General features: G+C 35.1%; 2 protein-coding genes across 4 annotated transcripts; both read left to right on the top strand.

Annotated features, from left to right (window-relative positions):
- Positions 1-20,956: 20,956 nt before the first annotated feature.
- Positions 20,957-33,468, top strand: LOC141713096 (protein LEO1 homolog). Of its 2 annotated transcripts, none has more exons than XM_074516338.1 (12): positions 20,957-21,225; positions 22,608-22,954; positions 23,876-24,005; positions 24,123-24,308; positions 24,722-24,898; positions 25,135-25,266; positions 26,244-26,423; positions 26,503-26,634; positions 27,110-27,220; positions 27,305-27,535; positions 30,480-30,626; positions 33,100-33,468. In XM_074516338.1, exons 1-11 carry the CDS (start codon positions 21,088-21,090, stop codon positions 30,612-30,614), a joined length of 1,899 nt encoding a protein of 632 aa, XP_074372439.1. In that variant the 5' UTR covers positions 20,957-21,087; the 3' UTR covers positions 30,615-30,626; positions 33,100-33,468. The 2 variants fall into 2 exon arrangements, with proteins under 2 accessions (XP_074372439.1, XP_074372438.1); XM_074516337.1 differs by having other exon boundaries at positions 30,480-30,635.
- Positions 33,469-36,591: 3,123 nt separating this feature from the next.
- LOC141713095 (histidine kinase 1-like) lies at positions 36,592-42,844 on the top strand. 2 transcript variants are annotated; one of them, XM_074516335.1, is made up of 14 exons: positions 36,592-36,710; positions 36,811-37,077; positions 37,315-37,557; positions 37,652-38,458; positions 38,770-39,017; positions 39,325-39,484; positions 39,801-39,927; positions 40,028-40,117; positions 40,446-40,640; positions 40,724-40,793; positions 40,897-40,939; positions 41,046-41,186; positions 41,265-42,314; positions 42,428-42,844. In XM_074516335.1, exons 2-14 carry the CDS (start codon positions 36,817-36,819, stop codon positions 42,641-42,643), a joined length of 3,651 nt encoding a protein of 1,216 aa, XP_074372436.1. In that variant the 5' UTR covers positions 36,592-36,710; positions 36,811-36,816; the 3' UTR covers positions 42,644-42,844. The 2 variants fall into 2 exon arrangements, with proteins under 2 accessions (XP_074372436.1, XP_074372437.1); XM_074516336.1 differs by having other exon boundaries at positions 36,592-37,077; positions 37,667-38,458.
- Positions 42,845-72,089: the final 29,245 nt, after the last annotated feature.

Here is a 72,089-nt window from a genome sequence, read left to right as displayed (position 1 = left end):
AAGATTATTTTTAATGCACATTTTTTACAGGTAATAAAAACCAACATGGAAGCAATATACAAGCTAAAAAGGTTAAAGAAATCTTAACAGTACATACCTTTTCTCTAGTAGCATAAATATACCCTTCCAAGTTATTTTTCAACTCTTCAGCTCGTCTCCTTTCTGCATCCTTCCTAGCTAGTGCAGAAATCTACAAGGAGGGAGAAAAATAAGATGAGTATGACTCCTAGTTTTTATATTTACTCAATCAAGTCTGTGAAGGGAAGAAATTAAGATAATTCTGACCTTGAGGGAAATTCTAAAGGTATGCTTCTTCAAATTCTTTTATGTGCCAAGATCTGTGTTATTCTGACACTTGAGTCTGTGATGTTCAACCCACCTTAATTGTTCAAGTTCTAAGTGGTTTCTTCGGAGACATTCTGAGGACTACCTTCAACCGTTATGTTAGGTAATGCAGAATTTGAGTTCTCCACGGTCAGCTTCTTTTTGGGAACTTCTACCCATTCAGATACACCATGATTTCCACTTTAGTTGAACATATCAGAATAAAAAGGTTCGAGCAACAAACCTGCGAGTCATGAGCATCTGTTGTGGCAACAAAGTCCCTAATTTGCACGTAATTATTTTTATTTTTTAGGGGCTTATGGGTGCAATTCTAAATTTTAAGGTCCAAAAGATACGTTTTAAACTTATATGAATATCGGCTGGTTAATTACTGAATTAGTCTCGCCGTTACATAACGTTTTTTGACTCGTCTCGACCCAAGGGTAAAAAAACACATTTTGGATATCCTATAGCTGAAAAGGCACGCTTTCAAACTTGAGAGCTTTATGGGTACACTGGTTCAAATATTGAGGCTGAAAAGGTCATTAAGCCTTTGAATTAATGAAGTCAAATTTATCAAAAAAAATTGTTGTGATTGCAAGTAGATTACAAAATTTTACACTCACGGGTATATGGAAGGATTTTTTTTGGGTGTGCTCAACTAAATTTTTTTAAAAACTCCATTAAAATTTGGCTTGATTTGGTTTGTATTAAAAAAATTATTGAAACCGTAAAAAAAATCATTAAAATGTCGTGATATTGAAAAGTTCTTAATTTTTTTATTTAATAAATTGGTATTTTTAAGAATTTACTAATATATTTTTAATCTTTTAAGATTGATCTAAAATTCCAAATTGAAATAAACTAGACGAGACTTTAAAGAATTTCTCAAATTTTATTAAATTATTATTGTTGTGCAAGACATGCGTGTACAATAACAATAACGAGACTAAATCAAATTCAAAACCCTAACTAAGTTGTATTGTAATCTATGTTTTGCATTTTGTATTGTAATATTTAAGTTTGTAAAAATGTACAAGAGTAGACTGGAGTCTTTTTTTGTAACAGTATCAAGCCTAAGAATTCTATCTGGAAAAAGATCAACAAGATCATGCCTCAGGAGAATTATGAAGAAGCTTGGAGTTGAATAAATCTGTTTTGAGAAAAATATTCCAAGTCAAGATCTCTACAAGTCACAGATTAAGTGTTATAGAGAAGTTATTCGAGAACTCCAGAATGATTTATCGACAAGTCAGGAAAAGCTACTAGAGAACTCAGAGATATCGACAAGCTAATTTGAAGACATGAAGAATGAAGATATCGACAAGTCATTTTTCACTAGAGAACTCTGAGTTATCGATAAGCAAATTAGTCACTAGAGAACTCAGAGTTATCGAGAAGCTAATTTGTCACTAGAAAACTCAGAGTTATCGATAAGCAAAAGTGAAGACATGAAGATGAGAGATCTCGACAAGCCAAATTCTTTTATAGAGAACTCAGAGACTTCGATAAGTCAAAACAACTTTAGAGTGATTAGAGATCTCGATAAGCCAATATACTTATCGAGATGTCAAGTTCTCTATATACCAAAATGGAGATCTCGAGGTAAAACTCAAAGTACAAAGTGCAGACCAGTTCAATATTTAAGATTATCAATCAACAAACGATCTAATTAGTTTGATTGACAAGTCTATAAAAGCAGTTTGAAGAGTACAAGATCAAAGTCCAAGATGAACTGGCAAAGTAAAGTCACAGGCGTGCAAGATTAGCAAAAATACACTAAGCCAGAAATAAAAAGATTTAATTATCCAAAAATAGGGTTTAGTACATACTAATGCATGATGTGTAATAACCAGTGTTTATTGTTCTATAAAGTAAACACTTGATGCTTTGTTAGCTGTAACAATTTAGATCAGAAAAATCTTGTATTCTCTCAAGGAAGAAGTTAAGCTCTTTATCAACAAAGAGCCTAGAAATTTTGTAGCAAATTTTTTTTAATTTTAATATAAAATTAAGAGAGTTTTAAAAGATTTGTGTTCATTGTTTTATCTGTCTAAATTCAGCACTAACACATTTAACTACAAGATTTTAATTTACTTTGTTCATCACCATAAATACTTCAAGAAAAGCAGAAAAATACAAAAACACATTCACCCCCCTGTGTGTGATTCATTATCTAACAAGTGGTATCAGAGCAAAATCTGAAAGTAAATGGATTCAAGATCTTGAAAGAATGAATACACAGAAAATCAGTAGCATCAAAATCCCTACTTTTGATAAAACTAACTACACTTTGGAAGAAGAAAATGTTGTTGTTTATCAGGATGGTCAATCCACTATATATTCAGATTCCCAAGAATGGGCATTTCACTCCTATGGTAAGAGTTGAGGAATCTACAGATGGAGACATGGTCATTCCAGCTCATTATGCTCCTAAAGACCCTTCAGAGTACACTGAGCCTGAGAAAGAAAAAGTCTATCTAGATAGTGGCTTGCAGTTGATCTTGATAGAGTCACTTGACAATGTAATGTGCAATAACAATAACATTGTCAACTGTGACACTGCTAAGCAAATATGGGAGAAGATTAAAATATTTTGTGAAGGAACAGAGGGAGTTAGGTCAAATCAAAGAAAAATATTGATTTCACAGTATGAGGGTTTTATGGCTAAGCCAAAGGAGAGTATTATTGATGTGTTTGAAAGGTTTAACAAGCTGATTAATGACTTGCAGCTGCATAATAAGTATTATGAAGCTGAAGAAGTGAACTTGAAGTTTTTGCACACACTCCCTGATCATTTGGAACAGAAAATTTCAGCAATCAGAGAAGGGAGAGACTTGAGCAGAATAACTCTGGAAGTTCTATATGGAATCTTAAAAATATATGAATTATAAATGATTCAAAGGAAATCATTAAGAGCTGGTCAAGGGCATGTTGTAGATGGTTCAAGTGCTCTAATTGTCAATGAAAGCCAGACCTCTTATAATGAGCCAAGATCCCAGACTCCAGTTGGCTCAACAAGTGAGCAAAGAAACAATGATTCACAGGAACAAGTCATACTGGAATTGGAAGAAGATGAGTTCTACACCCTGGATGAACTTGATGAGCTAGATCAGTCAATGGCCTATCTGGAAAGAAAGTTCTCTAACATTAGAGTAAAGATGCCAAGATTCTTCAAGGGTAAAGGACAATCATTTAACAAAGACAACAGCTGGAAAGGAAAAGGGAAGTACACATCTGATATCAAAAATGGTTACAAAACTGGATCTGTTGATATATCAAAGATAAGGTGTTATAACTGTAATGAGCTAGGCCATTTTGCTAGAGAATGAAGGAAATCCAAGAAAGCAAAGAAAGACAAAGCTTATCTTGAACTGGAAGCAAAGTATGAATCTCTTCTGAAGAAACAGCAAAGCAAAGCTTATATTGCAGAGGGAATGAGTTGGGATGATTCTGATAATGATGAAGATGAGGAAGTTGGAAATTATGCATTTATGGTATTTGTTGTGCAAGACAAGCATGTACAATAACAAGATTAAGTCAAATTGACAACCCCAAGTAAGTTGTATTGTAATCTTAGTTTGCATTTTGTATTGTAACATTTAAAGTCTGTAAAAATATCAAAAAACAGACTGGAGTCTTTTTCTTTAAACAGTATCAAACCCAAGAATTCTATCTAAAAGAAGATCAAGAAGATCATGCCTCAGAAGAATTATGAAGAAGCTTGGAGTTGAATAAATCTGTTTTGATAAAAATGTTCTAAGTCAAGATCTCTACAAGTCGCATATTTAGTGTTATAGAGAAGTCATTCGAGAACTCCAGAATGACTTATAGAGAACTCAGGAAAGCTACTAGAGAACTAAGAGATATCGACAAGCCAAATTAAAGACATAAAGATCGGAGATATCGACAAGTCATTTCTTCACTAGAGAACTCAGAGTTATCGACAAGTCAAATATCATTAGAGAACTCTGAGATATCGATAAGTCAATTATCACTAGAGAACTATGAGATATCGACAAGTCAAATATTACTAGAGAACTCTAAGTTATCGACAAGTCAATTAGTCACTAGAGAACACAGAGATGTCTATAAGCCAAAGTGAAGACATGATGTGGAGAGATCTCGACAAGCTAAATTCTCTTATAGAGAACTCAGAGACCTCTACAAGTCAAATCAACTATAGAGTAATGAGAGATCTCGATAAGCCAATACACTTATCGAGATGTCAAGTTCTCTATATACCAAACTGGAGATCTCGAGGTAAAACTCAAAGTACAAAGTGCATACCAGTTCAATATCCAAGATTAACAATCAACAAACAATCCAACCAGTTGGATTGACAAGTCTATAAAAAGCAGCATGAAGAGTGTGCAAGATCAAGAGTGAAGATTAACTGACAAAGGAAGATCAAAGTTAACACAGTATGCAAAGATATGTTAAGCCAGAAATGGAAGATATACTTTTCCTAAAATGGAATGATTAGTGACAGCTTACAAAAGTGAATAACATCTCTTATTACAAACTGTGCAAACCAATAGTTAACTATCATACAAAGTTAACAATGGTCCTCTGTTAGAAGTAACAATTAGATCAGAAAATTCTTGTATTCTCTCAAAAAAGAAGCTAAGCACTTTATCAACAAAGAGCCTATAAATTTTGTAGTAAAATATTCTTAATTTTAATATAAAATTAAGTGAATTTTGAAAGATCTGTGTTATTCATTGTTGCATGTTTAGTTTCAGTCTTAACACATTTTACTACAAGATTTGATTTACTTTGTTCACAACCATAAATATTGTAAGGAAAGCAGAAAAGCGTAAAACACATTCACTGCCCCCCCTCTGTGTGTAATTCATTACCTAACAACCTTGGAGTAAGGAGAGTCATCCTCATCAAAAACACAGGTACCCACTCTTACCACCATTGATTTAAATGTGAGTCAATATAAGGAAACTGTAGAAAAGATGAGCACAGAAATGTTTCACATGCATACAAGTATGGTTGCTGCTACTGAAGAGGTTAGCAGACTGACAAAGATAAATGAGAAGCTTGAAAATGAGAAACAAGAAACTGAGTTGTTGCCGGTAGAGCTTGAAGCTGTGAAACAAGAAAATGCATATCTGAAAAACAAGCTCAAATGTGCAAGTGAGATTGAAGTTGTGTTAAGGGAAAAGTTAGAAAAGAATGAAGTCAAGTTGAAATCCTTCAGGAATGCATCTGAGTTGGTTGGACAATACCATGAGAAGAACGAGCCATGTGCAAATATTGCTCTTGGTCTTTATTATGATGCTTTGAACAACAAGAAGAAAGTTGTAAGTGAAAAATGGAAAGCAAATGAAACTAAAGATATTTCGGCTATGCTGAAAAAGGTTGGCTAGCCTATGTTCAAAGCATGTGAAGTAGATTTCAATGAAGAGGAGTTGATCATAAAGTAAGAAATTGCTGATGAAGACAATGAGAAGAAAAATGCAGAAACAGCTCAAACTTCAAAAGCTGAAAAGAAGCTCATGGATAACCAAGATTCCAAGACACCTGTCAAGGAAACAAAAACTGAAGATGCAAGAAAGAAGAAGAAGAATAAAAATGGGAAGATTGGGATAAACAAAAGCAACAATTTTGCTTATGTTGCAGATGCTCCAAGGAAGAAATATGAAAAGTGTGGCTCTGTGAATCACCTAACTCACCTTTGTAAAAAGGTAGTTAGCAAGCCAGCTGAAGGAGCCTGCAAGTATAATGAAGCCAAAGAAAATGATCCATATTATATTTTGTGATAAGTTTGACTGCATTCCCTGTAACTTAAAAGTAATGAAAAGTTGCCACAAGCTGAGAGTAGATCTCAAAGAAGTCAGTATTGGATCTACAGCTTCAAGGGAAAATGCACAAATATCTATGAATGATATTCTTTGTGAGACTTCTAACTCTACTTCTGCTAAATCAGTTAACAAGAAGAAAGTACCCAACACTGCTTGGGTTGCTAAACATACTTAAAACTTATTGTGTGCAGGGCAAAATGAAGAAGGTCATTTGGATCATAGACAGTGGATGCTCCAGGCATATGACAGGTGATAAGGCCTTGCTATCACAATTTGAGGAGAAAGTTGGCCCTTTGGTGACCTTTGGAGACAACAACAAAGGATTCACAATAGGATATGGCAAGATTGTTTCTGGAAATATTGTCATTGATGATGTGGCAGCTGGTCTTGAAGTAAATCTTCTCAGTGTCATCCAGTTTGCAGATAATGGTTTTAAAGTTCTATTTGACAAAGAAGAATATATTTTCATCAGTAAGAATACCAATGAAGTTGCTCTAAAAGGAGCAAGTAAAGGAAGCTTGTTTGTTGCATACTTGAACTCAACAAATGAGGATGGAATTTGTTGCTTCTACACCAAGGCATCCATAGAGCAAAACAAGTTATGGCATAAGAAACTCTCACATCTAAACTACAAGGCAATCAATACTCTGGTCAAGAAAGAATTGGTAAGAGACATGCCAAAATTAGAGTTTCAAATTAAACATGTTAGAAAGGTAAAATGAAAAGATCAAGTCACAAGTCAAAAACTGTGAATTTCATAAGTGCACCATTGTAACTTATTCACATGGACTTGTTTGGGCCAGTAAATGTCTTATCAATTTCAAGGAACAAATATGCACTTATGATGGTGGATGAATACTCAAGATACACATGGGTAGAATTTATGCATTCTATAGATGAGACTCAACACATCATAATTGAGCACATAAAGAAGATAGAGAAATAGGCTGAAGATCAAAACTGTGTGAAGAGATTGAGAAGTGATAATGGAACAGAATTCAGAAATGCAACATTAAGTGAATTCTGCAAAAATAAAGGCATTGTTCAAGAGTTTTCCGCTGCTAGAACACCTCAACAAAATGGGATAGTTGAGAGAAAGAACAGAACATTAGTAGAAGCTGCAAGGACAATGCTGCAAGATACCAATCTGCCAACTAGTTTTTGGGAAGAAGCTGTAAATACTGCATGCTATACTCAAAACATATATCTCATTAACAAGAATCATGGCAAATCACCTTACTCAATCATGTCTAAGAAGAAGCCTAATGTAAAGCATCTTCATGTGTTTGGAAGCAAGTGTTACATCTTAAAAGATAACTCTGAATATGTGGAAAAATTTGACTCAAAGGTTTTTGAAGTAATTTTTTTGGGATATTCATTGGAGAGAACTGCCTACAAGGTCTATGTATTTGATTAAAAGAAAATCATGGAGAGCACAGATGTGACTTTTGATGATGACAAGTGTCCAAGCTTGGAATTCCTTGATGACAATGAAGCTGAAGCCCTTGCATTTGAAAATATCAACATTAACAGTGATTCTGATGAGGAGGATGAAGGCAATGCACAACAGATGATGAATGAAGAGACTACTGAACAGGAAAATCATGAAAATAGAAGCTCGTCTCATACACCCGAATTTGATAGCACAAACTCAGGGGGAGAAAAAGAAGAAGAATCTACCAGTCATACAAATAATGAAGAAAATGATGAAGGCACCAGTCAACAAACTCACACCAGAAAATGGGATATGGGTCACAATAAAAATGCAATAATTGGTGATCTCAATGCTGGTGTTAGAACTAGAAGTGCAACTGCTAATGAGTACCTACATGCATGCTTTATGTCTCAAGTAGAGCCTAAAAAAACTGAAGAAACTCTTATGGATCCTGATTGGATATCTACCATGCAAGAAGAGCTTAATCAGTTTGAAAGAAACAAAGTTTGGGAGTTAGTTCATGCACCTAAGAACAGAAGTGTAATTGGAACAAAATGGGTGTTCAGGAACAAGATGGATGAAAATGGTATAGTTACCAGAAACAAGGCAAGGTTGGTTGCAAAAGGCTACTGACAGGAAGAAGAAATTGATTATGATGAAACTTTTGCTCCAGTTGCAAGACTTGAAACAACAAGGATCTTTCTAGCATTTGCTACATATTCAAACTTCAAAGTGTATCAAATGGATGTCAAGAGTGCCTTCTTAAATGTTGATTTGGAAGAAGAAGTTTATGTGCAACAACCTTCTGGCTTTGAAGATCCAGAATTTCCAGATTTTGTGTACAAGCTACTCAAGGCTCTATATGGACTAAAGCAGGCACCTAGAGCTTGGTATGACACACTGACAGATTTTCTACTTAAACATGGTTTCACTAGAGGAACAATAGACAAGATACTCTTCTACAAGTTACATGGTGGTGATATGATCCTAGTTCAGATTTATGTGGATGATATCATCTTTGGTTCTACTAATAAGGAGCTCTGTCAAAGATTCTCTAAGCTTATGCAAAGTGAATATGAAATGAGTATGATGGGGAATTAAGTTACTTTCTTAGACTATAAGTCAGTCAAAAAAGTGATGGAATCTTCATCAGCCAAACTAAGTATGTTAAAGATTTATTGAAAAAGTTTGGCATGGTTAATTGTTCACCTGCATCTACACATATGTCTACAACAACAAAGTTGGATGAAGATAAAAAGGGAAAGAGTATAGATATTTCAAGTTATAGAGGAATGATTGGATCATTGCTTTACTTAACTGCAAGTAGACCAGACATCATGTTTGCAACATGTCTATGTGCAAGATTTCAAGGCAATCCAAAAGAATCACATTTGATGGTTGTGAAGAGGATTTTCAGATACTTGAAGGGGACTCCAAACTTGGGATTGTGATATCCTAAGGGAACTGGTTTTGAAGCTGTGGGATACATATATGCATATTTTGCTGGATGCAGGGTTGACAGAAAGAGTACTAGTGGAAGCTGTCAGTTTCTTGGACAAAGACTTGTATCCTGGTATAGCAAGAAACAACAATATGTGTCAACTTCCACAGCTGAAGCTGAATACATAGCTGCTGAAAGTTGTTGTGCTCAAGTGCTTTGGATTAGAAATTAGCTAATAGATTCTGGCCTAGTGTTACACAAAATTCCAATCATGTGTGACAATACTAGTGATATATCTATTAGGGCTAATCCAGTTAAACATTCTAGGATAAAGCACATTGATGTAAGGTAATATTTTATTAGAGAACATGCTGCAAATGGTACCATTGAGCTCATTTTTGTTCTAACAGAAAATAATTAGCTGACATTTTTACTAAACCTTTAGATGAAGCGACTTTCACTAGACTTGTAGGTGAAATTGGAATGCTAAATTTTTCATCCTAAGGCAAGAACTCAACTAATGTGTTGCAACAGATTAATTTATATTAAATCAAAATTAATTTGATTTAATTAGAAATTAACTGAAATATGAATTATAAATATTTCAGAAATCTCGGTATATTTATTTTTCAAAATTCAAAATTCAGCTTGGAATTTTTCAAATTCGAAGAAAACTGTCTAGTTGTTAATTAACATCTTTAATTTGTAAAATTACCACAAGACAAAATCAAAGTGATTAAAAGTATATTGAGAACTGAGTTCTCGATAAGTTTAACTGACTTATCGACAAGTCATTTTAAGACTTCTCGAGTGAGTTCTCGATAATTCAATTTCCTGACTTCTCGAGTGACTTCTCGATAAGCTTTATTATGACTTATCGATAAGTCATTGTAGATTTCTCTATAAGTGTTAACTTACAAGAGTTCTCTACAATTATAATTTTAGACTTATGAATAACTCAGAACTGAAATAATTTAATCCAATAAATTATTTTAGTAAAATGCTTTTAACAAAATTATTCTGATTTTATTTTGATTTATTCAAATAAAAATTGGAAACAATTTAGTCCATTTTTGGACAAACTGGGTATTTATTTAATATCTCGATAAGCTTATTTTTTTAGTTCTCTACAAGAATAAATAAAGTGACTTATCGATATGTTTGTCACATCTCAAAATGACTTCTCGATAGATTAATTCCAAACGTCTATTTTTGAGTTCTCGACAAGTCATCTGCTTTTACTATAAATACCCAATCATCTTGATACATATATACTTACGCCTTCGAGAACTCTAAGTGACCTAGCTTTTTCAATCCAAAACCGATTTCTCTCTCGTTTCAAGCTTTCTCTCACTAATTTTTCTTACCCACTAAACTTCATACTCTTTTTAATGGTATCAAATACTATTGTACCCTTCATTCCAAAAGAGACCAACTTTCTTGCATTTCTAGATGCAAATCAAGCTCCTGAAGCCTTCAAGAGCTTTGTGAAGTTCTTGTCTAAGACTTACTTTGTAAGGGCTCTTACTGCTAATCATGTACTTTACTTGGATGTGTTAGGGGATTTCTGGAACACAACAATAACTAGGACAATTGTGCATGAGAACCAGGCTGTATCAATTGTAATAAATTGCACAATCTAGGGGCAACAGGTGGAAATCTTTGAGAATAATATCAATATGGCACTAGGAATACCTACTGACAAGCTGGTGGAGGCTCCAACTCAGGATGAACTATATGAATTCATGGACTTTATCAACTATTCTGAGAATATCAACCTGTCAAGCATGAACAAGAAGAACCTGAAGAGAGAATGGTTCTTTGTTTTTGATTCAGTGATAAGGGCTTTCACTTGCAGAAAGTCAGCGTTTGATAAAATCTCTAGTGTTGTCTAGAAGATGGTCTACTCAATGGCTCACAACAAACAGATCAATGTAGGACATTACATACTGGAGGAGTTTAGCAATAGGCTAACAATGTCATTGGAGTCAAGAGGTAAGGAGATTTTTCTTCCTAGATTCATTATGTCTACTTTGAACTATAAAGTAAATGACATATATTTGATAGATGGTGTAGATAGATCACTAATAGGCAATTGTAAGCAAGTATCCAAAATTCTATTTGGATCACTTGTTACAAAGAACAAGGTAACTATAAGTCTTAAAATCACTTCATTCATGATGGAGAGGTTTAGGACTTACCCTTACCTCGTGCCTGACATAAGGAATAATGCTCAATCTAGTACAATAATGGTCCCTGAACCTGTGGAAGTACAAACACAGGAACACCAACATGGACCTTCCAATGCTAAGACCCTTTCTTCTATACCAATAGCAGCTAGGAAACCAACCACTTCATCCTCCCAAACGAGTGAAGTGAGTAAAAAGAAGATAAAGGAGATAATGTAGGATTTTATACATCACGGAAGCATGGTAAAATAATTTTCTTGATATAAAATCCAAATAAAGGCATACAAATCGTGATTAAATCATAAGGGATCGTTTTTAACCTTTAAAAACGATCCAAGAATGACGAGTGAAGATCCCTAGCAGCTGCTCCTCAAGTGTGAAGCACTACATCGGTATCCACAAAGAGATCAATGTGATGGAGGAGGAAGGGGTGGGAGAATTAGGGTTTTCTTAACTTTTTTAGGTTAAAGCAAAAATAGGGTTTATAATAGTATATTTATAGGCAAAATTTTCAGCTGAAAATTTTCCCATAAAATGTTATTATTATTAACCCTTTATTCTTATTAACCAATTAACTAATAATTAAAACACCTTTTAATTATTAATCCTTTTTCTAAACACTTTAGAAATAATTCTCTCACTTGATTTAATTTTCAAAAATTAAATTCTTAATTAATAATATTAAGAACTTTTTCTTAATTAATTTATAATCAATTAAATCTCATTTAATCAATTATTAAATTTGCCAATTAATTATTTATTACATAAATAAATAATCATCAGCCATTATTAATTAATTCCTCCACCATTAAATTATTCTCTTTTATGATGTGACCCTGTAGGTTCAATATTAAGCCGGTAGTAGAAATAAATAATAATAAAACTATTTTATCATTATTTATATATGAATTCTTTAATTAATTAAATATGATTAATTAATTAATCATATTTATTCTACATCGTGAGGCTCAGCATATCGCGACTATCCGGATAATACGAATTCACTGCTTAGAATACCAAGAACTCATTCAGTGAATAGTTACCGTACAATTAATTCCTTCTACCCTGCAATGTCATGATTAAATACAAGGCATGGAACTCGTGTCAAACCTATTTTATTTAATCATATGCTTTCTCATTCACTATGCTTAGTTCTAATTAATGTGAATTAGAAACTCCTTTCTAATTTCATTAACTCTGGCCAGAGATTCCTGAACTAGCATAAGTGGATCAGCATTGAACATTCTCTTCCTTTCAGTGGAAGGGGTATATCCTTTATTGATCATACACTATCTTCGTGTACAAATTCCTATACCCAGTAGAGCTCTTATCATTGTCCCCGGAGACTAAGAACTAAACCAAAGTATAGTTCAGTGTACAGAAAATGACTATGATGACCTCAAGTCTAAAGATACTTGTACAACTATCACTATGTGAACATCTGCTGACACGAGAGTGAACTCCATCAGTTGTTCAGCTGTGTGAGTCATGCTCAGTGAACTTATTCTATAATAAGCACCTACATACTAGCTATAGTGTCACCACACAAATGTCTATGAGAACAGATATCCTTCATAATGAAGCAAGCATAGTATGTACCGATCTTTGCGGATTACTAATTACCAGTTAGTAATCCTACGACCAGGAAATATTTAAGTTCAGAGTTTTCATCTTTTAGGTCTCATTATTATGATCTCATCATAATTCATGAAAAGCTTTAATCTAAACTATGGTATATCTTCTTTAAACACTTAAATAGATAAAGCCCGTAATAAAACCAAAACAAGTCTTTTATTAATATCAATGAAATCAAAACAGATTACATAAAAGTTATTCCTAAATCATCATACATGATTGGACTTAGGACACATCTCTTTCAGATAAACCTTACAGTAATGAATGAGAGTGGTGAGGAACAAACACCAACTGAGTCACCTTTGGTCAGAAAAATAAAGAAGTTTAAGAAAACTGAGTTGACCACTCAAACCACCTCTGTATCCTCCCAAAAGGATGCAGTTGTACAAATGGGGACAAAACATATTCTAGAGACATCCTCTGAACAGGGTGTTTCTATTGAAAAGAGCATTCTCCCCAATGCATCTTGTAAGGAGTCTGCACAGCCAACACTTGAACAAATCCAAATGTATGTTAGAAGAAATAAGGATGACACACACAAAGAGAGCACATCCCTTGAAGCTCCAACAAGTCCTAAATTTCAAACTCTTATATCTAACATTTCTTCTTCCCTTACTGAATCACTTGAATCAAATTCTCAAGTGTTTCCCCAATCAAGTGACTTGATTCAAGAAACCTTGCTCACCACCCAGAAACCTCATTTAGATGGTGAGAGGCTGCTAGCTGGGGTAGACCTTGATGACACCATCAAAACCATGGGGGATTCATCAGTTTTTATTGAAGACCCCATGGAGATCACAAATGCACCTTCATGTGCAAATCAGTCTTCACAGACTTTTAGGTTTGAGGGTAGTACTCTTGAGGGGGAGCTATCTAAATCCTCTCCAATTCAATTGGAGGTTCCTGTTCCAGGAACAACTCCCCTCAAAACCCTGGCTGAAATTGCTCTGACAATTAAAGCTGGGAGTACAATTGCCAATGATCCTGTCATAGAGGAGGCAAGTATATCACATTTAAGTGATAGTGTGGTGCAAGACACACAAGGGTTTGAGGTTGTTGCAAATGACAATAGCACAGTCAAATTCCCTCCAATTCAAATGGAGGTTCCCACAACTGGTGAGGAACAACACCCTGTCATAAACACAGAGAAATCTGTAAGTCAAACTGTGACTCTTGTCACAGGTGGTTCTGACCCTACACTACAACCCTCAACCTCTCAATCTCAACAACCTCACCTCATCTCCCAATGGTTGCATACAGCTGAAGCTCAACCAACAACTGTGGATGATCTTCTAGTGGATCAGTTGTCTGGACTTGCTCACATCTCTCAACAGCTGCTAACCTCAGATATGTTTAACTGGGATTACCAAGCCATCATGCTCTCATATTAAATAGATGTCCAAGAACAAAAAGATAAAATTGTTAATGAAGCTGAACATGATGGCAACTGTAATGCTTGGCTGAACAAGGACTACAGTCTAGAGATGGAGAATGTTTTGGCTAAATTCAGGGAAGATTATCTAACCACTTTAGGAAGCAATGTCAAAGCTCTAACTCCTGGTGAGGTTTATGATGCAATAAACGAAGTCTCCAAAGCTCAACTCAAAGATTTTCATCTCTTTGGAAAAGCTCTAGCAATCAAGTTGACTGGTCATGAAGATAAAATAATGGGAATGGAGAGAAGAAAGATGGATGAAATAATCCCCTCACAAGTGGAGATCAAGAATCAATTCAAAACCTTTTCAGAACAAATGTCAAGGTATGATCTAAGTGGGGTGGATAAGAGTGTCACACAGCTCAAGGAATCCTTTTTAGCCTTGCAAAAGGTAGTTCAAGATCATATAACAAATTCTAATGACACGAGATGGAAGTTGGATCAAATGCACACTGCAAGATACACTCATCCCCTTTGGTCGTTGATGAAATACAGAAGCATGTGCAAGCTTCATTTGGACCATCTACCTCAACCTCTACTTCAAGCTCCTCTACTCAAGATATTCAAGATCTCAAGGTACAAGTTGTTTCTCTAAAGACTTCAAATGCCTCCCTCAATGCTCAAGTTCAGGCTTTGACTTCTCTAGTCAAGAGTCAACAATCAGATATCAAGACCCTGTTGGACTCTCACAAACATCTCTAAATGCAGAATTATGTTGCTTTGGGAGTCATCACGAGGAAACTCAACATCCCACTGCCCTCACTACCTGAAGAAATAAGGGGGGATTGAGGCTAGGATCAACAATCCAGGGATGTTAAAACTAAGTCTAAAGAGCCTATTCAGGTTGGTCAAAGCTCTTCAAGTGCTCAAGTTGATGTTGGAAAAGAAAGACTTCTAAAGGCTGCAGAAGGACCCAATCAAGACTATAAATTCAGTGAACTTCTTGCAGTACTAAGAATATCTCTTCAAAATAATTACATGACCTACAAGAAAGCTTTGGCCAAGAACATCAACTTCATCAGGGCAGTAGTTGTAAAATTGATAATTTCCTGTAGAAAAGAATTTTTGTGAATATTAATGATGTGGTGTGGACATATGTCTTCAGGTGTCTCTTCTAAATCTTAAAACCTTAAGAGCATCTAAACTGGATGTAATGATTGACAGAGTAAATCCAGTTATTCCAGAAGACACCCAACTTCTTCATGAGCTCAAAAATTCACAGATAGCAGCTTTTCCAGAAGCTTATCTATATCCAAACAAAGGGGTAGTCTACATATGTCCAACAACCAAGAAATGCAAACATTTCCTTGTTCCTAAAAACCATATGAGATTGAACATGAGGCTGATCATGACTTTGCAGTCTGATCTAAAGTACAAAAGGAGCAAGAAGAATGAGGATGAGGAGATGATACAAATTCTAGACAGATACCTAATGAATTCTGACACCATGTTGCCAAATATTTAGTTTAATCTAAGAAATGACAAGGATGATGATGAGCAGAAGCATGATGAACAAAAACCTTCTAGCTCAAATCCAAGTCAATCATCAAGAGCAACCGGTAGCAAGGATAAGAAGCAGGATGAGAAGAAGGATGGTGACAAGAGAAGAGGAGAAGAAAGGAGAAGCAAGAAAAGACAAGATGGCTCAGAACCACAACAAACCCTAAAAATCCAAACAAATCAAGCTCAACCTTCAAAGCCAATCAACTCATACACTGAACCACCTCATACCTCAAAGCCTAAATTCCTATACAAACAAACTGCTAACACCTTTCTGAAAATACCAATCACCACAAGCCAAACATTTCTCAAGAAAATCACAAACCTACCTTCTGTCAAGCCATCACTCAAAGTTAACTACAAGTCTGTTGGGAAGAAATCTAAGAAATCTAAGCATACTGAAAAACTGCAAGTTACTGAAATAGCCATCTGGAACTGTTACAAGCAAAGTGATTTTCTACCTCTAAATTGGTGCATCTCAGATGAAGACTACTTTCAACAACTAGCTGAGGAAATAGTCAGAGTTTGGGTTGTAACATTAAGGGAAGTAAGAATCTACTATGAAGATGGGTCCTTCACATTTCTTGGCAACACCTTAATGGACAACTTTTCACCCACATAAATCAAGAGAGTGATAAGTTTACTGAAGGATAAGGATACTGCTACAAGAGCATGAAGATCTATTTTAGCTAAATGGTTGATTGTAAGGGAGGAAAGGAGAGCAAGGAATAAGGCTGAATATGAGGAGAAGATAAGGAAGTATGATGAGGATATTGAAATGTATATTAAAAGATCAGAAGAACTCAAGACAAAAGGGATGAGCAGAATTTCCAAGGATGGAAGATTTCTAAATGTTAAAGCTGGCACATTTTCAAAGTTTAGGATTGATTTGCTAGATGGTTATCCAAATCCATATAGACTTAAACTTGTGGAAGCTCTAAGAGGGACACCAATCATAGAGGAACCTGAAATTCTTGTTTACTTAAAAGACCTCATTAGAGAAGAAACAAAAGCAAAAACAGTCTTTGTCTGATGCATGCAACTATTTACACTCAAGAAATCACTTAATGTATAAATGATGTATTTGTGTCAATTTTTATGTATTAGTCTAATTTTCTAATGTAGCTTAGGGTTAGTATTGTTAACAGACATGAATTTGTGATAAGTAATCTTCTCACAAATTGTGGAAGATTGTTGTACAAGACATGCCTGTACAATAACAAGACTAAGTCAAATTGACAACCCTAAGTAAGTTGTATTGTAATCTATGTTTTGCATTTTGTATTATAACATTTAAGTCTGTAAAAATGTACAAGAGCAGACTAGAGTCTTTTTCTGTAAATAGTATCAAGCCTAAGAATTCTATCTGGAAGAAGATCAACAAGATCATGCCTTAGAAGAATTATGAAGAAGCTTGGAGTTGAATAAATCTGTTTTGAGAAAAATATTCTAAGTCAAGATCTCTAAAAGTCGTAGATTAAGTGTTAAAAAGAAGTCATTCGAGAACTCCAGAATGACTTATCGACAAGCCAGGAAAAGCTACTAGAAAACTCAGATATATCGACAAGCCAATTTGAAGATATGAAGAATGGAGATATCGACAAGTCATTTCTTCACAAGAGAACTCTGAGTTATCGATAAGTAAATTAGTCACTAGAGAACTCAGGGTTATCGATAAGCTAATTTGTCACTAGAGAACTCAGAGTTATCGATAAGCAAAAGTGAAGACATGAAGATGAGAGATCTCGACAAGCCAAATTCTTTTATAGAGAACTCAGAGACTTCGATAAGTCAAAACAACTATAGAGTGATTAGAGATCTCGATAAGCCAATATACCTATCGAGATGTCAAGTTCTCTATATACCAAACTAGATATCTCAAGGTAAAACTCAAAGTGCAGACCAGTTCAATATTCAAGATTATCAATACCGCCCGCGCTGGTATGGGGGCGGCCGAGTGGGATCATTTGGGCAGAATCCTGATTCTACTTTATTTTCGAGAGAATTAAAGCCCTCATCGTCCTGAAGCCTATATATACCCTAAATAAGACATTTTTTAATAAGAAGGGAGCAAGGGGAGAGCAATAAGAAGACCTAGAGAGCACAAGACGGCTACGTAGAAGAAGACTTTTGTTTTCTTTAGTATAGTTGATACTTGGATGCTTGTTTTCGAATTGTCTTTGAACCCTAGTACTCTTATATTATTTATTATCATGCTTTCATTGGAACCCATGGTGACAATGTGTTCGATTACGAACTAATCGTTATCGTGGGGTTCTAACAGATTTACTTATGGATTTCTATAGTTAATTTATTTCAATATCTTGGTGTGTGGTGATTGATTGATATCCTAGTATTGGTTGTGCTTATTCGTCTTATGTGCGTAGCTAACATATAAGATGGTTTGTTAATCTTTATTGAAGCGACAATGAATATAGAGATTTAGAATTTGCCATGCTAGCATAGGTTCATGTATTTATTATGCATGATTCGTAGGTAATTTTAACCATCTTACTTGACCTATGTAATCACGATAGATAACTTGTTCATTAAACCTTTATGTTATCAAATTCTGTAGACATAAAGGGTCTCAACATAATTGGTGTCTATTCAGCTTCTATCTCTTTTGTGGATGTCTGGTAGTAGTGTATTCGTACAATGAAAGTTGGCGTTTACTATTTTCGTGTTATCTGATTAGTTGTCATCACCATTACATGCCAAGGTTAAGAATAATGACTTTGAATGAAGTATTTAATGAAGTTAGAATCCTATGTTTATCTCATATAGTTAATTCAATCACTTTTATTCTTAGTTAATTGCATGTTAGTTTAATCTTAGTTATAAATATCTCAACTTGTTATTCTCTTAGTATTGAGTGATAGCCATACCATTGTTGCATATGTGCATAATCTTAAGTTAACTAAAAAGAGTCTTTGTGGGTACGAATCTGATTTATATCTTATACTACTTGTGAACGCGTATACTTGCATGTAATTTTAGCGTGTGTTTTCGCCCTAACAGATAGCTATAGCAGAATGTTATCCTTGTGTAGGGAGATACATTATTCGTAAAGTCCTCCGATTACGAATGAGTCTTGGGCCTTCGCGGTTTGGCCTCACTAGTTGGACATTTCTATAGTTAGTGGAATATGGATTCTGGAAGGAATTCTGTCGGGCCTTGGAACAAGAAATTTAAGCCGATTAGGTTTTTTATTCCCTAAGAATTATGTCAGACTTGATCCTTATATAAAGGGTACATAGGCACATTTAAAGGGGTTGGAAGTTGAGAGCTAAAAATAGCCACCACGAATCCTAATCAATCTCATCCACCAATTAACACATAAACACCACACACCGCTTGATTTTCCGACAAAAAATCACCATCATAAATCTTGTTTCCGGTGAGAAAACTTAAACATCAGATTCTTCCGTCATCAATTTTTAATAAACATGAATTATTATTAATCTTTAAATTTGAATTGAATATACTCCTTTAGAATGCAAACACAAACAAAACAAAAAACAAATCTCACTTAATTTGTTGGTTAACAATTTAGAGAGAACTCCTTTATATAGAATTCCGTGGAGAAACATTATATAAATGAGTTTGGAGTTTCTAAATTTTACAATATAAAACTTTTCTAGTAGTGGTGCCTAAAATCACGGTCTAAATTCACATTTCTCAAGCCTCTCGCTGGGCCCGCTATGTTATCGAAAGTTTTTCTACAATATAACCGTACACATGTGAAGATTAAATTAAAATATATTCATACAAATTCAAGTGGTATATTATTAATTTTATAATGATTTCTTTTTCTTATATAAAGTTAAATGTAAAAATTGAACGATTATTTTTTGTTATAAAGTGATTGATTAAATAAAAAAAATTATTTGAAAATTTAAATATTTACTTATTTTTACAAGATATTTACAACCGTACGGATGAATTTTTAATTTAATATTTAAAAATTGTGAATTTGAGGCGGACTAATATAAATTTTTTCTATTTAAACCTTTAAATTCTATTTTCCATGTATAAATATATGTAACGCACATATTTATTTCATTTTTTATCATATATAATTACAAATTTTAATTATCAAATCAAAAATGGGTGAAAAACTAAAATAACCACCATTTGGGGGCAAATGCAGTTTAAGCGGATGTTTCACCCAAAATATCCACTGAATACGCATGCATATGGGACATGCGTGTATATTTGTTTAAAATTTTGTGAAGAACAAGCATATGAGACATGTGTACGCATCTTTTTTATGATGTGTATTCTTTCAAATTCAAAAGGGAACACACCCGTGGCAGATGCGTGTTCTTTACGTAATTTTAAAAAGTTGAATACACACCTCCTAAATGCGTATTTCTTTACAAATTTTAAAAAATTGAATACGCACCTTCTAAATGCGTATTTTGTGGGTATTTTGGACGGAACGTACCGTCAATCAGCATTTTGGGCAGTTGGAGTGGGAAAATAATATATTTTAAGCATTCTTTCATCAAAAATTAAGTTTCACAATTTTCTAGTTTAAAAAATTATTGAAAAATAATGAAATAATTCAAAATATTCTATGGTGAATCACGTTATACAAAATTATTTTACGGAAAAATCAAATTTAAAATCATGTTTTTTAAAATTTCAAGTGTTGAAGTTTCTAAAATAGTTAAATATAATTATTCTTTTACATTAGTATTGGATTCTACATTTTTAAAATTAAAATTTATAGTGTGGGATCCCCTAAGCCCTAATAGAATAGAGGATTTTTTTTGTTGCTAATTAGAATAGAGGATTTTTAAGGAATCTTCGTATAACAGGGTTCTATATTTGTTTTTGTCATATTTGGTGATATTTTGAACTTCGACTTCCAGTTTTAAACGTTTTGACTTTTATTCAAAAAGGATTCTGAAAATTATCAAAGAGGGATTGATTTATTCTGTACAGCAACCAAAAATATTTTTTCCTTTCTAGCGCCTTACGAAAATTCTACATACATGTTTTTTTTAAATTTATTTAATATTGTTTTCAAAAAAAATAAAAATTATTTAATATTATTTATTGACGTTGCAAAACGTGTATTTCCCCAAACTTAAAATAAGAAAAAAGGCAAATAAAAAATAATAAAAATACGTGTTACTCGTATAAAATAAAATAAACGTACAGTGCACACATAACATACATGTCACTGTTAGCCCGAGTTGCAGGAGAGAGAGATTTGTAGCAGCAAAAACGAGAGAGAGAGAGAGAGAGAGGGAGAGATTAGTAGCAGTAAAAAACAGGGAGAGAGAGAGAGGAGAGAGAGGATGGTGGGGGAAGTAAAGAGGCATGAGATGATGCAAAATCTATTCGGTGACCAATCAGAGGAAGAAGACGAAGAAGAAGAAGAAGAAGAAATTGAATCGGAGCATGAATCTAATCGCCATCCCCCTGATTATGCTTCCGTAGCTCACTTAACCCCCCCCTTCTTTATAATTCCTATTTTGGGTTTTTTACATTATTTTTTCCTTGATTTAATCGTTGATTATTCTTAATTTGATTACTTATATATCTTGATTATGTTATTCTTTATCCCCCCATGCTTTGCTGTTAATTATATTTGTTATTAGGTGAATTTATATATGGTGTTATTGTTTTTTAGTTGTATCTCAATTGTTGTAAATTATATTGACTGTTATGTCACCCTTGTTTCTCTACTTATTATTGTTGTTTATTTATCATGTTTTACAATTTATATGTTTATAATTCGAGCTTTTATGTACTGTGTGCATTGCTCCAGGTATTTGCTCTTATGCTCTCGGGTTCCTTTATGCTTATTTCCATACAATTACTAATGTAAAATCTAAAATTTGTATGTTTTTATGCTTTATGAAGTTAATGGTAGATAGAGGTGGCCAGTAGTGCGGTCCGGGCGGTCCGGGCCAGGCTAATTACGGGTTGAACCCGCGAAAGATGAACACTGAACCGAACACACAAGTTCAACGAATCGGGCCGGGCCGGATTGAAACCGCCACACACGGACTCGTAACCGGCACTGGACTCATGAGCCGTGCTTCGCGGGTTGGAGATTGAATTAAGTGTTTGGACAGGGTTGGTCCACGTAGTATAGTATTACTCCATCCAAATCACATCTGCACTGTTTTTCATGTCTCCACTTCTCTCTCTAAACTCTCCTTTCATTCTTCCACCAGAATCTCTTCTTACTCTAAAACCCCTCTTCCCAAACACCCCCTTAACCCTAATTCTCACTTTTCTCTCCCTGAAAAAACTCACTTATATTTCTTGTTTTCTTGAAAAAACTCACTTCTATTTCTGTACCCAATTCATCTCTTGCTGCTGAGAAGCTTCTGGGCGTGCTTAATTCACCTGGGTCATCGGATAAAGATGAAGTTGGTGTTGCTAGTGATCTTCGGGTGTTTCTTAATGGTTTTAAATTGGTTGGTAAGAATGGGGTTAAGGTTAAGAATGAGGTTAAGGTTGGGCGCGTGAGGCACACCCGCGGGTTGTGCGTGCCGGGTCCGGTCCGGTCCCGGTTTTTTAAAAATGGATTCGTATTCGGCTCGTTGATTTTAGCGAATTGTGCGGGTTTGGACCGGCCCGGTTCGGGCCGAATAAATTCGGGTTTCCGTACGAGCCGGTCCCGAGCGGGCGGTTCGAACCCGCACAATTGGCCAGCTCTAATGGTAGATCATCTGCTGGTACTAGCACATTAGTTGACGGATTAATTTATATGTCTAGATTGTTCTTGATAGTGAGACACAAACACACACAAATCTTCTTATGGTGTTAATGACTTCATTCTGTCTGACTTGATGATACCTTTCAGGATGAAGGGGATGCAGGAATGGAACCTGAGGTAGAAGGCGAGGCTGAAGTACAAGGTCCGGGGGAAGTTGACGAAGAAATGGAGAGTGATGTTGACTTACATGATGCAGATCGGGTTCACAGGCAAAGCGAGGGTGAAAGGGAACAAAGTTCCCAAGAAGTGGAAGTTGGTGACCAGAGGGAAGAAAGTGAAAATAAAGAATTTGAGAGTGATGAGAAGGAAGAGTATCGCCAAAGAGTTGCAACAAGCAGGAGAAGGGATGTCGTCGAAAGTGCATCTGAAAGATCTGAGGAGAATCAGTATGCCGAAAATGAAGATGAAGAAGTTGATCAGACTAGAATTCAGAGGTATTATGCCAGCTAGGTTCAAACTCTTTTTAAATTGGTGTGAAGTATTATCCAACACCCTATTGAATTGTTTATTTGTTTTAGTTGTCATTTTATAATTTCAGTATCCTTTATTAACTTTTGTGTTGTCAAGTGTAATCCCATGGTTGATGTTTCTATACGTCATTATTATTATTAAAAGATTAAAAGTACGTTCTTTTCTTGGTTTTAAGTAAGAGAGTCGTAGGTTCTAAGCTTGGTTTGTTTATATAATGCTGCTCAATATTTCTGGCATAAAGCATTCCCAATTTCCCAAATTATTGTCCTGTATAATGCAACCACTTTGTATTTCGTGTGGGATTAATGTTGTTGGTGACATTTTGTAGTATGTAGTTAATGATATATATGCAGCACCGGACCTAATTTCATTGTCTTGAAAGGAAAGAGATGTAGACGTTCAGTATGTAAACAACTGTATAACCCACATCATTAAGCTATTTGAGAGCTTACAGATATCGTTTCCTTGAAATATATTATTGTTCTATACTCTACTAAACTAGCACATAGCGTGGTACCCTTGTAATATATTGTGTCCACAGGGTAGTTGTCACTTGTCGGGGGTGACATCCTAAAAACTTGTAAACAAATTTATGTGATTTAAAGTTTTTATAAAAGCATATAGGTCTAGTAACTTTCAATGTTATCTCTCACGGTCATCTATTTTAGTATATTGTTTTCATTATGCAATGAACTTATTTTCTTTAGTTACTTTCAAGTTTCAACAATTTGTCTAAAATATAGTCCGCTACATAGATGTTTTTTATTCGATTAGTGCTGCACTAAAATTTACGGACTACTATTTTTCTACATGTTCTTTTCACCTGCTGCACAGATTTTGATCTTTTAATATACTGACTGTAAAATTTTCCGCTTTGGGTTTAGATTACCTGTAGAAGAAGAAGATGAAGCTCACATTTCACACACAGCACCTGAGCTTCGTGATGTCTTTGGGGACTCTGATGATGAGGAACCAGAGTATGCAGTTGGAAATCAAATTGACCACGATTCTAATGTACATATGAGTTTCCATTTTTATCTTTTCATATTTGATTTATTTGTATCTTATGGTGCTATTAATGCTGTAATTATAGCAATTTAAGTACACTAAATATACTTTTGTCTACTATAGAGATCCCCTATTGATGAGGAGGGAAGCTATGAGAAAGGGCTCAGACCAGAGGATATGCTAGCTGATGAAGATGGTCACTATGAGTCTGAGGAAGAAAATGTAGTTTCTAAACACAAGGAGAGGCCAGTTGGCCCACCTCTGGAGCTAGAGATTCCACTGCGTCCTCCTCCAGCTCGTCCCGAGAAGGTTTTAATCACTGACATAGTGTCTACTTCTGCTTTGATTTCATATTTCTCCTCCCTTTTCTTTTACACAAATCTTCAGACTCCTTAGTCTGGTTACTTTAACATAGTTAACAACTTGAGACTAGCTTGTTTATTGCTATATAGTGCAATGATAAATGGATGACCGAGACATTCCATATTCACGAATGATAAATGATGCACATATTCCTCTACTCACTGTCGTTTTGCATTACTGGATTAGCACAATATCATCAGGATACATAATTAATACACTTAAATCGCGTTTCAGTAAGGAAGATTTCATCCATTTTCCCTTCATCTGCTTTTACATCTTGAGATGTGATCTCCTTCGTTAGGGCAATAAAAGTGGTGCTTGGTTATGTTAATACGGACTGCTCTCCTATATTTTTGCAGATGAATATGATTAAAGTTTCCAATATTATGGGGATTGATCCCAAACCATTTGATCCCAAGACCTATGTTGAAGAGGATGAGTTTGAGACGGATGAATCTGGATCCAAAAAACGTATTCGCTTGGAAAACAACATTGTGCGATGGAGGAATGTAAAAAACCCTGATGGCACAGTAACTGTAAGTAGCAATACATCATGCATGTTTTAAGTATTTTTCTTTGATTAATTAGTAAATTATGCGCACAACAGTATAATTTGGCACTATAGATAGATTAGTAGATTTTTTGGTCATTGTAACGATGCGTTGCCATTTTGAGAATGACTGATTGTTGATTCAAGCGGTGGGCACACGTTTGTGTAAGAAAATAATAGTTTACACTTTCTAATTTTCAAGCTTTGACTTCTTTCTTGTAGAGGGAAAGCAATGCCCGTTTCATTCGGTGGTCAGATGGCAGTTTACAGTTACAGATTGGTAATGAAGTCCTTGACATATCCGTCCAAGATGCGCAACATGATCAAGCACACCTTTTTCTTAAACACGAGAAGGTTAGATACTAAATATGTTTTCATTACCTTTAAGTATCATAGGTTATGACAACGAATGCCATTTGCAATGCCTGTTTGTTTGTACCACTACAATGTTGTACTGTCTCTCATTTATAAAGTTATGGTTTAAAAAATTAGTACGACACTGATATACATCTGATAGAAGCTAGAAATTTGTAATAAGTGATAATTAGCAGAGAAAGGCATTCTATGTTTGTGTATATTTTCAGTACAGTAATTTTTAGTCTAACAATTATCTTCACGGAGACTGTGTGTTATATTTACATCATTGCAAGTTAAAGGAATACTTGATTTTAGATATTCAGCCCTATATTACTGGAAACACTTCATCAAAGACATTTGTATGTACATAAGATAATTATTCTTATACTTTCTGTCATCTGACATATCTTTACGGCATCAATTCCCATCTAGCTTGGATGCATTTGTTACCATGAACCATGGCAGTGATATTGTCAGGAACTAGGGTTTCTGACTTAGATTTTTTTAGTATTTTTGTGATTTTCTGATTTATGAGAACTAGGAATGTAAACAAACAAAGATTATAGACTAGAATCTAGGTAGAATTAGGGAGATCAGATGAAGAACAGAGAGAGAAAGCACAGAGAATTGATTAGCTTGAAGAAGAAGACACAATTCTGTTATAGAGAGAGAAAGAGTTTAGAGAGAGAGAGAGATCTGATGGAAACTAATTCCTTTTCATATATTTGCATAATGGCACATTACAACTGCATAGTCTATTTATAAGCCTTGTATCACTAACTTGAGTAAACTGTAAAAGTACTGAATTACCCTTACTAACTACCCTTACTTCCTTAGTAATGCTTACTACTAATATAATACTACTACCTGTATCAACAGAAATCAGTTCTATATACCAGTTTTTTGTAATTTTTTTTGCTTTGTTTTGTATGAGAACTAATTAAGAAGTTTATCTGTTCTACCATATCATGCAGGGTATTCTGCAATCACAAGGAAGACTTTTGCAAAAGATGAGGTTCATGCCCTCTTCCTTGACATCTAAGTCCCACAGATTATTGACCGCCCTTGTTGATTCTCGGCACAAAAAGGTTTACAAAGTCAAGAATTGTGTCACAGACATTGACCCTGAGAGAGAGAAGGAGCAAAAGGAGCGGGTAATTAGTTATTGTTGCTTCTTTTCCATATGAAATTTTTATTAAATTGATTTAGTTTCTAATATTTTCCATTTTGTAGGCTGAAAGCCAAACAATAAGAGCTAATGAGCTTCTTAATCGGAAGAAGGAAAAGGTTAATAGAAAGTATACACAGACTGTTCGTAGGGAGCGCCAACTTTCCCCTGGTTTCTTGGAGGATGCACTTGAGGAGGCATGCTTTTTATCTATTTTCATTGTAACCTTTGTCAAAAGATGCAATATCTATCTGTCCGTCTTAATATGTTCTCCTCTTATTAGTCATTATTGATTACTACAAGCGAAGTTCCTTGTTATTTAAACATCTAGACCACATTTTTCTTGAAAAATAAGAAAAATAAAGCATTACTTATGTGTCTTGACTGTTGGTACACACATGACACTAAGGTACACACATTCACACTCTCATCATTACTTCATTTTGTGTTATTTATTAAATATTTTTTGGTTAGGTATATATAATAAAATTGAATGAGCAGCCTTGCCTCAACTGGATTTCAAACCCTCAACCTCTTATTTTCAAGTATTACTTATTTATTCGTATGCTAAACTGTGGAACTCGTAAACAAACTCTGCAATTAGAGTAATTTTTATTGATAGATATTTACTTATCCCAAAAATAATTTCTTTTCATTAATAATTTTGAATAGGATGAAGAACCCGATTATTACGAATCTCGACATCCTGCTCCAAGACGACGCTATGATGATGATTTGGAAATGGAGGCTAGAGCTGAGAAGCGGATCATCAATGCAAAAAAGGTATTCTATTTAAGTTGTTACATGGATTGTATATGCATCATATAACATTTTTAGCTTATGCTATATGTTTATTAATCTTGTTAGGGACACAAAGATATACCTCGCAAGTCTTCACTACCAGCTGCAAAATCATCTCGACGCCCAGTTGACTTTTCAGATAGTGAGAGAGAAGAGTCTGAGTATGAAACAGATGGAGAGGAAGAAGATAGGTCACCTGCACGTCGGATAGCCGGGGATCCAGAACTGGACGATGAAGAAGAGGAAGAGCCCTATGAAGAGGAGGAGGCTGCTGCTGATGACGCATCGGAGGAAGAGGTATGAAATAAAGTTATGTAAATTTGAATGTATTGTGGAATCTAAGGATAAGGTGCCCGTTGACTTACTGGTGTGGGCACTTCTCAGTATTGATAACAGATTGTAGTGGAATTCATTTCTGTATTCAGTAATGGTTGATACTTTGCTTTAATGGTCACTTATTAAGTTTAGCAAAAGAATTATAATCTGGAGGCTAAATTGGTCAATTTATTCCACTTGGTCAATTCATTCCACAAGTTGTCACTTCTATTAAACAAAATATACTAAAAATGAAAATTTTAAATTCAAGACAAAATGATTAGCTTAAGAATTTCGTTGTGGCTTCTGATCCCTCATGGTTTAAGATCAGTTTAATAAAACTATCTTTATACATATATGTAGTTGTGAATTAATTTTGAGTCAATTTATGGAAGCTTTTTTTTATTTGTCAATGCTGATGTACCTTTCAAACTGATGAAATATTGAAAGATGAGCCAAATGAACTCTTAACTTTTTATCGATTATTACTGACGTTGCTATATATTTTACCATTAATCTCTGCTAATCATTATTAATATGAATTTGTTAAATAATAATGGATTTCCTTTGGATGTTGTTTGGATGAACCGAGAAGCTAGAATTTTTCTGTTTGCGGATCTCTGGACTGACATTTAAGAATTCTCATAAATAATTTTGTAGCTCAATAAGTACATGATCAATATTATTATGAAAATATTGTCTTTAATTTTTCTATTTATATCAATATAATATAAAAACTTATACTTTAAAATTTTGAACTGTACTGTTTTAAATAATATATCATTGTAAAACTAGCCAGGAGGACATGTTCTATATACAGAGTACTATTTGTGTATAACAACAAAATGATTTTTTCAATAAAATATTTACAATATTACACAAGTTATTATATGGTAAACATTTAATCTATACACATTAGTGGGTTATAGGTGAGACAGGGAGGGACCTTCAACGTTCTTAATAAGTCCTGACATACTATTGACATCGATTTACATTGTTATGGACATAGTGAAATGAGGTTGCATTCAGTTAAAATAAAAGGAATGATACTGAATGTGGATGAGGCTGAAAAGAAAAATTAAAATTAGAAGAGATGGATGCTGGAGATGGTAAAGTTAAGAGCTAAGGATATTAGGGAAACGAAGAAGATAGAGATTTGTGCAAAAGATATGGTGTATGTTATTTGAATGAGCAATTTCATCTGAAAAAGGAAATAGAAGAAGGGCTAGCAATATTCACATGTCGGAATCGGCTTAATAAAGGATGTTATGATTAAATTTTAATGAACCTAGTAACTTTTTTTAAAATCCCGTTTTGTATAATTAAACTGAACACTATGGTTTACTATGTGCTAAATGCCTTATATCCCTTTGCACTCTCTTCTTTATCTAAAAAGATTATGTGATCTGAAATTATGTGTAAAATATCTATTCTTGAGTGTAACTATTAGAACATTCGCATCTACCTGATTTTTCATGTAATGTTTATCAGAAAGAAAGTATAGAACTAATATCCATTTTGAATTCCTCTTCTTTGAATAAAAGAAAAAACATTACATTTTGTAATCTTACAAGCGTTAACTAGTCGTGACAGATGTTATAGCTTAGGCCACTGATGCGATTTTTTAGGATTTTTTTGTTATACATTTTTATACAAAATATAGTACATATAGGTAAATATAATAATGTTGACTGTAGTAATATAAAAAGTAGCACGGAAACAATTTAATGACATAACTGGTGTATATATGTCGAAGCTTTTTCACAAAAATAACTTTCCTTTAAATTTGTAAGGTGGTCCTTTGGAAGTTAAATTCAAGCATTTAATATCTGGCCTTCACACGAAATTGATTAGTGTATGTATGTTAACATTGTCCAAATTTAATCCAACATCTCTTGGTGTAGCGGTTTGTCCTTCACTCCGTTTACGGATGTCGAGGGTTCAAACCTTGTCAAAGACAAGGCGGGTGTGTGAGTGTATATAACTAGCAAAAAAAACATTTTCCAAATTTATATTGCAACGAGAATTGTTTTTATACGGAGGATCATTTTATGTTTCACTAATATTGGTATATATGTTAATAATTTGTAATTTTGTTGCGAGTGTTCTCTCTCTCTCTCTCTCACCCCCCCTCTCTCTCCCCCTCTCTCCCTCCCATTAAAATGATGAGTTTTTTTAACATAAAACATATTTATAATCTTCTTGGTATGCATGTGGATATAAAGTAAGCACTAAGCATCTGAGTTGGCAGGTAATAGTGAACTGATGTGTACATATGTTTTTGCTACAACAAGTTAAATTTTAATATATAAGCAGTCAGACTTTTAGTTCTGTCTAAGTGTCTTTTTTAGCGGGATAACCATTTAGAGGTGTCAGACTTCTAATTCTGTATAAGTGTCTTTTTAAGTAGGCTAACCATTTAGAGGAACTAACTCACATCTTCTACCCTGCTACTCCGTAATGAGCTATATGATAACAAATCATATTTGTGCCACTGAAGAAGTTAGATCTGCTTCTCTCTTTTATGTATAACTTACAAACTTCCAAACTGTCACTGGTGAGCAAATATGTAAAGTGAAATTGTGCAGGCTTGGTAATTTTCTCTATTTATCCAAAAAACACTTCAAAAGTGAATCTTACAAAGAAACTCACTTTTGAAGATTTGACAATCACTTGTTGGCTAGTGCTTTACGAATTTGTACATGTATCGGTGGTTCTATACAGTAACTTATTTAATTAGTTTTCACACATCCGGTCCTAAAATATCCATGTAGCCCAGTAGATTAGTTGTTTGTATCTGGTAGAAGAAAATACATGTTATGATATATTGTATATATGTTTTTATTTTCTGTTTTTTCTCAACTCCTAATGATCTGTGAAATATATCAAGTTGCTCATGTCTTTTTTTCATGTGGGAATATTTCAGGAGCCAAATTACAAGGCTAAACAGTCGCAGCGAAATTTCAAGCGCAAGGAAATAGAGTCAGACGAGGAATCCCCTAAAAGAAAACCGGCAGCACATCGTCGCATGGCGGTTGTGTACGACAGTGACGAGGAATGAGAAATCCTTCATGTAAGTAAAGTAAGGTCGCATCTCTCTAATCCTTAAATGAAAATAAATTCATTCGTGAAAACTTTTACTCCTAAGGTTTATGTACTTGCATTTTATTCGACAAGAATATTATTAAGAAGTCAAACTTGGTATCCTTTTCATTTTGTATATTCTAATTACCATGTGTGAGGCTGAGTAATAATGTTGTAATTGTATTCATCAATGTCTCAGTCTAATGTGATACCTGGAATTAAGATTGAATATCATGTTTGAACATCGCCCTGCAGCTTGACATCAGGAAAAAGCTACCATATTTGATGTGCATAACATCAAATATGGTAGCTTTAACATCAAATATGGTACCATATTTGGGTATATAACATCAAAAATTTTAGATGCATATGGGGACTCTTCTTTAAAAGACTACTTTGGAGAAAAGAAACCATAAATTGTATCACATTGTTGGTTTGATTTATGTGATAATTTTTAAAAGTATGAGCAGTAGAGAGCGGTATAAGCAATAAGTATTAAATATGGTCTAAAATAGGTAGTATTAAGTCCTGTTCTGTAATTGATAGAGCATGTCTTGATTAACCGATAGTCTAGTTGATGCAGGACAGCCCATTAAGAAGCCTGAATAAACTATTTGGGAACAATATTTTAGCCTTTGGCAGCCCATTAATCAGAGTATTCTAGAATTGCTTAATTATGTAAATAATGATCTATTAAATTAGGAATAGTTATCTTTTAGGTTGTGTTTGGTTGGGGTGAATGGAATGGAATAGATGAAATTAAAGGAAATAAATGGGAGTTGGAGGGAAGATTTGAAAAAAAATATTAAATATGTGAAATTGTTATGATAAGAATTGTGAAGAAAATAGGTTGGTAAGGAATGGAGCATTCCATCTCAAATTGGGGGTGTTTGATTATTGTTTAGATGGTTAGGAATGGAATGGGTTAAAGAATGAAAATTTCAAAAATTTAATCATTTTAAATTTTATTCCATTTCATTCACCCCAACCAAACACAAGGTTAGAGTTCTATTTATATTAGGAAATATTGTTTTAGATTCATATAAATATTGATTGATTATTTTAATAAAATCAGAGTATTTTGTAATATTGAAAAGCTGTGTTTTATTCTCTTACGTGAGAATTGTTCTTGGGAAGTTATCCCAAAACCCTACTGCTAACTCTAGCCCCGATCACTAGTGGTATGGTCTAGAAAAGAGATAGATCATACCACTACTCTCGTGAGTAGGATGTCTTTTACGGAAACAGCCTCTTTACTCTCGTTATTGAAGCTAAGAATGTGTACATACCTTCCCCGGAACCTGCTTTACAAGCGGGATATAGTGGGTACTTTGCTTTCCTTCATTCTTTAACCGCAGCTCGACGCGGATGAAACTTGTTAACAGGCTGAAAATTGCAAGTTCTTTAATCTGCATATGTTATATTTCTTTCTAGGTGTTTTTAACATTAATTATATATGCATGCAACGTGCGAATGATATTTAAATATGCTATTATAAACACTTGATTTGTGTGATTACACGTTTCAAATTAAAATACTTGCTTTGTATTTCGATATTGTGAACAAGCTGCTCTGTCTCTTTATAGAAATTATTTCTTAGTCTCTTAAATATGTTAAGAAGTGAATAGTTTCAGACATATCAGATACTTAGTTTTTGGTCAAACAGTTTACTTTTAGAATTTGAATGGGTAAAAAGGGTGTGATATGCATAGCTTGCCAACTTACTAAATGTTACTGGATTGGAGCCCTCAAAGGGTATCCGCTGGCTATGCCTAGCAGAGTCAAATGTTATATATTAGTAGTTTATTACTTGCTTCTTGAAGTCTGTACATAGGGAGTGGCACAAGAAGTAAGATGCTTGATAGGTGTGCATTTTGTTATTTCTTAGTCTCTTTATAGAAATTATTTCTTAGTCTCTTAAATATGTTAAGAAGTGAATAGTTTCAGACATATCAGATACTTAGTTTTTGGTCAAACAGTTTACTTTTAGAATTTGAATGGGTAAAAAGGGTGTGATATGCATAGCTTGCCAACTTACTAAATGTTACTGGATTGGAGCCCTCGAAAGGTATCCGCTGGCTATGCCTAGCAGAGTCAAATGTTATATATTAGTAGCTAAACATATTACTTGCTTCTTGAAGTCTGTACATAGGGAGTGGCACAAGAAGTAAGATGCTTGATAGGTGTGCATTTTGTTATTATTAAGATGTGCAGGGGAAGGCTCTTACCTTTGAAGCTGTGAATGCTTGGTAATTTAGAGGGTGCTGCCTGAATGGCTATTTATTTCTTGTTCATGATTTGATTGAAAATTTGAATATTTGTGGTCAAAGGGATTATTGAGCTAGAAGTTGTAATAACGAATCATCAATTATTATTCAATTTAACAGTATAGGTAGTTGTTTTTATTGTTCCTTGTACAATTGATATACATTATATTCACCATGGTAAATTGAATTTTGCAGGAAATGCTCCCTCTTCCTTTGATTGAGAACTGCACAAACTTAGAGATACAACTTGGAAGCATATACAAATAAAAAACATTTATTTATCTTTTTATCTTTATGGTTCTCTTCTGGACAAATTGTAGTAGTAGTGAGGCAAAAGTTTCATAGATCAGTTAAAGTCCAGATTTGTTTCCTTTTTGTTGGATTTGCAACGGTTTTGCTTAAGAAAGTTTCCTGTTGGAATTGTGAGGATATTTGAATTTGGTTTTTACATTTTATAGACATATAAGTGAATTTGAGCATCTCTTGTATTAGAAGAATGGTGAGATATTGTTACGAGATTTGGTTTTAAACGAAAGGGCAACTCAAGGATATGGATTAAACTTAGCATTTTCTTATGTTGTCAAATATTAGTCTGTATCATGAATGATGGAACTACACGGTCAGAGATTTTCGCCTGTCAAAATATTCAGATGCAACCTTAGATAATATGGCCAAAGTTGCTATGCTGATGCAAGTGCAAGCTAGATTCAAGAATTGCTTGCATAAAACTGCTTGAAGTCGCTGCTCTGTCTTCCAAATCAAGAGTACATTTGATGATTTGAAGGGTTTAGTTATAAGTTATAACATGATCCGAAAAATCAAGTGAATGGTAGCGCATGTGTGAATTTTGAAAATACGATGATTTAGAGAAGGTTTAATATATAAAATGTAGTGCAAATGTGTTCGGAAAACAGATTGTTTTCTCCAAAACATTATTTTATTTTCGTGGGGTTTTCTTATCATCTCCTACATTATTAAACTTTTTTTTTTTTTTTAATTTTTTTTTATCGTAGGTAACCCGCAGCCGCGTATTAGGTAAACCCTACGGGCTCACGCAATAGCCTGTAAATCACGTGAATCAAGATAAATCGAGACATGCTCTGACTCAGGAGGCATAATCATAAATTCTCCTCCCGTGGGATTCGAACCGTTGACCAAGAGGATAGTTTTCCTCTATTTAACCAGCCGAGCCAACCCTTACGGGCACTTGTACTATGAGGGCTCAACATGAGGGCTAGCCTGCCTTTACTAGAAGTTGGAACCTTTGGTTCGAGCACTTGTACTATGATCAAGTGCCTTTTGTATGCTCTTTAAAGTTTGATTGTGTTAGTTGTACTATAATAATAAACTTTAATCAAACCATGCAACACTTGGCTGGTATTACAAAGTAATGAAAATGATAGTCATGTGTGACAAGTGCATACAAATACATGGTTAACAATTCATTGCCACTGTTTTAATTTGGTAAACATCATTTTGTATTGAGTTTAGGAATGTTATCTATGTTAATCAAGGAGTATTTATTTCAAACTCCAGTGCTCAGTATTCGAAAATAATATAAGATTCAGTTTGTTACTCTAGTAGTTCTGATATTTGGAAAAAATTAAAATTGAAATAAAAAAGAACACTATTCAAGAAAAGAAGCTCTTTTTTCTTCTTGTTGAATAAAAAGAATAGTTTTAGTGATCAAACTCAATTAATCTAGATTTATAATGAGTCAGGTAAAATGCTATAATCCAATAAACCTAACCTATATCATTATTTTCAGATGGTTTTGCTTGAAGCCATATGATTCCTGTCTGTAGTTGGACTGACCAATAAATCTGTAATTATTAGTTGGATTAGCAACACTTGTTTCCAACCAATGACTAATGGCCACATCTCTAATTCTGTGTATTACTACTAGTAATTTATAACCTCTGAAAAACATAGAGTTGTGGGGCTTGGGCCCTAAGGAGGGTCAATGGTGACTGGAGACACAAAAATTCAAGATAAGTTTTCAACCATACAGAGACACCGGTATGGGGCATGTTAGTTTGTTCTTGTGTCCCACTTTTTTATTTTTGTGTACCACTATGTTTACAAGTATTGGGACTCTGCTGTTCTTGAAATTCTCCATGCAAATAATCTACTCCAAATGCTATAAAGAGAACAACACTCAAGTATTCCATTTGGAAGTTTTTGCACACTAGGTCTTTACTAGATCTCTGAATAGTATATTTTATTTAGAGAATCTTGTAAGTTTTGGTTTGGAGTAATTTCTATGTTACTACACCTTTATGTAGATATTCCCCTTGTGGAAGGGTCATCATATATGTTGAAGCATAAGCGCAATATGATTAAACAATGATTTGGTATGTGAATACAAGTCATTATATGTAATATACATGTAGGGCAAGAGGAGCCACATACATAATTGATAGTTTGCTCAATGGCACATGACAGTGATGTGTGTATCTAAGTAGTAAAGTATGATGAGCATGCATAGTAAACAAAGAATGAGGCACCTGTAGGAAGTGAGAATAAAGACACAAGTGATATGCTTTCCCATACTTTTTCTTCTCTTTGCTGATAAGCAATAGAAATATGGAAAGTTGTGTTTTATTCGCAGCAATTCATGCTATCCAGCACAAATTTAGATAGTAAAAAAACCTAGTGGTTTAGTGGAAGCATTTTAACATGGAGTCGAGGGGTCGTTCTTAGACTTCTTGCGAAAAAGCACTTGTGCAATCTTATCCTATCTTTGAAACTTCACGTTCACCATTTCATCTAAGCATGCGCCTATAAACAATTACTGGAAAAAGTTATGTAAGTGGGTGAGTGTTAATTAAGCCACAAGCAACTACAAACTGTTGTTGAGTTATATGGATAGATGAGGTGGAGTCACTAATTAATGGTTTTAGAGGATGAACCACAAGCACTTGCCAAGTTAATTCCATCAGTGCAATCCCCATAACTTTGTGTTTGCTGGCTACATATATTATTATAGCCGCCCTCTGCATTTAGGCCTTAACATTAAGAGATAAGCTTCTGATATCACCTTAGTTATATCTAATTTTGCTTTCATTAATTACTAAGTTATGTACTAATCATGGAACTTTCCATCCATTCCACAGTGGGCGTAATTTCTTTTTTTACCCAAGTTGCACTCTTCAGAGCCACACTGAACTGTCAGTCCAAATCACTCAACTAGTCCACTACTCGTTTCAGTTCTTTCAGTTTAATGAGAAAGTTGGTGCATTTCTGCGACATGTCCTAACTAGTGACACGGTTAAGAAAACTGACTATCACCAATCTGAAATGTCTCTCTGAAAGCCTTTAAATTTCAAACAAATTTCAAAGTGTTGTCATTTTCTTTTGGTTATGCTTGATTTCAGAGAGGATCACAATATTGTACACCATGTGCGTGTCTAATTGAAAGAATAATAATGATCTTGTTTTATTAACTCATTGTCACAATTGATTATATTCACTTGAACATCAAAGTCAATAGTGTCAAAAACTCAAAAGTCACAGATGTATGCCCCAATGTATCTTAAAGGCTATGCAGTAAACATGGGGTCTCAAGAATTCCTGTCCTTGTCGATATAGAGGACAATTTGGTAATTCTATTATTGGTTGATTGCCAGATGGATAACAGTCAAATGTTGGAAAAACAGTTAAAATGGAGGGAGCTGTGGATGAGGAATAAGTGAATATGAAGACCACACATACGCACACAAATGTACTTGCACTCATCAATATTAACTAACTTTCATACGCTGATATGCACTTCCAAAATGTGGAAGTTACAGTAAGAGGAACTTGTAAGTATGTGTATGATTCACATTTATAAGTATTTCTTTGTCCTGCAACTTGTTGCTGATGAATTTTTTATTATAAACTTGTATTACCAAAATATGCAAGAATAAAATGCCGGAGAAAACAAACAAAAGCCCTTCAATGAGTAGTGAATCTTCAGCAGCTCCAACCAAACCAATGAGATCTTTGCTAAGAAGGGTCTTCAGAACAGTTCCTGGGATCCCAAGTTCTTGGGGAAATAATAATAGTATTCAATCTCCTCGAAACAGAACTACTTTCCAGAGAGATGTTGAACAAGAAGATCTTCAATGTGCTGGAGCCCATTGTTTATCTTCATACTATAGCGTTTTTGTTGCTCGGCTTGCCATGATGGTATGTGATATTATTATCAATCACGGTTGTGTACTGTTTGATGTTTCATGAAGAAAGAGTGAGGGAAATTAAATGATGATATGTATTAATGACGTATTTTTCATCAGTTAAGTCTAGATCAAGGATGAAGATTTTAAGTAATATCTGGCGACCTGTGTTAATAATGTTATAGATGATAGCTAAAGTTTGTTATCCGAATGATATGAAAAAAGATACATCAACTTTGGTATTCTGCAGGTCATGCTAGCAATTCTGATAGGGCTATTAACCTTACTGACTTGGCATTTTACAAGGGTCTACACGAAGAAATCATTAGAAACTTTAGCATATGGCCTTCGCTACGAGCTCTTACAACGTCCCATTTTGCGAATGTGGAACATCTTTAATACTACTATTGAGATCACAACAGCACATGTTAAGATGTCAGAGTTTGTGATGAAAAAATACAGCAATCCGGTTGATCAAGCACAGCAAGTTGAGGTTAATTTTTATACCTAATTGAACATTTTATAAGTGTGTGATTTAATTTTGTTTCCAGAAATTGCTTGTAGAATTTTTGCTAATCAATATGTAGGCTTTTGACTCCCAGCTATATCAAGTAATGAGGGACATGACATGGGCACTGTTTGCAAGCCACAAAGCTCTCAATTCCATCACCATAAATTACAGAAATGGTTTTGTACAGGCTTTTCATAGAGATCATAAAAGTAACAATACATTCTACATTTACTCTGATCTCGTCAACTATTCAATCAGTGGCACCTATAATACAAACATGCTTTCCTCTCGTCAAGGCTGGAATGATCAATCTGTGCATAACAATATCTCAGCAATCTGGTACCGGGAACCGTTAGATCCTGTAACAGGTGAAAAGATAGGAAAATCAAGGGCAATCCTGCCAGATGATTTGATATATATTGCAGGGATTTCACAAGTACCCGATGGTGCAGCTTCGTGGCATGTAGCAGTAAGCAAATACAGTGAGTCACCATTGCTTTCTGCAGCATTACCAGTTTTAGACTCATCAAAGGAATGCATCGTGGCTGTTGTGGGTGTTACAACAGCACTCTATAGTGTTGGTCAGTTGATGAAGGAACTTGTTGAATTTCACACCGGACACATTTATCTGACCTCACAAGAGGGATGGTTACTGGCTACTTCAACAAATACTCCTCTTTTGATGAATACTACAGCAGGGCCAAAACTTATGATGGCTGCAGATTCTGAAGACCCTGTGATACGCTCAGGAGCTGATTTGTTACAGAAAACGAATGGCAACTTGACTTCCACAAATCATGAGGTTCACATAGAAAATGTTAGGCTCGGGCACCAGCTTTATTACATTGACACATTTTTTCTCAACTTAAAGAGACTTCCCATGGTAAGTTTCTCTATATTACATCCCTAGTCTATGCATTAATAAACTCATTTCCTAGAGTTTCAAGAACTTTGGTTATATGTGTAGAAGACCACATAAATACGAGTGATCAGAATCGTTGCATCATATATATCTAATGCTTAACTTCTGTTGATTACAATGTAATTTTGTTTTGTTTATTGGCCACCTAGAATCAAATGAACATGGTTTCTTGGCATTATATTGATCTAATGCTTAAATTTTGTTGTCTACCATTAGTTATATTAATATTAATTGCTCCTGATAACTTATGTTAAATTTTCGGATTGTCACAGGTGGGAGTTATCATCATTCCAAGGAAATACATAATGGGAAAGGTTGATGAGAGAGCAATTAAAACATTGATAATACTAATATCCGCTTCTCTGTGTATACTTGTTACTGGTTGTGTTTGCATTTTCATATTGACAAATGGAGTGTCAAAGGAGATGAAACTAAGAGCAGAACTGATAAGCCATTTAGATGCAAGACGCAAGGCAGAGGCCTCCAGCAACTACAAAAGTCAGTTTCTAGCAAACATGAGGTGAGTGTCAATAATCTGAAGTTGAAACATGCAGAATTAGTCCTCAGGTATATAAATTATATGTGACGTTTTTGTAATCTAATCGAGCTGTGATCAACATTCTAAAGTAAAATTTTCTTAAAAATCAAAAGAACTGATAGTTACATCTCTATTAGTTAAAATCGTGGTTGCTGTAAGTGAATGTAATCTAATCAAGCTGTAATTAAATTCTGTAATCAAGCTGTAAAATTCTATTAGTTCTTTAAGTGTCACTAACAATCTGTTTGCACTTGCATTTTCTTAACTATTTTTTTTTTGAGTGCAACAGTCATGAACTTCGAACACCAATGGCTGCAGTAATTGGGTTGCTGGATATTCTTATGTGCGACGATTGTCTCACAGGCGAACAATATTCAACGATTACTCAGATCCGTAGATGTTCAACAGCGCTACTTAGGCTTCTTAACAACATTTTGGATCTCAGTAAGGTGCTAAATGTCAACGAATTATTGTTTGCTTGTGATAGAGTATTGCTAATTTATATAACTATATGCTGTTTGCATTCCTAGATTCCGGATTATTATTAAATTGTGTAACCTATATTTATACTCAGATCAGTCGCATACTTTACTTTTCATAACACTTCATCTTACATCCTTTTGGATTTTTTCATCCAAACTATCTGATAATTGAGAGGGAAGTTTGGAAATATTATTATATTTGTTGTTGAATAGCAATTTTAAGATACTGGCTTATTCTTTAGAAAATATCAGTTTTATATTGTCGAATGAAAATTTTATACAGGTCGAATCTGGAAAGCTGGTTCTGGAAGTAGCTGAGTTTGACTTGGGGAGGGAACTCGAAGGACTTGTAGATATGTTCTCTGTCCAGTGCATTAACCACAATGTGGAGACTGTTTTAGATCTTTCTGGTCTGACCTAAATCCCTGACATGTACTTGCATTGCTGTTCTTGTCAAAATCTAATATACGTTCATAGTGAATGTTATTGTTCATTACATTACTTATGCAGATGATATGCCAAGATTAGTTCAAGGTGACTCTGGCAGAGTAGTGCAGATCTTTGCCAACCTCATCAGCAATTCTATCAAGTTTACAACAAGTAGGTCATCGTCCTATTTCCAGACTTCTTTATTATTACTATTTCTTATTTTTGTTTAGTCACATTATGCTATAGCAGAGCTAACAGGTCATGACTAGATTCAAGGATTGTAATCCATAATCTCATATAATCGCTGCACATCACAAAATAGGGTTCGATTTAATTATAGTGGCCTTAAATTAGGTTCCCTATATCTGTAGGTAATCATTTCGAAAAATATTTACCCTTTCAAACCCCCTTTATTGAGATTTTGAAATAGTATTAGTCATTCATAAGCACAAACAGACAATTCAATTGCTTATTATTCATGTTTTCTTATGGCACACAGCGGGTTACATTGTTCTGCGAGGATGGTGTGAGAATCCAAATACCTTAAGTAGTACAAGGAAATGTTCCCTTAATCAGAAGGATCCAAGATCTACACCTGCAACAAAGTTTAAGCTACAAAGAAGCCATGACAAAAGATTCTGCAGGAAAGACAACAAATTGATTCTTTATTTTGAAGTTGAGGACACTGGCTGCGGTACAAATATAGATTTCTTTAATACTACAGAATAACTTCATGACAAGTATTCAGATTCTTTATATAGCCTTTTGTTGTTTTAGGAATCGATCCACGAAAATGGGACTCGGTATTCGAAAGCTTTGAGCAAGCTGACCCCTCAACAACTCGCCTGTAAGCTATCTATGTGAAGTATGCTGTAAGAACTAAGCTGTTTCATGTGTATGTTTAATGATAAGGTTCCCAAGTTACAATCAGATAATTTTGTACTTTTCAGGCATGGTGGAACTGGTCTTGGTTTATGCATTGTGCGAACTTTGGTGAGCAACCAAAATCACAAATTATGGACAGAACGACGAAGTACTTCAAAAACAAATTTTATTTCCTATCAGTATAAAACAACGTTCGACCTCCCTATGCTTACAGGTGAATCAGATGGGTGGAGAAATCAGGGTCGTTAAGAAAGATGGACCAGGGACTCTCATGCAACTCTATCTGCTTCTCAGCGCTCCTGTTGATGAAGCAAGAGGGTACAACAGTTTAACCTTTGAGAAGCATAACCTGACAGTAAGTGTAACTTCTAATCTACCTTGATATATTTGATATATGCTAGAGATTATAATGGTACTGAAAGTTTAAATGCAGATATTGCTTGCACTTGGTGGGAAAATGGGTCGATTGATTATGTCCAGGTGGCTACAAAAATATGGAATGCACACCTATGAAGCTTCTGAGTGGAATGAACTAACACAAAGACTTCAGGAACTTTTTCAAGGTGGAACTTATGCAAAAAATTCACTCAGTAGATTCTCAAGAGCTGAAGAATTGAATACAGAAGACAAGAGGATATCAATATTTATCATAGTTATCGATATAAGGCTACTTGACTTGAGCACAGATATATGGAAGGAACAACTAATTTACTTGGATAGATATTCTGGGGGAGCCAAGTTTGCGTGGATACTGAATCATGACACCTCCAACAACATTAAGATGGAGCTTCGCAGAAAAGGCCATCTACTGATGGTTAATCGGCCACTTTACAAAGCAAAGATGATTCAAATAATGGAATCTGCCATAAGAGAGTCTGATCTTGAATTGCAAAAGGATATAAATTCTTCAAGATGCATAGTTGGTGATGAGATGCGTGAATGTCTTGAAATGAATCAAATTCATTCCGACAATAGCAGCTCTAGTGAGTCTGATAAAATAGAATTGAGAAACCAGAGCTTGACTGGGCTGCAATTAGGAGAAAACCAACAAAAACATGCCAGTAAGCCCTGTCTGTCACGATACGAGGCAGTTAATAATTGCTTTGTTGAGTTAAATGAAGTTCACGCAGAAGAAAATGAGTTGAGAAGAAATGAACAAAACGTGAGCAGGACATGTTCTAACAATCCAAGTGGTAATATGTACTCAACAAGGAGTACAGATGAACATAAGTCCCTTCAAGGCGTACGAATACTTCTTGCAGAAGATACACCGCTACTCCAGAAAGTTGCAACCATAATGCTTGAAAAATTAGGCGCAACAGTTGAAGTCGTTGGAGATGGACAGCAGGCAGTGGACGCTCTAAAAATCGTGACTAGTCCAGATGAGTATCTCCAGGCATTTTCACGAGAAGACGGGATCAATAACATTCAAGCAAAAGGACATGATCACTCAACATATGATTTGATTCTTATGGATTGTCAGGTAATATGCGATCACTTGCTTTTATTGCTTACTCCTTACGGATCAAAGATAATTTTATTCTTTCAAAGATGAAAACAGATGCCAAATTTTGTTATATTATATTGACAAAGCAGATGCCAAAGATGGATGGTTATGAAGCTACAAAAGCGATAAGAAGATCAGAGTTAGGGACTAGTTCACACATTCCAATTGTTGCACTAACTGCCCACGCAATGTCATCCGACGAAGCTAAATGCTTGGAAGTTGGTATGGATGCATATTTAACAAAGCCGATTGATCGTAAATTAATGGTTTCCACCATTCTGTCAATGATAAAAAGAAGTGCTTGATTCTTAACGAGGACAATGTAAATTAGTTAGGATGACAAGATATCTACCGTTTCACCAGTAAATTTTTGTAAAATTAAGCATTACAAAGTGTAAAAGCATATTCGGCTTTCTAGGCATATATGTAGGATTTTTTTAGTTATATGAATGGAGAGTTTCACTGTAATGATGTTGATGGGCAATAATGCCTTTGTGAATATGAAATTTATTTCAAATATGATTAATTGTATTATTATTGTAACTTTAATTTAAAAATAATGTTAGACGGAGAAATTTGGTCGTTGACCGGAACAAGTATACAAATCACACTCGCAGCAGGTTTGCATCTAGAAATTCTTGTGTCATTTGTTGATGGAGGAATTTGGTAGTAATAAAGTTTGAGTTTCGTAGTCGGAAACAAGACTTGTGACGGTGATTTTTTATCGAAAAACGTGAACAATGTTTGGTGGTTATGATTATTGGTGACTGAGATTACTTAGGGTTAGTGGTGGCTCCTATGCGTTCTCGCTTCTAACCCTTGAAATTTGCATACGTATCCCTATTTTTAGGGAATCAAGCCAGCTTAAATGAACAAAGGCCCATATTGTCATTATTTCACTTAATAATGCCCAAATTGTCACTTAAGGGGAGAAAGACCCAAAATGTCACCTCATAACGTTGTATAATGTTCCGTTTTTTAATACATACAAAACGGAATATCGTCTTCCGTTTTTCCTCTTATTTTTTTAATACCGTAGCAACGTGACTTCAAGTCACGTTTTGTATTTCCTTTATTCTCTGTTTTGTTTTCTTATTTTAAGCTTGTTTTGATGTATTATTTAGGGTTCCGGAAACATCATTTAATATTACGTTTTTCAATATTTATATTTACTTAATATTTTTAGAATTTATAAATGATACCATGATTTAATAATTTTTAACATTTAAGGTTCACCAATTCCCTTTTGGGTTTTAGAAACATTTAAAAAGAAATTAATAAATGTTACACCGATTTAGGGTTTTGGATTTAGGGTTTAGGCTAGCCCTAAACCCTAGGAACCAGAAATATTAATTTTAAATTAAATAATTATCAAATTAACAATTTTTAACATTTAGGGTTCACCAATTCCCTTTTGGGTTTTAGAAACATTTAAAAAGAAATTAAAAAATGTTACACCGATTTAGGGTTTAGGATTTAGGGTAGACCCTAAACCCTAGAGCCTAAACCCTAATTTAATCTAGGGTTGACTCAGCTGGTTAAAGAGGGGATAACTATCCTCTTGGACACAGGTTCGAATCCCACGGGAGGAGAATTTATGATTATGCCTCCTGAGTCAGAGTCTGTCGCTTAAATGCGGTTTACCTTGGTTCACGTGATTTGCAGGCTATTGCGTGAGTCCGTAGGTTTTACCCAGTGCGCACCCGAAGGGTAGCGGCTGCGGGTTACCTACGATAAAAAAAAAATTAATCTAGGGTTTAGGGCATTTATGCGCTAAACCCTAAGAACCAGAAATATTAATTTTAAATTAAATAATTATAAAATTTAAGGATGTAACTTAATTTAATAATTTTTAACATTTTAGTGTTCAACAATCCCCTTTTGGGTTTTAGAAAATAATTTAAAATATTTTTTATTAATTTATGATTTAATAATTTACAAGATATAGTGTTTTGCTTATTTATTTTTTTTTTAAAAAAATGTAAAAACGTTACTTTATGTGATGTTTTGCTGCAAAACGCTGTTTTATCTAACGTTTTGCCCTATAAAAAAAATCAAAGTGCTAAAACGGTACACGGAGCTCCCTTTCCAATATATAAAAACAAATTAAAGTGCTAAAACGGCAGACGAAGTTTCGTTTTCCCATATATAAAAAAATTAAAGTGCTAAAACGGCAGATGAAGTTTCGTTTTACCTTAAAAAAAAATCAAAACGGAACACGATGTTCTGTTAAGAAGTGACATATAGGGCCATCTTTTTCGAAAATGACAATTTGGACCATTTTCTATGTCAAAATGACATATAAGACCACCACCCTTAATTTTTGGGAACAAGAAACCTAATGGGCTTAGATCTCTTGTCCGGAGGCCCAGTAAGAAACCTACCGAAAACCGTCTTCTACTAGTTTTAGGAATGTCCGTCGATGAGTCCCAACCACAGAGGCCCAAGGCTTGTCCACGACTTCGAGACTTCACGGATAAGGCATCTCCCTGCCCAAGGATAACCCTCTGTTACCCGCTGTTTCTCTAATCCGCGGACGCAGGTATAGTCGTGGTTCACCCCAAATATTGGACGCATCCTTGTCCCCCGTATTAGGAGCCCCTACCAGATTACATGATAAGTGATCCCAAACTTTTGGGTGCAAAGTGTAGCATACTCCAAAATCTCCCAACGAGGACACCCGTTGACTACAGAGACAAAGCTCTCAAAGCACACATCAGAGTTCACCCCACATCCTCAATGAGGACACTCATTGACTACAGGAGGAGGCCTTCCGTCCAGGCATACCCTAGAGGTCTCTGACCACGGATAACGCCTTCCAGTGGTTGCATTACAGGAAGGAGTTCTTCAGTAGAATACCTACAACAAATAGGTTAGTAATAATAATCTCCTCTTTCCTTGAATCATCCATAGAATTCGTCCAAGAGACCCTGCTGAAGTCCCATCCAGGCCATCCTTCTTACTTGAGGCGCGTCCTAACACCTTTATAGGTCATAGCTAGCCTAGAGAATCATCCAAGATTCCTTCTTTTAATAACAATAGGATGCGCCACCTTCAACAATGAAGGCGTGCCTTGTTTATTAAAATGTTTTAGCACTGATCTTCCTGTAAGTATAGGGGCACGCCTCCCCATATCTGTAGGGCGCGCCTTCTTCTTTTATGATAAAAATATTTGTCTAATCTTTTCCTTAATTTAGGCATCAACATCACAATTCTGATCAATTGACCCGATTTTGACCCGAACAAGGTTTATACCAAATTTTAGACATAAAAAATAATAAAGTTAAACTGGATTCGAATTTAATATACGTTTCCTATAAATATTTCTACCGGATCCGGATTAAAATTATGAATCGATCATAATTCCCAAGTATTTGTTACAATAATCTAATGTATTTATTTATAGGTGAAGAGTATTGAGATACCTAACGCTAGCGAGTATGGTTATAATCAATTCAGTTTAAAATCATGGAAGTCGAATGTTGTTGATTTCTAAAATCAAAAATTAAAATCGTAACCGAAATCGACTAATTCGACTTCGGTTTCAAATTCACCGGATCGATTATAATGAATTTGATTTTGCTTAAAAACCGTTTAAAATAATAATGACAATTTTATAATAAATTCCTATACAGTTAAATCTTGATGAATTAATAATCGATAAAATAATAATTTGGTTAAAATAATATTTTTCTTCCGGTCCCAATATAATAAACACAGTATATTTTTACTCTCTCTAAAGTAATAAACTCGATAAAATAATATTTTTCTTGATCCCGACCCTATTACTAAGGTTAATTGTACATTATATACGTCATAAAGCTAAACCAACTCTGAGTGTGCACTCAACTTAACAATAAGTTCAATTTTAAATTAATTAAATTCCTAAACATGAGCACTATATACTTTTTAATTTTTTTATTTTATATTAAACAAAAATTACTTCCGCAAATTTATAAGCAACCTAGATATAGCCTAAAAATGTAACCTATTATATTTAATAAGATTGTCAAATATTTTTAAAATAAAATAATATTTTTTTAAAATATAACCTAAAAATGTAACATATTATACATAATCAGATTGTCAAATATTTTTAGATTAAAATAGTAATTTTTTAAATATTTAACAAGTTGGTAAAATCGCAAATGCCTTCACAAAAGATTTGTATTTTTGATAAATACTCAATAATAGATTACATTCACATTTTTGTTATTTTAAACAAATTGTATTAGTACATAAAAAATAAAATTTATCCTTCGAGGAATATCTAAATAAGTTATATTTTCGTAAATTATATTAAAATCTTGATAAATAAATAATTTAAATCACATTAATATGAAGAACTCATCTCAATAAAATGAAGGACTTAATTGCATGAAGATGGCCTCAGTTATAATTTTTTTGCACAAAACTAGTTGTGTTTTAACAATAGGCACCCGCATAACTCTCTTTTAATTTTTTTAACACGCGATTGCATTCTGTCAGTTGCATCTAACAGACGTTAAATAAGAAGGATAAACTGGAAAAAGTCTATTTTCAACGACTATTACTCTCATATACAGTGATGTATCTCTATGTAAACACATACAATACTAAAAACTAACACTTCCGTCCTAAAAATCATTTGGGGTAAAACTAATCTTACACACAGATGACATACAAATATTTTTGTGGAAGTTGGACCGTGGAGAGGACTGCTAGAACAGAGGCAAACGGGGGTCGAAAATTTCTTGGTTGTGTTCTTGGTAGTCGAGGTTGTGGGTTTTTCAGATGGGTAGATGGTTGCCAAAGATGCAGGGTACTACAAATTGAAGTGAAGAAGACTAAATTGGAAGCTAGAAGATGGAAATTAGGATGCTTTTTCATAATGATCCTGTTTTTCTTCTTCTTTATTTGGAATGTACCCTTGGCTGAAGATGTAAAAGAAGATTTTTAAATCTTGTAATGGTATCTAATGTAATGGATTATGTTTATCAATTAATTATGTGGTTAGCCTATCATTGCATGTTTATACAAAGTAAGGCATCTACTAGCAGAAAAATGCAATATACACACATAAACATGTTTGGTTAGATATCATAAATCCATCATAATGTATTGTTGGCAATAGAATAGCCTGTCCTGGTAACCAAAAACTAGCTGAAAAAAGGAAGGCTTGAAGCCTTTAATACCAGCTATTACATACCCAACAAACGTAATGGCACACAACATATAACTTGCAAATGTATAGCCATACAAAATGGCAATTAACAGACCCAACCATAAAAGAAGACAGTCATAAATATGTTCCCCCACATTACTACCAAACCACCATTCTTGTTAGACACAACAACAAGCATGAAATATGACATTCATCTCTTCCTCTTTGGGTTATTTTTCCTGGTTTGTTCTTCAAAGGCAGAAGTTGAGCTTCCCTGGGTTCCATGAATCTGTCTCTCTTCATGTTGTTGCATCATCTCGGGTAGTCTTTGTTGGTCTTGACATGTTGAGGGATTTGTAGAAGAATTGCCCCCTACACGTTTTGTTTCTGTTAATTTATTAAATTTAAGTAAGTTGGCACTAATGAAGATCTTAAGAACATAAACTATAGTATACACACTTGTACCTTAAGTGCACAAGTTCTTGAATTATGACCAGGTTTGTTGCATGTTTTGCATACACAAGTTGACTTGGCTATGTTAGGTACAGTTCCTTCCTCGACAGCCTTTTTAATTGCATCATATTTCTGTACATTTTCAATGAATCTAAGTATGTCTTCAAAATTGCAAGAAAATATTTCATGAAAAACCGAACCTCAAGTTTACCTTAGCAACACAAGTCCTGGCATTGTGCCCCCTAGCTTTGCAGTAATGACAATTCACAACTGTACCAGCCTTGCTTAGCTTTGTGGCATCGGATGGGATGCCATTCTTTGTAACCCTTTTTGTTAGGTCCCAATTTGTTTGTAGAAGGGGGGGTTGAATGCAAACAATACCGTTTAGTCGAATAAAATGCGGAATAAAATTGTGAAACAAAATTCAAGTTAAATAAAACTTTTATTAAACTTGAAAGGTGTTACAACTATGGTATCAGTTACAAGGGATTAATCTCAAATCAATTATTACAAATCTAGAATAAATTCGACATGAACTTTTTCTATTTTTGTAATTAAAAGATCAAATGATAAATGCGATTTGAGATTAAGTTCTAGGGATTTTAATCCGCTAGATTGATACACAAGAACAAGATAAGTATTTCTAGTTGATTGGATTTAACTTTACTATCTAGAAATTGATCTTGAAGTTGCAGATGAGATGTAATATTTTTCTGCTCCTTTTTCTTTTTGTTCTTGAGTATGTTCTGTTTGATTGCTCAAAAAAAATGTAACAGACTTTTGCTTCTTTTTATCAAACAGCCGAATGTAAATTGATCTGGTATGACAATCCTTTTGGCCAGCAAGACTTTCGGTGTGACAAAATTTACAACTAGCAAGACTATTAAAATGAGCTAGCAAGACATTCGGTATGACTATTGATTGTCATACCGATTGTCATATTAGTTCAAATAAATTGTCTTGATGAATTAATAACTGATTTTAATCTAAACAGAAATTCTAATAAGACAATTAAATATATTGGCATGACTTTTGTAACACCCCCAGATCTGGGGTCGGAGATCCGGGTCGTTACGAGTTCCATTTCCCTTAATAACACCCAATCTTAATAATTACTCAACTACTCTGTACTGTGACCCCACAATAAACACACACACCACACGTTATAGTCTCAGAGATGAACATCCAAAAATAACCACAAGTCATTTTATTCCACAATTATCTGCCAATACACCTTAAAAGGTTTTCTGAATAAATTTACATTTCTTTGCCATTATTACAATTCATAAATATAAATAAATCTGGTACATCAAAAGTTGAAAGCCTAGCCTATTGGTAGTTCCTACCTCAGCTACGGCGGCATCAGTGCTTCTAGAAAACTGCGGAACGTCTCCTAACCTCTTGCGAATCGGGAGCTTGGTCCGGTTCATCTTGTCTATCTGATGTTGTGTGATGAAAGAAGAAAGCAAGGGTGAGCAGCAAGCCCACCAAAATAATATATATAATGATTAACAATATATGAGCCTTCTCATAGTACTCATGAAAGTCTTGGTCAAAAGAAATGAACCAAGTTTGATATCTTAATGCGATGAAGTCGCAAAATATTCAGTATATATACATATATACTTTTCAAAATATTGGAAGTCCTCTTCCATGCATAATATACACAAAATCCCAGTGTATAACTGTATATATAAAAAAATATCGTTGCAAGGTGATCTCATACATCTAACCTTGTCTCAACGTTTTTCTGAAAATCTTTGTCATTCATAAGACAATTATTAACTAGATATAAGTTTAAAAGATGAGGTTACCAAATACCCCAATATACTTATATCTTTCCCAATACTACTTGAACTACCACCGTTCAAGTTATAACCAGTTTCAAAAGTTCATCACATAGATGAGACTACAAGACAAGATTTGAATAGATTCAACCTTTAAAATATCATCAAAATAAAATGAGGTTATGAGATACTTCATTTGATGTAAACATCATTTTGAAAACTTGACCCTGCCAACACTCAACAATCGCCCAACCGTAGCCTTTCTATCGAAGTGCTCTGGGTAGTGTTGCAGAAATTATCCAATTGGATGATGAACTCATTACGGGAGTTTGCCGCGCCAGGAAGACCACTTACGATGATCAGTCGTAGTAGTACAACCCCACCATTTTCTACATGTAGAGGAGAACCTGTCGGATTTACTTGTCAACCGAACACTGAACTCCTAAGGAATGGACCGCCTTAGCGGAACTTCCAGGCCATTTGGGCCAATATAATAAGGCTGGGCCGGCGCTACTCGACCACTTACGCCACTCCTAGTTCAGATGAAATCCATGACTCTGAAACGTAAAGCTCGTTTCCCCTTTCCCCAAGTAGAAACTTGTTGATACGGCTCCACCAAGAAGTCGTACCTAGTTGGAAAGGAAAACTCACCGATATTTCCCAGGCGATGCCTGTTAATGGATTAACTTGTTCCAAGAATTTTACTTCCCGAATATTGGGTAAGTAATCAAAAACTCTTTTACCAAGACAGCAACCTTGTTGCGAATATAAAACACACCACCGAGCCGGATCCCCCAGGTTTTGAGCGAGTATTTAAATCCCCTTTTTAAAAGGAAGATCTTAAATATAAAAATAGTTTTGGGATCCGCTCTAACTTTTGAAAATCATTTTAAAGACTCGAAAACACTTTAAAGAGTGTTTGGAGTAAAACTGATTTAATGAAGTAAATCAGTCCCCAGAATATTTAGAAAATGTCTGAATATTATTATTTAAATAATATTCCCATAAAAAAATAATCTTTATAAAATAATTGAAGTAGAAGTATTAAAACTTATACTTGAAATGAATAGCAAATAATCAAAGATATATTTATACGAAAGTAATATCTTTATTTGAATAATCAAAAATAAGTTTGATTATCGATACCTTATTCTTTAATAAAATAAAGAATATATCTCAGCAAATAATCGGAGTCATAGATCCTCAAATGAATATTCAAATAATATTCAATAAATAAAATAAGCTGAGTCCTAATACCTCGAATGAATATTATAAATAATATTCATTAAATAAAATAAAGGAGTCATACATCCTCAAATGAATATTCAAATAATATTCAATAAATAATGTAAAGGAGTCATACGCCTTCGAATAATATTCGAAATAATATTCAATAATAAAATAAAGTTAAAGTTATCGAATAAACCTTATTCGATTAATAGTTTTAAAAACTATATCCATATATATATATATATATAAATAAATAAATATATATATATATATATATATATACTCGGGAACATCGACTCCCGGTTTAGAAATATGTTCACCTTTTATCCCCTATACTAAGGGTATACGCAACTACTTGCTTATTTCTAGCATAGGTATTATGCAACTATAAGCATTGAAATCAACAGATAGATAACCAGATTACGAAACAGACATGCATATATACCATATTAGCATGCTCCAATATATCGCAAAATTTGCTAATAACAATCATGCAATATCACAAGATAATGCATATACATATATTTACATCACAACAACAGTATAACGGGTAGAAAACTTGCCTGAGCGACTGGGGTTACGAATGGCTCGGGACGAGTCTGGTAACCTATAAACAACAAGTAAGTTGGAATTAAACCAAAGTCACTTGTAAATCTATACTTTAACTAACTTAGACTCTAACGCTTGTTTTGCGCTCACTGATTCGCTTAAGCCACTCGGGTACCCTCGGCTCCGCCATTTTTAATAATTTAACCTTTACGAGTTTTAAAGCGATTCCTTCGCGAGTGTCTTACCAACTGCCTAACACACTTACCATAAATGTTTCATACATTAATTAACCCTTTTTGGTCTTTAATCTATGTTTCAAAGTAAGGCGAGGGGAAAAGTTTCGTTCGCGAAACGCCGTTACTTGAAACAGTCGTTTCTCCTAAACCGTGCATCGGAATCGAACGAACTACATATCAAAATGAAGCTCGTAACATGAGCTATCTAAACATGGCAGTGGTCATAATCTAGCAGGGGGTTCTCGGGTCCTAATGTTATGCACAAAAACAGTCCAAAGAAAATCGGATGTTACGACGGCTATGTTTACGCGATTACCAATGTTTAAACCATTCAAACCCATTCCAAATCAACCTCAAATCCAACCTCAAATCCATCATACAACAAACATCCATCCTTATCACATCATAACAACCCCAACAAATCCACATTAACCATTTATACTTATTCCTCACATGAACTAAAAGCTTTACTTAGGTTCTTTAACTAATTACCAAGATTTACAACTCCAACAATGCAACAAAACCAACTAATCTCTACAAACTCAACCAAACTTCAACCATTCAAGCATCATGCTTCACATATGCTATATCAAACACATTCAATCCTAATTACTCAAAACTAAAGCTAGGGTTTGTAGTTTATACCTTCCTTGGAGAGTGGAGAATCAAGAGAATGGCTTGGAATCACCTTTAAAGCCCTTATCCAAGCTTATTCTAAACAAAACTTCAAGAACACAAATTTTAGTTCTTGAAAACACTATTCACCATCTTCTTTCATGATTTATAGAAAAAGATTGGCTTGGAATTAGAAGCTTAAACTTATAGGAAGTATGTAACTATCCATGGGGAAGCTTAGATAATTACCTTGCTAAATAGTAAGTGGAGGAGCTTGGACTTTCATTTTTTAAGAAAACCACCCGAGAGCTTCATGAACAAAGCCTTGGTTGCTTTTGATTTTTGATGAAAATGGTTTTTGCTTGGCTTGGTTGCTTGGTTTTTGTGCTTGCTTTAGTCAATTACCTTCTTGCCCTTGAATTTGTGTGGTTCTCATTCAACCACACCTCCTTCCTTCCCATGTCATGCTTATATCATCCTCATGATGTCATCCTCCCTTCCTTGTCCTCTTTCTATTGGTTGGATGACATCATTCCCACTAATCCCTTTGATTAACTTCCTAATCGTTTGCCTAATGACCGCTGATCTGTTATACGGTTCGCTTAACTTTCGTTCTCGTTTATCGTTTGAAGGATCATACCCGGGATCTTATTACTTAGGTTCCCTTAACCTTTCTCAATACATTATATTCCTTTTTATGATCCTCTATTATAATCCTTTAATTTAAATCCTTTTTATCCTGTTACCTTATACTCAATTCTCTCCGTATCTTGTGGATTTCCGGGAAAAACCAAAGTGTTCGGAATTGGATTCTGACGATCTTTACATATACTTATATACTTCATAGAGTACTAATAATATCCCAGAATATCCATAACAGAACCCCTACATAGTGTGGCATGAAAAGTTTTCTCATTCAGCAAAAACACTATTCATAAGGGTTTCAAAATTTTCCAAAAATTGGGGTTATTACAGTCTCCCCTCCTTAAAAGGATTCCGTCCCGGAATCAAATAGAGAACAAATGGGGATACTTTCTTAGCATTACACTTCCTAACTCTCGAGTCAATTTTACCACATTGTGGTTCTACCACCAAACTCTGCCTAGTTTGATAATCCTTCTCCTAAGCACTTGTTCCTTTTTACTCTATAACCCTCCCTGGTTGCTCCATATAGGTTACGTCGGGTCGCATATCTATGCGCTCATATGCCTCTATTTATCTGGCATCCGAATTACACTTCCTTAACATTGATACGTGAGACACGTTACGACCTGCTACATGTTCGGGGTTAGGGCTAGCTCCTATGCTATCCTCCTAATACGTCTTAATATATCCAAGGGTCCAACAATTCGTGGACTTAGCTTTCATTTCTTTCCGAACCTTATCCTTCCTTTCCAAGGAAGTACCTATAACAACACTAGGTCCCCTATTTCATACTCTTTTTCCTTTCGTGTCAAATCAACATACTTATCATATCCATCTTGGGCTACTACCAGCCGTCCTCTGATTAGATCTATCATATCCTTGGCCCTTTGGACCACTGCTGGTCCGAGCATCTTGCGCTCTACAACTTCATCCTAACATAAGAGAGATCGACATTGTCTTCCCTCAAGGATCTCATAAGGCGATATCTCAATACTGACATATGATCTATTGTCGTAAGAAAACTCAATCCGTGTTAAGTGATCATTCCAATTTCTTTCAAGTCTATTGCACAGACTCTCATTATAGCTTTTAGCATTAGAGCTTTTGCTTCTCAATACCCATTCTTTTCCAGTTCGTAATCGCTACTACCTTCCGTTCCTAATATTATACTGGTTATACTTTTGCTCGTTAGCGTTCTATAACCTTTTAATAACCACGTCAACCTTAGTATCACGAATGTGTTCCCATTCCGCATACTACCACCACTTTATTACTCCTTTTTCAGTTGTTTCTATTTTCCAAAATTTGATCAATCAAATAGAAGTAAAGGAATTTGTTGAGAGATCACTATGATCATGAACACTTGTTATATCGCATAGTTAGTACAGAAGGTGGCCAGCCTTTAGTACTTGACAAGCAATTAAACAACATGTGGTATCCTACTAGGCTTCTATCACAAAGATAGATAGTCATTCGGCAATACCTCCCCTTCTGGAAGGGTTGTTCTTCTCAGCTTACATGAAATAAAAAGAAGAGAAAAGAACGAACTGAAGAGAATTTTATATATGAAAAAAAATATATTGTCACAAAATATCTGGCTTGGAACCTACCTCTGAACTATAGAGGTTTGTCATAGGAGAACAAAACATAAACGTATTTATATCAGCATCAAGTATTATAGCATCATATTTCACATGCCTAAATATTTGCTATTCCGTCCATCATTCTATGGACCCATGCTCTTCCTCGAGCTTATACACAATTACCTTTGAAACTCCCTCGATGTCGAAAATCGAACCTGGGATCTCATTCTAGACATCATCGTTACTAGAATTCTATGCTTGCACCGCAACCTTCCTCGTATAATAATACGACTCTCTATTGATAAGAAAGAATAAATATTCAATAGGTAGATACTCTACTTAATTAGTCTATCAATGATAACTTATACACTACCACTACCCGATTAGTGGTATTCAATCTCAACATCCATTCCAATACAACTCTCACGGTTGTAACCAGCTCATTACTCGCAGAATCATTGCTGCATTACTATGGTCCACTACTGACCTACTGTCGTCATTCATTTTCCAAGAAGTCTTAATAGCTAACCATACGGAGTCCATACATGTCGTATCAAATCCTTCTAGGGAGGTAACATAATCACCATTTCTGATTCATGAAGAACACTCCTGATCCTGACATACATACATGACATGAAGCAGATAAAATTGCAGAAGAGTTTCAATCAAAGCAACGATAGCAGGTTAATACCATTCTAAATCATATGCCTTAAATAGAAGACTTACTCAAAGGTTCGTCTAGTCCTTTTTGAAACATGGTCCTGGCTTATCTCAAGATAGGACCTATTAAGATAGATAGCCCGTTCATGGCGATTACACGAATTAAACCTTTACCAACTACTATTACGGTTGGGTATTGCACAGTCATCAGGAGGAATGTCAATCTTCCAAACCATAATACAACCTTCGCAGTTTTAACCATCATCACTGTATTCTTTTGGCACAAGCGCCTATAATTATCCTCTTACCTTTAAAGTGTCGGCCACCTCTTTAGCCTTTCCTGATAGTAAAATTTCCTTACAGTCAATGTCATTTTAACCACCTCCAAATACATTTTCTACCTTATTTCAATCACAGCTTATGTGAAGATGGTCTCAGTCTTTAGAGGTTAATCACTGTCATGACTGACGCTCAATCATAATTAGAACATCTTTTATCTTAAGTCCTAATTGCCCTGAACAATTTCGACCATTACTGGTTCGATCCATACTTTCTTGTGGTTTAACACGTGCCTCACTTGGCAACATTATAATTACGTCATATTTCCTTTATCAACATTTCTATTCTTGAGAATTTTGAATATTACTTTCTCCTTGTAAAACCTCTAAGGTTATCCTTCAATCGTTCCTCCTGTATTCCCTAGATACAGGGCATATCACAATACCATTTACTAATACTAGAACCATTGTCTATATTCTTCTGAAAAATTTCTCCACTGATTCTTAAAGGTTGTTGTTACCTTAACCCTTTCCCAATCATACTGTCAAAACTCATACTGTCCCTATTAAGGGTGACATGCCAACCTTTATGCAGTCCCCTACGATTCATTTTAAGTTACCAATGTTCTATCCTTAATTCCACCTTTAAAAGGTACCTGCGTCCTTCCATGGATAAATCAAGTCATATATCCTTGATAGATTATCTTATTCATCATTCCCACCTTGATAGTCTATACCTAACTTCATAATAGCATCCTTATTCAAATTGAGGTCAATCCATATGGCCTCCAAAAGATAACAATGGTCATCCGCTTTTCTTTCCTGATTTGGTAATGATAACATGGATGTTCTGGAAGATATTGGTCATGTTCAATGTGAACCTCTTCTTAATAATTCCTTATTTACTTTTGTTGTTTATCTCAACAGTCATCTCAATGTTTCGATATCTCTCATACCTGGCGTCTCCCTTTCTGGGTATCGAGCCACCGGTCTTACATTTCACATTATTGAAGGTCACTTCCTTCATCCAATTTTTCCTGATTTCTTACTTTCTTGTCTCCTCAGTCTATCCGTGTCTCAATATTTATCCTTCGAACTATCTCAAGGTTTCCTCAAATCCTCCCAACTTAAAGGGGGTACAATATATGTATCTCTTATGCCTTCAACCATCAATTTTAACTCATGGTGGATCATCATCATCCTGACGATTACATACTTTTCTATTTCTATTGCTATGAGTCTTTAGGGTTTCCTCATACCCAACTCCCTTATCATTCCTCAAACTCTATTGCCTTTATATTCCTTTCCACTTCAGTTTCTTTTTATTTTCCTTTCTCTTATCATTATTTCACAAACCAATCACAATATAAGCATTGATTTCAAACATCCCGTCATTCTGGATTCGTGTCCTCAGAACGAATCTTGACAACTTTTACAACTTAGATTCATAATTTATCATACTTGTCTGCCTTTGTTCTGGCTCTAAAGCTTTTACACTATCTCCTTATCTTTGGGAATTACTTTCCCGAAAACAATTGACTGGACTTAAATCAGTTTATTATAATCTCTTGCTCCGTGCCTTTCTTGGTCTTTCACCAGCGGGTGGTCTCTCCCTTAGGAGGGTAAGTGACAAAAACAGTCGTTTTGAGATTCGTCAATCATTTAGAATCTCAAATGATTCCTATATTTCCTTTAGCCAGGCTCTTGCCTCGATTGGGTCAACCTGTTCCTTGGAACTCTGAGAGCTTAGAGACTTACAGGTCCTGAAACAATTTCCTATCGCATTATTTCCTCAAGGTGGTGGTTGGGGATAATAGTCTAAGTTCTGTCTAGACAAGTCCATGAATTGCCGTATAGGAGTACCGTCTCGGGTCTCCTTTCCTTACTCGACTTTCTATTTCCTTAGTACGAAATGTTTCATCCTACTCCCCATAATTGGGGTCATCTTTTAATTTAAAATCCTCATTTTCCACTCCGATATGTCATGGGTTCCTTCTATCTTGATGGCGTCCTCCCTGACTATCATATTCAGGGTTTGCTCTAACTCTTATTCCTCAAACTAGCTTTCATCTAAGATTTCATCTTTAAGCTCTTAAACATTTGGAACCCAAATTCTATAGGAATACCTCATTATTCCCTTATCATCTCTCTCGGTATTAATCTCATATCTATTTGTTGGCTCTCTGCCTTCATTCATCACTTTTTCTGGCACAATATGTTCCTTTCCAATAATTCGGGCTGTATTGCAATCTCAAACAACTTTTCGGTACCGGCTCCGGTTACCTTCATATCTATTTCCATTTTTTCAAAATCTCTTATAAACTCTCCAAAAGACATTATCATCTTGAGTCTCTCCTTTTTTTTACTAAGGGCATCAGCCACCATATTGGCTTTCCCCGAATGATAAAGAATCTCCCAATCATAATTCTTGATTAGCTCTAACCGCCTCCTCTGGCGTATGTTGAGCTCTTTCTACGTAAGAATGTACTAGAGCACTTATGGCTTAGGTAATTCTCGCACTTCTCTCCATACAAGTAGTGCCTCCAATCTTTAGGGAAAAACTATTGCCACGAGCCCAAGCTCATGGGTGGGGATATCGAATTTTATATTCCCTTAATTATCTTGACGAGTACGCACTTACCTTGCTGTGCTGTATATGAAGCACCCTAATTCCTTATGCGAAGCGTCACTACACATCACAAAATCTCATTTTCCATCCGGCAATGCCAGCATAAGGGCCATCACCAACCGCTGCTTCAGTTCTTGAAAGCTGTTCTCGCATTTCTCTGTCCATTCGAACTTCTCAGTCTTACGAGTAAGCCGCGTTAAAGGGGCTACTATCTTTACAACTTGAACGAACCTCCGGTAGTGACCGGCCAATCCTACCTCTGGTAGTCGACCAAACCATGATCATCAATTCATCAGTGGTCCTTTATCCAATCCTGTCAGGATCCTCCATGGGATCCTCCTCAACAACTATCCCTTCTAGGACAACATCCTCAACCGCTACATCCTCAATATCAACATCATCCGGTCCTGCATTAGGACACTCTGTCGGATCCACAATCCGATCTCCAATTAGTAATAAACATCATCACGCTGTTGCTCCTCAACCTCAGGGTTCGGAGTCCCGCTACCATCTACGATAATGAACTACGCTTCTATCACGATATTTATAAGGGTTCCCATAAGGGTTTTAACTGTCAGTGCTACGTTAGGTAGCCCGACTATGAACTTGGCAAGAGTTCTTATTATCTTAGTTAACTTATTATCTTAACGTCCCATCATCTCTGAGGTTTATAACGCTTAGCTCTGATACCATTTCTGTAACACCCCCAGATCTGGGGTCGGAGATCCGGGTCGTTACGAGTTCCATTTCCCTTAATAACACCCAATCTTAATAATTACTCAACTACTCTGTACTGTGACCCCACAATAAACACACACACCACACGTTATAGTCTCAGAGATGAACATCCAAAAATAACCACAAGTCATTTTATTCCACAATTATCTGCCAATACACCTTAAAAGGTTTTCTGAATAAATTTACATTTCTTTGCCATTATTACAATTCATAAATATAAATAAATCTGGTACATCAAAAGTTGAAAGCCTAGCCTATTGGTAGTTCCTACCTCAGCTACGGCGGCATCAGTGCTTCTAGAAAACTGCGGAACGTCTCCTAACCTCTTGCGAATCGGGAGCTTGGTCCGGTTCATCTTGTCTATCTGATGTTGTGTGATGAAAGAAGAAAGCAAGGGTGAGCAGCAAGCCCACCAAAATAATATATATAATGATTAACAATATATGAGCCTTCTCATAGTACTCATGAAAGTCTTGGTCAAAAGAAATGAACCAAGTTTGATATCTTAATGCGATGAAGTCGCAAAATATTCAGTATATATACATATATACTTTTCAAAATATTGGAAGTCCTCTTCCATGCATAATATACACAAAATCCCAGTGTATAACTGTATATATAAAAAAATATCGTTGCAAGGTGATCTCATACATCTAACCTTGTCTCAACGTTTTTCTGAAAATCTTTGTCATTCATAAGACAATTATTAACTAGATATAAGTTTAAAAGATGAGGTTACCAAATACCCCAATATACTTATATCTTTCCCAATACTACTTGAACTACCACCGTTCAAGTTATAACCAGTTTCAAAAGTTCATCACATAGATGAGACTACAAGACAAGATTTGAATAGATTCAACCTTTAAAATATCATCAAAATAAAATGAGGTTATGAGATACTTCATTTGATGTAAACATCATTTTGAAAACTTGACCCTGCCAACACTCAACAATCGCCCAACCGTAGCCTTTCTATCGAAGTGCTCTGGGTAGTGTTGCAGAAATTATCCAATTGGATGATGAACTCATTACGGGAGTTTGCCGCGCCAGGAAGACCACTTACGATGATCAGTCGTAGTAGTACAACCCCACCATTTTCTACATGTAGAGGAGAACCTGTCGGATTTACTTGTCAACCGAACACTGAACTCCTAAGGAATGGACCGCCTTAGCGGAACTTCCAGGCCATTTGGGCCAATATAATAAGGCTGGGCCGGCGCTACTCGACCACTTACGCCACTCCTAGTTCAGATGAAATCCATGACTCTGAAACGTAAAGCTCGTTTCCCCCTTTCCCCAAGTAGAAACTTGTTGATACGGCTCCACCAAGAAGTCGTACCTAGTTGGAAAGGAAAACTCACCGATATTTCCCAGGCGATGCCTGTTAATGGATTAACTTGTTCCAAGAATTTTACTTCCCGAATATTGGGTAAGTAATCAAAAACTCTTTTACCAAGACAGCAACCTTGTTGCGAATATAAAACACACCACCGAGCCGGATCCCCCAGGTTTTGAGCGAGTATTTAAATCCCCTTTTTAAAAGGAAGATCTTAAATATAAAAATAGTTTTGGGATCCGCTCTAACTTTTGAAAATCATTTTAAAGACTCGAAAACACTTTAAAGAGTGTTTGGAGTAAAACTGATTTAATGAAGTAAATCAGTCCCCAGAATATTTAGAAAATGTCTGAATATTATTATTTAAATAATATTCCCATAAAAAAATAATCTTTATAAAATAATTGAAGTAGAAGTATTAAAACTTATACTTGAAATGAATAGCAAATAATCAAAGATATATTTATACGAAAGTAATATCTTTATTTGAATAATCAAAAATAAGTTTGATTATCGATACCTTATTCTTTAATAAAATAAAGAATATATCTCAGCAAATAATCGGAGTCATAGATCCTCAAATGAATATTCAAATAATATTCAATAAATAAAATAAGCTGAGTCCTAATACCTCGAATGAATATTATAAATAATATTCATTAAATAAAATAAAGGAGTCATACATCCTCAAATGAATATTCAAATAATATTCAATAAATAATGTAAAGGAGTCATACGCCTTCGAATAATATTCGAAATAATATTCAATAATAAAATAAAGTTAAAGTTATCGAATAAACCTTATTCGATTAATAGTTTTAAAAACTATATCCATATATATATATATAAATAAATAAATATATATATATATATATACTCGGGAACATCGACTCCCGGTTTAGAAATATGTTCACCTTTTATCCCCTATACTAAGGGTATACGCAACTACTTGCTTATTTCTAGCATAGGTATTATGCAACTATAAGCATTGAAATCAACAGATAGATAACCAGATTACGAAACAGACATGCATATATACCATATTAGCATGCTCCAATATATCGCAAAATTTGCTAATAACAATCATGCAATATCACAAGATAATGCATATACATATATTTACATCACAACAACAGTATAACGGGTAGAAAACTTGCCTGAGCGACTGGGGTTACGAATGGCTCGGGACGAGTCTGGTAACCTATAAACAACAAGTAAGTTGGAATTAAACCAAATTCACTTGTAAATCTATACTTTAACTAACTTAGACTCTAACGCTTGTTTTGCGCTCACTGATTCGCTTAAGCCACTCGGGTACCCTCGGCTCCGCCATTTTTAATAATTTAACCTTTACGAGTTTTAAAGCGATTCCTTCGCGAGTGTCTTACCAACTGCCTAACACACTTACCATAAATGTTTCATACATTAATTAACCCTTTTTGGTCTTTAATCTATGTTTCAAAGTAAGGCGAGGGGAAAAGTTTCGTTCGCGAAACGCCGTTACTTGAAACAGTCGTTTCTCCTAAACCGTGCATCGGAATCGAACGAACTACATATCAAAATGAAGCTCGTAACATGAGCTATCTAAACATGGCAGTGATCATAATCTAGCAGGGGGTTCTCGGGTCCTAATGTTATGCACAAAAACAGTCCAAAGAAAATCGGATGTTACGACGGCTATGTTTACGCGATTACCAATGTTTAAACCATTCAAACCCATTCCAAATCAACCTCAAATCCAACCTCAAATCCATCATACAACAAACATCCATCCTTATCACATCATAACAACCCCAACAAATCCACATTAACCATTTATACTTATTCCTCACATGAACTAAAAGCTTTACTTAGGTTCTTTAACTAATTACCAAGATTTACAACTCCAACAATGCAACAAAACCAACTAATCTCTACAAACTCAACCAAACTTCAACCATTCAAGCATCATGCTTCACATATGCTATATCAAACACATTCAATCCTAATTACTCAAAACTAAAGCTAGGGTTTGTAGTTTATACCTTCCTTGGAGAGTGGAGAATCAAGAGAATGGCTTGGAATCACCTTTAAAGCCCTTATCCAAGCTTATTCTAAACAAAACTTCAAGAACACAAATTTTAGTTCTTGAAAACACTATTCACCATCTTCTTTCATGATTTATAGAAAAAGATTGGCTTGGAATTAGAAGCTTAAACTTATAGGAAGTATGTAACTATCCATGGGGAAGCTTAGATAATTACCTTGCTAAATAGTAAGTGGAGGAGCTTGGACTTTCATTTTTTAAGAAAACCACCCGAGAGCTTCATGAACAAAGCCTTGGTTGCTTTTGATTTTTGATGAAAATGGTTTTTGCTTGGCTTGGTTGCTTGGTTTTTGTGCTTGCTTTAGTCAATTACCTTCTTGCCCTTGAATTTGTGTGGTTCTCATTCAACCACACCTCCTTCCTTCCCATGTCATGCTTATATCATCCTCATGATGTCATCCTCCCTTCCTTGTCCTCTTTCTATTGGTTGGATGACATCATTCCCACTAATCCCTTTGATTAACTTCCTAATCGTTTGCCTAATGACCGCTGATCTGTTATACGGTTCGCTTAACTTTCGTTCTCGTTTATCGTTTGAAGGATCATACCCGGGATCTTATTACTTAGGTTCCCTTAACCTTTCTCAATACATTATATTCCTTTTTATGATCCTCTATTATAATCCTTTAATTTAAATCCTTTTTATCCTGTTACCTTATACTCAATTCTCTCCGTATCTTGTGGATTTCCGGGAAAAACCAAAGTGTTCGGAATTGGATTCTGACGATCTTTACATACACTTATATACTTCATAGAGTACTAATAATATCCCAGAATATCCATAACAGAACCCCTACATAGTGTGGCATGAAAAGTTTTCTCATTCAGCAAAAACACTATTCATAAGGGTTTCAAAATTTTCCAAAAATTGGGGTTATTACAACTTTCGGTATGACTATCAATTGTCATACCGATTGTCATACTAGTTCAAATGAATTGTCTTGCTGAATTTAAGCAGATTTTAAACCAATTAAAATTTTGTAAATCCTTAATATTAATTCTAAATTAATTAATCAATTTAATTTAATTAATCAATAAATTAAACTTTGCAGATGTAATTTATTTTCTTAATTAAATTATATGACTTAATTAATTAATAGAGAATTAATACTAACCCTGAGCAACATCCATTCTTCTGACAATCTTCTGAAAGTCACTGAGACTTATGAATCAATTCCGCCACTTCAATGCTGACACTCGATGTACTGTCTGGTTCATGAGTGACTAACTTTGGTGACGTTTCTTCATGTCTTGACTTTGATATTCTGATTGAATCCTTGTAATAAATGATACCCTGACGAGATCTCTGTCACTTGATTAAATCCACGATCTTGATTTATATCACTGAGGCATGATCAAATTCTTGAACTTCTTCCAGTGAATCTTCAAGTCTGCAGATGAACAATGTTTCTTTATTCTTTGACAGATGTTACTTTGTGAGATCTCTCTGATGATAGATCCACTATTTACTTATTACATTCTTATTTGAGTTGAGTTAAATACTCGAATAAACGAGTAGGCTATGACATATGCCTTTCAATCTCCCCCTATTTGCTTGTTAGACAATAACAACAAATACCTAGAGGATAACTCAACTAACAAATAAGAAAAAGATATAAACAGTAATGTAAAGTAAGTAGCAGAAAAGTTCTGGATTATATTTAACATTTTCCAGATTCCAAATGAAATTTACAAGTGAATACAAGATAGATGTTCCTCTAGCCTGAACATATAACTACATTAGACTATCTTGATTCATAAAGCTCTAATCATATTACATTGAGTTTTGAGCTAATTGACTTCAGTTGTCTTCTCTTCTGACTTCACCTTCTTCTAAATCTTGAAGCAATTCCTTGTCAAAGACACGATCCTTTTCTGAAGTGAAGCTTGCTGGTCTGACTGGTTGAACTCCAACTGACTTCAGCTTATTCTTGAGTTGATTGTATCTTTTAACATTCTTTTCACAATAAGCTTGAATCAAGTCAGCAGCTTGAGTCTTCAACATGGATGAATATCCAGTAGTTCTCAAATGATGTTCCATCCAGACCAGATGCTTAGCTGAGTAGTCTTTAAGAGATTGTACATCTAGCTGACAGATTTGAAGACAATCAGACTTAAAGAATCTCACCTGATGAGGATTATTGACCACTTGAGGACTAGCCCTGCTGGCAAACTCTTTAAGCCTTTCTCGAAGAACTTCATTCAATTCTGAGCTTCTTTTGACTTTGTTTAAAAGAACCCAAATCTCTGACAAAGAACGATTCTCAAATAGATGAAGTGATACCTTGAATGATCCTTCACTCTGACAATATACAAAAATGCTCATCTCATTTAGGGATCTATCAAAAGCAGTTGTGATCCTTGAGACTTCAGTCTTGATAGCATTCATGTACATGTCATTGTTAGGATTTGAGATTTCCAGCTTGTCAAGAAGATGTAAGAACTGCCTATCATTGTTAGTGCTCAGCTGAGGCATATCAAGTACTCTCCTAGCTTCATCCCATTTTTCACCAATCTTTAGTCTGACATCTCTTCTCCTTTCTTGAGCCTTAATGTCATGAAGACGTTGCTTTTGAAGAGTTTCTGTTCTTTGAATGTCTTTTCTCATGTCAATGATCTGAGAGACCTTCTTGAGTTCAGCTTCTTTTCTTTTCATCTCTGACTGCTCCTTCTGAAATTCTTTCTCAAACATAGGATCCACTTGAGCTTCTTCTTCCCATTCTCCAAAATCACTTTCCTCTTCAGCTTCAAATAACCCATCTTTATCTTCCTGAACTGGTTCAGTGGGAATGTCAAAAATATCAAAGTCATCCTGTTCTCCACTGTAGTAGACATCATCAGCCTTTCCTTTGTTTCCAGCAGAGGTATCTTTTTCTTTCCCTTTGGCACTACTCCCTTTCTTCTCCCCCTTAGTTGAGGGATCCTCTACTGACTTTCCTTTGGAACCTCCATCACCTCCAGAGCCTGATCCTCCACCAGACGGTCCTTCAAAATAAGTTCTTTGTTCTTCATTAGGGTAATGAGAATTCTTGATCATGAAATATAGGTGCTTCATCCCTTCATTGAGATGTTCCATGCCCGTCTCTATCTTTAGAAATCTTGAGGAGTCCAGTGAATGATTCATCTCAATGAGGTCTTCAAGAGAATTCATTCTTGTGTGTAGAGAGCAGAAGTTGGATATGTCATCAGCTGATAAAGTTGGAGTGTCCTGAATAGAATTGAGCTTTGGTATTACAGTGGTCTTTAGATCTGAGATGTCATTCCTTATGATTGCAAGCTGATTGTTGACAGAGGTGGAAGAAGAAGACCGTTCAACCACTTGTGCTTTGAATGCTTGAGCTTTAGCTTGGCTTTTAGCAAGTTCTTCTTTTAGGGCAGCAATCTGAGCTAACAGGTTTACAGTATCAGTGTCTGTGTGTGCTCTCACCTGAATTTCACTCGTGTTTGGTTCACTCACCTCACGTGCATGTGTTTCTCTCAATATAATTGCTCGTGAGGAGTCTTCCTGTTGCTGTTCTTCTGTACCTGCATTAAAAATCACCCTAGCCTCTTCAAGAGAGGTCAGTGGTGGTGCAATGGGAATTCGCGAGTCCCGATCCTCAGTCAAACCTATCAAATCTTTTGGAATAGATGTCTGAATTGCTTCAGGGATAGATTGACCGAGTTGCCCTCCACTTTCTCCAGATAAATCTGCGAGTGGAGAATCCCATAAGGGAGCCAGAGGTGTTGGATCTGGGAGGGGAGAAAATGACTCTATTAAAGATGGCGGAGAGTCAGATTTTCCCTCTGAAGCATGTGACTGCTCTTCTGCCGTAACTATGGCAGGCACTGTAACCGACTCTACGTGCACTCCTCGCTGTGTGTCCTGAGTATGATCTGGGGAAGTGTATGGTTCCATTGTGAGTAATGGAATTGTGCTTGACTCAGTACAAGATGCCATGGCCCTATGGCGAATTTCAATAGATGCATCATGTTGAGAGAATGCCTCTAGTAACTGTTCATTGGCCATTTCAAAGTCCATGTCCTGTTGGGAGGACAAGGATGGGCTTTCAGATGCCTCAGAATATGTTCTTCTTTTCTTAGGAGGAGGCAGAGCTGAGGGTTCACTCATATTTAACAATGTACTACTTCCTAGAAATCTTCTGGGTAACATTTTAGACAGTGGGGGAAAGGTTGAGATAGAATGTGACTCTGTGTTTGGCTCTATGACCTGGGATTGAAGCTGTGGTTCTACAACTTCATGGTCAGCCCTATCAACCACTGGGGGTCTTTCAACAGAAGTAGGAAGAGAGTGAGAGTGAGGAATTACTACCTGTAATGGAAGAGCCTGGGTGGCTTGAACCACTGGAGGTTGAGGTTGCTGTTCATGGCCGGGAAGATTGAAAATAGGTAAAGGAATATAAGTGGCCATGAAAGCAGATACAAGTACTGGAACTTGCATGAATTTGAAGGTTGTGTCTTGGCGAGTGTAAATCTTTTTGCTAACTGGAGGGGGTTCGGTTACTGCAGAGTTAGCAAAAAGGGCTTTGTGTTCAGGTGTGAGTAGATGATCTGCTATAAACATGAGAAAACGAGCATAGTAACATGATACCCTACGATTTGTAGAATGATCACGTAAAGCAGAAGTTAGACGTCTCAAGAGAATGGGAAAAAGTAGTTTGCCAAAATTGATCCTTTGATTGAAAACAACCGCCAGACCAATATACTGCAGAGTGGAAGTGATGTTATGAAAATTGGATTTTGTGCAGTTGGCAAACACTTTGGAAAGTGTATCGAAGAAAATATCCCATTCAGACACCAAATTTGATTTAGAAAGTTTGGTTAAATTGATCACCCCCTGATAGTGAATAGCATTGAAAAAATTTGTGATATCATTTTCAGAGGGTAAATTACAGAAATTGTCTAGTGGAAAATTTAACGCACGATTGACGACTGTTTCATCAACTACATACTGTGTGTTTACGACGGTGAATGAAAAAGATTTTGAATCATCGGCCACAGTAGAGGTTGTGCAAATCAGTCTAAGTAGATCGACGTTTAAAATCACATTTGATTTAATAGCAGAGCTAACAATCGAATGGTCATTTAAAAATCTAATCCATGGCTTAAATTTTTCAACATCACATTTTTCCGGATTAAAATAACCAACCTGATTATGCGCGACAATTTGGAAATTGAGAGCCATTTAAAATAATAATAAGACACACGCTTTTCAGAATTTTAAGAATAATATTAAGAAAATTCGAATTAATTAAATTAATTTAATAATTCGAATTAAATTAATTATAATCGAAAAATTTAGACAGAAATGTATCTCGTTAAAATTCTTAACTCACAAACGCAGTTTTGAAAAGCCAAAAGACACAAATCAGAAATTGAAATAAAAATAAAAAGTTCAAAATCAACAAACACAAATTGAATTTGAAGGGGCAAAAACCAACAGCACCTCTGTATATATATACTTGTATGTATATATCACAAAGTGATGAATTTGTTTGCTGAGTAAAAACTCGAGCAAGGAAAGAAGCAATTCGAAGGGAGAGAAGAGAGAAACTGAAGAGAAAAAAAAACTGTTCGAATTTTTTGAAAAGAACTGAACTGCTGAAAATGGTAAAAAAAAAACAACAAACACACGCCTATATATAACAGCTGGTATGACAATCCGGGATTGTCATACCGATTGTCATACCAGGCAAAAGAAGGAAAAGAATAAAACAGAAATAAATACTAAAATTATAACTGGTATGACAATCTGATAGTCATACCGATTGTCATACCAGTATAATAATAAAAGGAAAATAATTATATATATGGTTTATAACTGGCAAGACAATTGATAGTCATACCGATTGTCTTGCCAGTATAAAACTGTACTGAATAATATAATAACAAAATTTGAACTGAAATGACTTTCAGCAAGACAATTTCAATTGTCTTGCCGATTGTCATATCAGGTTTAAACACAGAAACACACACATATATAAATTTATAAAGACTTATATAACTTAGTAAAAATATCAGAAAATATTTACAAAATAGTAAAACTGAAATACAGACTTATAATATTTACAGAAACAAAAACAATATATCAGAATTTATTATTTTTATTCCAAAAATAGATTTCTATTGAATTTTAGCAAATAAAATTCATAGTAAAATATTTTTAGAGGAAATAAAATATTCTGAGATATTTTAAATTAACAAGTAGGGAAAATAAAAATAGATAAGATAATATATATTACATAGAAATAAGCAAGAAATATGATAAAATGATAACATAAATTTGCAAATGAATTTTTTTTCATTTATGAAAAATTCATTTGTAAATTCATTCAAGAACAGATCACAGATATTAACTAAATTAATCACTAAAACTATTCAACATGCCCAATTTACCAACTAATCTGGTAAATGTGGATTCGTCAAGTGGTTTAGTGAAAATATCTGCTATTTGTTCTTCTGTTGGAACAAAAAATAGTTCAACAGTACCATTCATGACGTGCTCTCTAATAAAATGATACCTGATGTCAATGTGCTTTGTCCTCGAGTGCTGCACAGGGTTGTTGGTGATGGCTATTGCACTTGTGTTGTCACATAAAATAGGAATCTTGTTCAATACAGAGCCATAGTCTCGTAGTTGGTTCCTAATCCACAAGATCTGAGCACAGCAGCTTCCAGCAACAATATATTCAGCCTCGGTCGTTGAGTTGGAAACTGTTTGCTGTTTCTTGCTGTACCAAGAGACTAGCCTGCTTCCTAGGAATTGACAACTTCCTGAGGTGCTTTTCCTATCAACAACACTTCCTGCATAATCTGAATCTGTATATCCGATAAGGTTAAAACCAGATTCTTTAGGGTACCAAATACCTAGATTTGGTGTTCCCTTAAGATATCTTAAGATTCGTTTAACAGCAACGAGATGAATATCTCTAGGATCCGCTTGGAACCTTGCACATAAACATGTAGCATACATAATATCTGGTCTACTTGCAGTAAGATAGAGTAACGAGCCAATCATACCTCTGTAGCTTATGACATCTACCTTAATGGAGTTTTCACATGGTCCAAGCTTGACAGCTGTAGTTGATGGAGTCCTTGCTGATGCAGAATCCTCTAGATTGTACTTTTTGAGGAGTTCCTTGAGATACTTGGATTGACAAATAAATGTCCCATCTAACCTTTGATTTACTTGTAATCCAAGAAAGAACTTCAGCTCTCCCATCATGCTCATTTCAAACTTGCTGTGCATTAACTTAGCAAATCTCTTACAGAGATTATCATTAGTAGACCCAAATATTATATCATCCACATAGACTTGGACTAATATAGTATCCTTCTTATGTGTTTTAGAAAAGAGAGTTTTGTCTATGACACCTCTAATAAAGCTATTTTCAATAAGAAATTCAGAGAGAGTGTCATACCATTTTCTTGGAGACTGTTTTAGCCCATAGATAGCCTTGAAAAGAAAGAAGACAAAATCCAAATGATCTGGATCTTCAAAACCAGGAGGTTGCTCTACATATACCTCTTCATCCAGCTTTCCATTCAGAAAGGCGCTCTTGACATCCATTTGATAAACTTTAAAGTTTGAAAATGCTGCGAATGCCAGAAATATCCTGATGGCCTCAAGTCTAGCCACTGGAGCATAGGTTTCATCATAATCAATGCCTTCAGCTTGAGAATACCCTTTAGCTACCAGTCTTGCCTTGTTTCTTGTAACCACACCATCTTCATCTAGTTTATTCCTGAATACCCACCTAGTACCAACAGCTTTCTTGTGTACAGGCCTAGGTACCAGTTTCCAGACTTGTTGACTTTCAAACTGATTGAGTTCATCTTGCATAGCAATCACCCAATCTGGATCAGTCAGTGCTTCTTCAATTTTCTTAGGTTCCATCTCAGAAAGAAATTCTGAGAACAGACACTCATTTTGAGTAGCACGTCTAGTTCTGACTCCAACATCTGGATCACCAATAATCAACTCAAAAGGGTGAGCTTTATTCCAGACAGTCTGTCTTGGAAGATTTGATCTTGATGATTCGCCTTGAAATTCATTGTGATGTTGTGTCCTACTAGATGATCCTTCAGCATCTCCCCCTGAGTTGTTGCCATGTTGACTTGAAGATTCTCCGTCAGTAGCAGTGGTATCTCCATTGTTGCCAAAGTTTCCATCACTATTACCTTGAGTATCATCAGGATTAACAGGTTCTTCACCAGCAACAACCTCAGGTTCTTGACCATGTTCTGATTCTGAATCTGACGTATCATCAAACTTCAGTTTCTCAGAAGGATCTTCAGTTTGGATACTAGGGAGTTTAGTGTCATCAAATGTAACATTGACACTTTCAGTTACTTTGTGTTGATCAATAATATACACTCTATATGATCTTCTTCCATATCCAACAAAAATACCCTCATATGCCTTTGCCTCGAACTTACCACGACGATCATCTCCATCCTTGAGCACGAAGCATCTGGCACCAAATACATGAAAGTATTTGATAGAAGGTTTCTGTTCATTCAAAATCTCATAAGGAGTTTTCATGAAGTCTTTGTTGATTAGAGTTCGATTCTGAGTATAACATGCAGTATTGACAGCTTCAGCCCAAAAGTACATTGGAAGACCTGATTCACTTAACATCGTTCTTGCAGCTTCAATCAATGTACGATTCTTCCTTTCTACCACTCCATTTTGCTGAGGGGTTCTAGGAGCTGAAAATTGTCTGGTAATCCCTTTGTCTGTACAGAATCCATTGAGAAGTGCATTCTTGAATTCTGTCCCATTATCTGACCTTATTGCTCTAACAGGGACGTTAGAATCTAACTCAATCATCTTGATATGATCAATCACAACTTGTGGTGTTTCATCCTTAGAGTGAAGAAATAAAACCCACGTATACTGGGAATAATCATCAACTATCACAAGACAGTAACACTTCTTTGACATAGAAAGGATATTAACTGGACCAAATAAATCCATGTGCAATAATTGCAGAACACCAGTTATGGAAGATATGTCAGTGCCTTTGTGACATGCTTTCTTTGACTTTCCTTTCTGGCAAGCCTCACATAGTCCTCCTGGAGAGAATTCCAGCTAAGGCAGACCTCTTACCAATTCTCTTTTGACAAGAGAATTCATTGTTTTGAAATTGAGATGGGAAAGTCTCTTGTGCCATAGCCAACTCTCATCTGACGATGCCTTTGCATAGAAACAATTGACTTCAAGATTGCTTCCAGAGTTCATGTCAGCTACGAACAGATTTCCTTTCCGGATTCCCATTAAGGAGGGTTTTTCACTTTTCTTGTGCAGAATCTGACACTTCAGCTTGTCGAATAAAACATTGTAGCCGTTGTCACAGAACTGACTAATGCTAAGCAGATTGTGTTCAAGTCCTTGCACAACATATACATTTTCAATGATAACATTTCCAGCTAGCAAACAGCCATATCCCTCCGTTAAACCTTTGCTGTTATCTCCAAAGGTAACCACTGGGCCAGCTTTCTCAACCACATTTGATAGCAGGGCTCTATCTCCGGTCATATGTCTTGACGATCCGCTGTCAAGAATCCACACTACCGGTTGTACCTGTTTAATGCCCTGCAATACAAATGGATTAGAACTTCTTCGGAACCCAAGCTTGGCTGGGTCCGGCATACTTGTAAAATTGGCCTTTATCAGGCAAAACAACATTCTTAATTTCAATATTCTCAACGTTCTCAATGACTGAACATTTGACCTTGTGAACAGCCTTGACAAATTTCTGGTTAGGCTTAGGCACA

The sequence above is a fragment of the Apium graveolens genome, chromosome 3 (genome assembly GCF_009905375.1).
Source record: "Apium graveolens cultivar Ventura chromosome 3, ASM990537v1, whole genome shotgun sequence".
Lineage (NCBI taxonomy): Eukaryota > Viridiplantae > Streptophyta > Magnoliopsida > Apiales > Apiaceae > Apium > Apium graveolens.
Note: the sequence above shows the minus strand (reverse complement) of the source record. Positions and strands in the feature narration are given on the sequence as shown.

Excerpts from the sequence above, each read along its gene's own strand:
- LOC141713096 (XM_074516338.1), top strand. The coding sequence starts at position 21,088 with ATGGTGGGGGAAGTAAAGAGGCATGAGATGATGCAAAATCTATTCGGT. Across the intron at positions 26,424-26,502 it reads AGAAGGAGCAAAAGGAGCGG|GCTGAAAGCCAAACAATAAG; the intron begins GTAATTAGTTAT and ends TCCATTTTGTAG. Across the intron at positions 27,221-27,304 it reads GGATCATCAATGCAAAAAAG|GGACACAAAGATATACCTCG; the intron begins GTATTCTATTTA and ends TAATCTTGTTAG.
- LOC141713095 (XM_074516335.1), top strand. The coding sequence starts at position 36,817 with ATGCCGGAGAAAACAAACAAAAGCCCTTCAATGAGTAGTGAATCTTCA. Across the intron at positions 40,118-40,445 it reads TTCTATCAAGTTTACAACAA|CGGGTTACATTGTTCTGCGA; the intron begins GTAGGTCATCGT and ends TATGGCACACAG. Across the intron at positions 41,187-41,264 it reads TTGAGAAGCATAACCTGACA|ATATTGCTTGCACTTGGTGG; the intron begins GTAAGTGTAACT and ends GTTTAAATGCAG.